Source organism: Periplaneta americana, chromosome 17 (assembly GCF_040183065.1).
Source record: "Periplaneta americana isolate PAMFEO1 chromosome 17, P.americana_PAMFEO1_priV1, whole genome shotgun sequence".
Classification (NCBI taxonomy): domain Eukaryota; kingdom Metazoa; phylum Arthropoda; class Insecta; order Blattodea; family Blattidae; genus Periplaneta; species Periplaneta americana.
The window spans coordinates 116282336-116354424 of record NC_091133.1 but is presented as its reverse complement, the minus strand read 5'-3'; the positions used below and the strand labels follow the sequence as shown (position 1 = coordinate 116354424).

The window sequence follows — 72089 nt, the reverse complement described above, 5'->3', positions numbered from 1 at the left end:
CCATGAGAAAATTTTCAAACATACTTAAATGCCAGAGGGTGGTTGGATTTAATATTAGGTAAGGGTGGCGAAATCTACAAAGTAGGACTTGTTTTATAAGCACGTATGGTCAAGAAGACCCGTTCATTGGATTTAAGAGCAAATTCTGATGGTGTAGTGCAACTGTGTGTATTTGATTGTTGAATTCATCCATTCATGTAGCTACGTTCTATGTTTATCTTTATAAATTGAATTAATCTACCAGATATATATGGTACAATTTTGTATGGCTCAAGTGAAATATTCTTGGAAATTGTATTAATCTACTATGTATTGTATAGGCCCTATTTTTTACATCTTGACTATCAATTGTATATGCTATAAATTGAATAGTAATCATCATAACTCGACTGATGAATTGTTTGTTTGTAAATTGTGAAGTAATTTTCATTATATGTTATCTATATTTGCATATCTCAACTGATTGAAATGTTTATGCCTTTATATTGAATTAATTTACTTGCTATGTATTATAGTTTATAGCTCAACTCAAGAATAATTTATTATTCAGGTTATAAATGGAATCATCTGCTTGTTACAAGGTTACGTATATTCCCTGTGTAGCCACCAACGTAGCTCAGGCGGCAGACTCGCTAGCCTACTGATTCGAAACTTCGTTTGGACTTGTTAGATTATTGTTTCGGCAGCTTAAATGGTTGGGTTTTTCCGAGGTTTTCCCAACTTCAGTTGTTCCACATCTTGGCCTACAGCTAATGTGAGATGTATGGAATACAATAAATGATATGCAATTAAATAATAAAAGTATTGCAGAATTTATACTACAGAAATGCTGAACCATTCCAATCTTGTAAATCCGTCTAAAATATGGAGTTACGTCGTTCAAACAAGTTTGTTTACTTGAACTTCGATTTGAATTGTACCTCTCTTCATTAAAATGTTTATATTTTAATGTGGTGAATTTTTATAGTGTAGAATTAATGCTGGAGAAGTGCTGAACCGATCTACGATCGTACATTTGTGTAACTTCGGAAATTACGTCGCTTAAGCGAGTTTACTTGTACTCCGATTTGAATTGTTCCGGTTTTTTTTAACGAGTCTGTATGTTTACAGTGTGGAAATATTACTGATATACTGAACCATTCATTCTATTTCTAGGTCTCTTACTGCAAAAAGGGGCGCCGAAGATATTCTTACAGTGCGCACGTGAATTCATCATACCAAGCAGAGTTCTTAATTCGCTTATTTGGATGTTTACGTATTTTTTACTTTTACTTGTGTTCTTTCTTAATTTTGAAGTTTATCTTGGTGTAAAAAATAAGAAACACGAAGTGTATTCAAGAAATGAGGTGAGTTCTTTTCCGATCTGTCGACTGTGATGTTATGCTTTCTCTTCTTACTAGTAACTTTGTTTTCTTTTGTTTCAGGCCCCCATACACGCCTCTGGAGTAACGGTCAGCGCGTCTGGCACGGGTTCGAATCCCGGTTGGGTCAAGTTACTTGGTTGAGGTTTTTTTCCGGGGTTTTCCCTCAACCTAATACGAGCAAATGCTGGGTAACTTTCGGTGCTGGACCCCGGACTCATTTCACCGGCATTATCACCTTCATTTCATTCAGAAGCTAGATAACCTGAGATGTAGATACAGAGACGTAAAATAAAAATAAAATAATAGTTTCAGGAACCCGCCCATTGTCCCGTGCCTCATCGTGGCGGGCGGGTGTAACGAGGAAGGATGCAAGGCTCATATGTGTTCACAGAAATTAGCACGGTAGCTGTCTGCATCCTTCCTTGGCTAAACGGGACAGTCTTGCAGATTTAGAATTTGTATTGGGAAATTATCCAGTGCTGCAGAAAAGAACTGTACAATACTGGAAACTTACTCTAGATTGGATACTTGTGAAATTTGATAAGCGTTACATTAAGCGAAGGAAGCTTTTACAGCTGTGGATTACCGAATTTTGCTTCAGCACACCACTGATTGTCATAAGGCGCTAAAATATGAGCACTGAACTGGGTTTCCAGTACAGCACACAATTCAATCACTTGTTTCTTAGCACTCATTAATTTGAATCGCCGCCACTGGCGTAGCTCAGGCGTTAGAACATTTGCCTGCGCATCGTAGGCTGCATTCGGTCATGGGTTTGATTTCCGTTTGGACTGATTAGCAGGTTTTTTTTTTTTTTCCAAGGTTTTCCTCTACGCAAAGTGAATATCTGTTAATGACGAGGCTTATGCTTCGCATCACTTAAATTCCATCGACGCTACATAACTTGGTAGATTGGTGGTTGATTAGAAGAGAAGGCCGAATGGCCTTAACTCTGCCAATTAAAATGAACTTATTATGATGATGATGATGATGATTATTATTATTATTATTATTATTATTATTATTATTCTACAGGGTGTAACAACTTTAATGTTTAGAATTTCTGGAACATGTTCCCTGACACATTCTACGTTGATTAAACCTAACATAGCTATATCCGAAATTGAGAGGTTACAGAGATAACAGCTGGAAAAAATAGAACTTCTTGCAGCTCCAAGCATTATACCGTTTATACAAGGACTATTTTATGGCATTACTAAGTAGAGATACATAAGAAACATTTGAAAAGCAGTGAATGAAGGAAATTTTACTTTTAAGAGAAATTAAATTAAAATTGTTTAGGTTGCTAAGGAAACGAAACGGACAAGAGTTTAAAATAACAATTGTGAGAAAAATAAACCGTATTGTGACTAGTCTTTTTATTGAGTTTTGACCATTAAAACACGCCTTTTGTGTACACACATCACGAATACGCCGACATAGTTCATGTGTATGGACTGTGTGATGGCAATGCAACAGCAGCTGTTTTGGCATATCAAGCACGGTTCCCAAATCGTAGGATTCCTAGTGCACAGGTATTTTCACTTGCATATTGGCAAATTTCAAGAAGTACAGTGTTTGGAATCTTAAGGACATTTTTTTTTCAACTTTGCACTGCTTCTTTCATACTCGCAAGTAGTTGATATTAAAATGTAATATGGTAATAATAAAAATAATGACATAGACATGTCACTTTCGGAAATTGGTGTTATTCTTTCAGTATTCAGCGATAAAATTAAACTGAAAAATTTAACTTTGGGGTACAAATAATCTAAACCTATAGAACTTTGGATATAGGTATGTTAGGTTTAATCGACGTAGAACGTGTCAGGGAACATGTTCCAGAAATTCTAAACATTAAAGTTGTTACACCCTGTATAGCTTTGTTAAATAGCCAGTTAAAAATACCACTGTGTAATGGCTGCTACATTCACAACAACTTGCCTTGATTTGACTAAATGAGTAACCTTGACAACTTTGGAGTTCACTTTTTCACATTCTCCACACTGTGTAAAGAAATGATACATACATCATTAAAATTTCAATTCCAGCAGCATTCCTCTGTGAGCGTCACAGGAGTATAATTTAAGTGCTGTATAATTCAACTGTTAAAGGTTTTATTTGTTACGGATGCACGCTGTTTAATTACAGAGATCTCTACAACGCCTCGAATATTGATACGCCACTGATGCCTCGAACGACACATGAAAGCCGTCAACTTGCAAGTGTACTAGCTCTCCGTGACGTTTTTAAATATCGTAACTCCACTGATCTCTAAGTCGTTCACAAGACAATTGAAATGCCAGCACGCCAGTGATGTAAATTATGAAGTGAAATTGTGTGCCATTCTATGATCGTAAATTCGTGTAACCCACGGAATTATACCTATAAATGAATTTTACTTGAACTTAGAATTCAATTGCGCCTGACTTTCTTCAAATGCTGCTTGAATGCAGTGCTTTTTTGTAGTGTGTAAAATTGATACTACACAAATACGGAACAGTTGTAACCTCTAATATTTGTGTAACGTGGGGAATTGCATTGTTTAAACGAATTTGTGTTTAATTGAACTTTGGTTTGCATTACTCCTGCCTTTCTTTAAATACCGTGATTTCCCCTAACTATGGTCCACATTTGTCACATTTTTCTTTGTATATTCAGTACTATTCATCCAGATTAAATTAAATTTTGGCTTCGGACTGTTGTAAGTTTATATTAAATAAATATTGACATATGTGTTTGAAATTATTTAATTACAAGTCTTAAAAAAATAATAAGCATTGGTACATAGTTGTATTCTGAGTTGCCCAACTATGGTCTACTCATATATTCATGCTTGAAAGCATGAATGGACTATAGCTGGAGCTGTAATTATTCGTAAATCAATACATTGAGTTTCTAATTTAAGGGTATAAACATAATCTAGCACAGAAATATTAAAAATAAATGAAAAGTACATGGATTCTCTTTATTAGTACACATTACATAAACACTCAATAAACAAGTGAAATCTGAAAGTCATTTTTCTGCAATAATGAACAACTACTGTATATTTAAGAACAAAAGTACGGTATCAAAATACACTAACACATTCTTAGCAAAATATTATGCAAATAAATTCACTGATAATGTTTATTTATCGTACTGAGAACTACATTCATTAGGCTTATTTCGATCCTTTGAATCTCCACTTCTCTTGTAATTCTGAAATTGAATCATAATCTGTATCCAATTCAATTTCATCGCTCTCATAGTCACTTACAGGGACGGTTGTTTTCCTTCTACCCTGAAGTTTTCGTTTTACCGGACCATCATTCGTGCTAGTACCATTGATGCTGGAACAGCCTGTTTCTTTGTTTACTTGACTATAATGTTAAATGGTGTTTTAGAATATACTGAGATACCGTATTTGCAGAAGTAAATAATCACATTGATCACATTTTATTGAAACAAATATTTCAAAATGAAATACAACTATGGTCCACGAAGAATTTTGTGATACATGGTTGAGGACTGACTTCTAGCCTTGAGGTTAAACATTTTTCACGCAGAGTCCTTAACCTCTGCCAGTGTAATTATTACGTGAAAGTAAACACTATACAGCTAGGTTTAATTGTACAAAGAATCATATATCTATAACGTACCAGTTCTACAGAGGAGAGCTTAATAAAACAGACAAACACAAACTGAATGATTTCGTGTCTTCACACATTCAATAGAACGATGCACACTGACCTTGTTAAGCATCTATATCATTGCCACGTGTAATGGTAGATAGAAGCATCTATGGGGAACATAATTCCATCACAGTGGCGCCTTAAATGGCAAACACCGAACTCTTGGGGGACTAAGTAGTACGTAATGCGTTTTGGACCATAGTTGGGTGCCTGGACCATATTTATGGGAAATTACGGTATGTTTAATGTAGTGTATTCCATAGTGTACGAGAACTCATGCTACAGAAATGCTGCACCGTTCTAAGATCGTGAATTCGTGTAACAAATGGAATCACGTCTTTAAACGAATTTGATTACTTGCTCTCCGATTTGAATTGCTCCCGTCTCTTTCTGAATGTCGTGCATTTTATAGCATAGAATTGATACTACAAAAATACACAATCGCTTTATTTATATGTTCCTTTCTGTAAAGAAGGGGCCACGAAGATTCTCTTGCAGTGCATACGTGAATTCAATGTATTAAGCTAAGTTTGCGTTTAATTCTTGTACTTTCATTTTGACGTGCTTTGATTCTCTGACTTGGTCCTTCTTGAATTTTGTTTTTATGTGTTAAAAGAAGCACTTACGAAGTGAAATCCCAAAATGAGGTAAATTTGTGTCGACGGTAGTACTCTTCTTTTCTTGCTAGTAACGTGATTTTCTTCTGTTTCTGGTCCCCGCCCATTGCCCCGTGTCTCAGCTTGGTGAGCGGGTGTAACGGAGAAGGATGCCTGACTCGTGTGTTCAATGAAATTAAACCGTAGCTGTCTGCACCCTTCCTTGGCTTAACGGGATAGTCTTGCAGATTCAAGATTTGCATTGCGACAATCTCCAATACTGAAGAGAAAACTGTACAGACTAATTATAAATTTTCACTCTGCTTTGGACATTTGACAGCACAAATTTGAAGTACGGTATGTCAAATGAAGCAAAAAAATGTTTAGTTGTGGCTTACCGGATTTTGCTTCGGCACGCCTCTGATTATTATAAACTAACAATATGCCGGTTTTCCAGTCTCGTACAGCACACAATTTATTCACTAGCGCTCAACAATTTGTAACGTCGCCACTGGCGACCACTGAGGTGGTGATGCGTTTGTCTGCTGAACGTTGGCTGCGCTCGGTCATGGGTTTGATTCTCGTTTGGGCTGTTTAGCTGCTTGTTTTTTTCTTAGATTTTCTCGACGCAATGTGAACGATAAGACTCGTGCTCGGCATTATTTCACCAATTTCATTGACGCTAAATAACTTAGTAGTTGATACAGCCTTGTTAAACAGAAAGTTAAATACCACTGAGTAATGGCCGCTACATTCACAGCTTGCACTGCTTCGACCAAATGAGCAATCTTGACGAGTTCGGAGTTCTTAATTTTTCACTTCCTCCACATTGTGTACAGAAATGAGAAGTAAATCTTCCAAATTTCAACTTCAATTTCTTGGTTTGCATATTAATAATACAATAAATTGGAAAAATCACATCAAAGAAATAACCCCCAAACTTAGCTCAGCATGCTTCGCAATTAGGTCGTTACAACAATTTCTAAACAGCAGTATCTTAGGGTCGTATTCATAGACGAGACTTTGGACCAAAGTTGACTTTGGAAAGTACAAAGTCGCCATTTTCCTATTCACAGTCGACACTTTGACGAAAGTAAACTTCAATGGTGACTTTACTTCGAAGTCGCCGAAAATCTAGACTTTGACTTTGACTTTCGTTCGTGGACATAAGGAAAATGGCTGATATTTGGAAAATTGTTGAATTTTCCGAGAATATTAAGGACATTCAGAAGATTATTAAAGCTTCTGATGTTCCTTAGCGTATTATTATAGATTATAAATTCAAATCATGGTACAGATTTCATAAACAGACAGTATTAAATATCCTCGAATAATCAAAAAGGATTATCTGTTCCACCAATAAATAATACAATTCATTTCATCGCGATTTTACGCTGTAGGCAAGGATTGATAGCTTAATAATGATTTTGAGTACGGTATTTAATAATTCTATAAAGGATAGGTTATACAGTTGGATATGCAGTTGATTTATAATCCTGCGGTCGTCATAATATTGTTTTCTGCATATTGATTTAAGATAATTTTTAAGTAGTTTCTGCAGAAATGAAGGGAGTAACACTGCCAATTGACAGCAGGATATGTCTCTTTCATAGTCTGTCATTGCTGGCATCTCTTACCATCTATATCTTCAGAATAAAATTATTTACAGTGAAATGATTTGAGGGCTTAATGTGAAACTAATGTAAGTACAATCGATGTTTTATTCACAACAAAATTCTTAACAGGCAATACTATTTCATATGAACTCTACCATCATGTTTTGTAGTTACGATTTTTGTGACCAAGTAGAAGAACAAAATATTATTATTGACTGGTATAAACACCTAAAAATGTCAATTTTTGTACTTACGTTAGTTTCACACTGCCCTCCAATAATTATTCTTATGTAAAGCTGCAAGAACGGTTAACAATCGCGTATCATGTACCAATGTTAAATTGTTCATTGATTTGTGACTCAAAAGATGGCTTTGATTGTGGCAATGCCTACTCTATTTCAACTATCTATTAATTTAATTCGTTTACAAGACAGTGATTTTGATTGCCAACATTAGAACAAGATCGTCAGATCTTGATTTACCAAAGTCAAAGTCAAAGTTTCAGAAGTATTATCTATGAATAGGACTTTTAACAAAGTTAAACTTTACTACGAAAGTCGACTTTGGGAAGTCTTCATCCAAAGTCTCGTTTATGTATACGGCCCTTAAAGACAATATATTTTGCCCATTTTCATTCCATTATGTCCTACGGAATAATATTTTGGGGAAATTCTGTTGATAGTAAAAATATATTCTTATTACAAAAAAAAGCCATTAGAATAATATTTGTAACAAAGGCTAGAGAATCATGTAGATTATTTTTTCAAAAATTTGAGATTCTAACCTTAACAAATCAATACATATACTCTACAATAAATTTCCTCTTATATAATAAAGAAAATTTTCCAACTAACTCAGCCATACATAGTATAAAATACCCGCAGAAGGAATGATTTTCATACGCCTTCATCAAATTTATCATGCTTTCAAAGGGGAGTATGTTACATGGCGATAAAATTGTTCAATAGTCTTCCTGAAGACATTAAGAATCATAGCCAAAACCCTGCATTATTTAAGGTAAAACTAAAAAATTACTTAATATCTCACACTTTCTATTCTGTAGATGAATTCTTGACATTTCACAGTACTGTGTAAATATTATAATACTATTAAATGGCAAACATATTACATTGTATTAAATATTATTGTTATTAAGGTATTAATTCTGTACATATTTCATATTTGCATCTTATATGTATTGCATTTTATTGTTAAACGTAAGAATTGGACATGTTCTTTATTCTATGCTATAAAGCAAATGTAAGAATATTATGGAACGAATAAATCTATCTGTCTATCTGTCTATCTATCTATCTATCTATCTATCTATCTATCTATCTATCTATCTATCTATCTATCTATCTATCTATCTATCTATCTATCTATCTATCTATCTATCTATCTATCTATCTATCTATCTATATCTCTCTCTACCTCTATATCTCTCTATCTCTCTCTACCTCTAAATCTCTCTATATCTCTCTACCTCTCCATATCTCCATATATCTCTCTCTATATATATATATATATCTCTATCTCTCTCTCTCTATATATATCTATATATATCTCTATATATCTCTCTCTATATATATATATCTCTCTATATATATCTATATATATCTCTCTCTATATACATATATATATCTCTATATATCTCTATATATATTTCTCTATATCTCTATATATATATATATCTCTCTATATATATATATCTCTATATCTCTGTCCATATCTCTTTCTATATCTCTCTATATATCTCTCTACATATATATATATCTCTATCTCTCTCTATATATATATCTATATATCTCTCTCTATATATCTCTCTCTATGTATATACATATATATACATATATATATATATATCTATATCTCTCTATATATATATCTCTGTCTATATATATATATCTCTATAACTCTATATATATCTCTCTCTATATATATATATTTCTATATCTCTCTATATCTCTTTCTATCTATCTATATATCTCTATATATATATATCTCTCTATATATATCTCTATATATCTCTCTATATATATCTCTATATATATATATCTATATCTATATATATCTATATATATATATATCTCTATATATCTCTCTATATATATCTCTCTATATCTCTCTCTATATATATATCTGTATATATATCTCTATATATATATATCTCTCTATATCTCTCTCTATATATCTCTATATATATATCTCTCTATATATATCTCTCTATATATCTCTATATATATATATATCTCTATATCGCTCTATATATATATCTATATCTCTCTCTATATATATCTCTCTCTATATATATATATATCTATCTCTCTATATATATATATATATATATATATCTATATCTCTATATATATCTATATCTCCCTCTATATCTCTCTATATATATATCTCTATATCTCTCTCTATATATATCTCTATATCTCTATATATATCTATATCTCTATATATATCTATATCTCTCTACATATATCTATATCTCTCTATATATATATATATATCTATATCTCTCTATATCTCTCTATATATCTCTCTCTATATCTCTCTCTATTTCTCTCTCTATATCTCTCTCTATATATACATCTATATATCTCTCTATATATCTCTCTCTATATATATATATATATCTATATCTCTCTATATATATATATCTCTATATATATATATCTCTCTATATCTCTCTATATATATATATCTCTATATCTCTCTATATATATATCTATATATATATATCTCTATATCTCTCTCTATATCTCTCTCTATATATATATCTCTCTATATCTCTCTCTATATATACATCTCTCTCTATATATCTCTCTATATCTCTCTCTCTATATATATATATCTATATATATATCTCTCTATATATCTCTCTATATATCTCTCTCTATATATATCTCTATATCTCTCTCTATATATATATATCTCTATATCTCTATATATATATATATATCTCTATATATATATCTCTCTCTATATCTCTCTATATATATATATATCTATATCTCTCTCTATATATGTCTATATATATGTCTATATATATATATATATATCTATATATATCTCTCTATATATATATATATATCTCTATATCTCTCTCTATATATATATCTATATCTCTTTCTATATATATATCTCTCTATATATCTCTATATATTTTTCTCTATATATATATCTCTCTCTCTATATCTCTCTATATCTCTCTCTATATATATCTCTCTATATCTCTCTATATATATCTCTCTATATCTCTCTCTATATATATATCTATATCTCTCTATATATATATGTCTCTATATCTCTCTCTATATATATCTCTCTCTCTATATCTCTCTATATATATATCTCTATATCTCTCTATATATATATCTCTATATCTCTCTCTATATATATCTCTCTATATCTCTCTCTATATATATATCTCTCTATATATATATATATATATATATATATATATATATATCTCTGAACTACTGAGCTGTTCACAACGCATCAAATGATGATGTCTGGAATGACACATGAAAGCCGTCAAGCTGCATATGTACCAGGTCTCCGCGACGTATATGTTGGAACTTCATTGATCTTAAAGTCTTTCATCCGAAAATTGAAATATCACACCAGTGATGTAAATGTTGACATTTTCAGCAGATTCAGTAAGTCTATTAATCGGATAAGTTCTGTATCTTAAATGTAAGACTCGTTTATTATAGGTGATTAGTAGAAGGAAGAAGATTTAACTCAAAGAATTGTAGCAAAATCTCCTAAACTTAAGACTGAAACCAGTAATCTGTTTTTCATAAGAGTAAAAACAACGGAAAAAAAGATGTTAAATTGCATTATCTAATTTAATATGGAATTGTAAAGTTTTTTAAATGAAATTTTCTTATTCCCTTCGCCTGAAGATTTCTTACAGAAGCTCCTTGCTTTACATAGAATTAACTGAAATTCCCTATTTAAAGATTTTATTCCTCCGTATTAGATTGTTTTGTAGCAAGATATTTTTTTTATAATTGGATTCCTTTTAAGGGGGTTTCTACAACATTTGCCAGTATACAGTATTTATTAAAAGTCAAAATTTAATTTCCTCTGAATTAATTATACTGGAATGTTGTATTGTCCTTCTTTTTTATGTACGCGTTATCGCTAGTTTTATTCATGAATCCAGTCTTCCCATGTTTTTGGTCCTGCCTATCTTATTACGGTCTAACCACTACTACAAAAAAATTACTTTTCCTTTTTTTCTTATATATTTGTTTATCCATACCATTTCATTAAAACACACTGCCACTTTTGCTGCTTTTACTACCTGAAAATTGATTTCTTCACTTGGGTTTCCTCGACTGGTAACGTTAACACACAAGTCATTAAAATTCATGACCTTCTCTATTATTTTATTATCAGTGTCTAATGCTTATTGCAATGGTCTTTTATTAATTATTGTTCTATTAATAGATATATTAATATTAAATTTTTGGTAGTTAAGATGAAGCTGGTACAAAAGTTGTAGATTATCCTTGAACTTTGGTTTAAGAACCACTTCGTAGGCATAACATGTCAATTTCCTTCTCCGCCATTCTATATCCATATCAATTTTTCATTTTACCAATTATCTTATCCACCACTAAATTAAATAGAAAAGTACAGAGTAACGCTTTATCTGACGCCTGTAGGAATTCTGTCGATTAATTATCCTTTAATTTGATTAAAATTGTTAAAATAAATGCCCTGTATTAGTTGTATTAAACGATTCGGAACATTCATATTCAAAATTTTTAAAACAGCGCTCAAATCTAGCTTGCCAAACTCTTTAAGATCAACTAAACATAAACAAGACGGTTTGTTTGTATGATATTTGATAAATTTTATTATAATTTTTTTAAGTGTTACTAGCATTATATGGTACTAATTTTTATTGTATTTATCTGATGCATGTACCCTATAACATAAAACATTGTAATAAATATAAATAGATCATTTTCTTAATTAATAACAGTGTATATCTCCAATAAATGATTCCTTAGCATCGCCACAGATACACTTGATTGTACTTGTCACTATATCTTGTCACTAGAAAGTTATTGAAATTTATATTTTCCCCGCCATTCATAAAATATTTTGATATGATACCTCTTGCACAAAAGGAGAGATCTATAACTGAAACTCGATTAATATATTTCAGTATTATTTGTATTTATCCTGGTAATAATGAACAGTTTGACTCGTAGACATTTTCTTTTTTTTCAGCATTAACTTCCCATGATTGTACGAGAAGATTCGAAGAGAAAGGCAGTTACGTAGACTTTCAGCTCCCCACTACTTCCATTAATGCACAACACAATGTCAATACGGCGGTTGCTGTCGTCTGCGATACAACGAACTTTTCTGTTGATTTTCGAGTTTGAATTTTTTCCGGTTATTATATGCTTATTTAAGTTGTGTTAACTCTCGCTAGTGGTTTTATATTTTATTTTATCCGTCTTAGTATTTATTTTATTATTGTAAATATTTTTGTTTTATCACTATTATTATTATTATTATTATTATTATTATTATTATTATTGATGAATTATTTTGTATTACAATCTTTGTATCATTTGTCACGATTATTCTATTATTATTATTATTATTATTATTATTATTATTATTATTATTATTGATGAATTATTTTGTATTACAATCTTTGTATCATTTGTCACGATTATTCTATTATTATTATTATTATTATTATTATTATTATTAATTGGCCTTGTGCTGTTGTTTTTGCACGTTAATATTCTAAATAAATAAATAAATAAATAAATAAATAAATAAATAAATAAATTATTATTGATGAATTATTTTGTATTACAATCTTTGTATCATTTGTCACGATTATTCTATTATTATTATTATTATTATTATTATTATTATTATTATTATTATTATTATTAATTGGCCTTGTGCTGTTGTTTTTGCACGTTAATATTCTAAATAAATAAATAAATAAATAAATTATTATTGATGAATTATTTTGTATTACAATCTTTGTATCATTTGTCACGATTATTCTATTATTATTATTATTATTATTATTATTATTATTATTATTATTATTATTATTGTTACTATTATTTATATGATCAGCATTATTATCTGAACCCTGTAAAATTTATGTAGACTACTGGACTGTATCCGAGCACGAGCATTATGCTCATTTCGGGTATCTATTCATATGTATTCAATTCAAATGTAAATTGTAAATAAATTTGAAATTTGAATAATGCTTTCTCTGTTATTTACATAGTTGAGGACTTCACCCGAATAACGGCGTATACCCTTATACGCCCGTTTTCCGACGATCAAGGGATTAGATAGTTGAATTGGTATTGTAACTGTAACCGTAGTAAATTTTCGTACGTCTAGCTTCAACACAATGTTACATGTTTACGTTGAACAAGTAAACGCACTTACTACAGCGGCAGTCACGAACTGTAGTAAGCTAATATTCTATGTGTAGGCCTACTTCAGGTTGTCAATTGCAGCAGTAATTCGTGACCGAAAATACAGGGTGTTTCAAAATTACGGAGCATAATTTCAGGTATGTATTTCCCACATGTAGACAATCAAAATAGTTCATTAGAACATGTGTCCGGAAATGCTTCAATTCCGAGTTATGGCCTTCACAACATTGAAATTCACCGGAACGTTTTTCTTTCCGCAGGTCGTTGTCATTACAGAAGATGTAGAAAACATCCACCTTCTGCTTGAATACAGACCTCACATCGATGTCTCATTGACCTGCGAACACGATCCCAAACTCCAGGAGTATTGCGTATATCCTCAGAACATGCCACAATTCGATTCCAAAGGGATTCCAAATCAGGCACCGGAGACGAATAAACCAATGATTTTAAATGGCCCCACAAGTAGAAATCGAGAGGGTTCAGATCAGGTGAGCGTGGAGGCCAAGCAATTGGCCCACCTCTACCTATCCATCGCATCGATCAGGAAACCTTCGATCCAAGTACCGGCGAGCCGTACGACTGAAGTGTGCAGGAGCGCCATCATGCAATAAGTGAATGTGTTGACGATTGATCAGTGGAGTGTCTTCTAAAACATGAGGTATGGTGTTTTCCAGGAAGTTTGTGTACGCCTGCCCCGTAAGTCTGATTGATTTGAATACATGTCTCACAGTCTAACGCCTACACAACACTGAATGTAACCTTCGCCTCGGAATGAACTGTCAGAGTGCCCTCTTAATGTCTCCTTTGACGGCAACGACCTGCGGAAAGAAAAACGTTCCGGTGAATTTCAATGTTGTGAAGGCCATAACTCGGAAATAAAGCATTTCCGGACACATGTTGTAATGAACTATTTTGATTGTCTACATGGGGTAAATGCATACCTGAAATTATGCCCCGTATTTTTTAAACACTCTGTAGAGGGGAAAAAAGGAAGCTTGTGAACGAAACTGTTCAGAATAAACTGGTTCCAGGAGACATCCTCAATGATAAAAACGGATACACACTTAAATCGTCCTCATACAGTCATGATGCAAAAGTATTAACAAGTGCAATACAGTACATCAGGGGCATTTTCAGCTTGCACCTCATAATCTGCATCATTTGTTTCTTTAAGCATTTGGAAGGCGGGAATGGAAGTGTCGCAGCTGAAACTTTTGAGTCCAACACAAATGAACCCAGTGCCTTTGAAATTCTCCAAGGCGAAGGACTTGGGAGACCTCTTACAGTTTTTAGATGAAGATGGCCAAAGTTGGCTGAACTCAATGCTGAATAAAGCCAGGACATCATCACACAATGTTGAAGATGACTCTAGCAACAATAGTGATGATGCATAAGGAAGAAAAAGACATAAAAACAAGAAAACCATAAACTCAAAATGTAATGTTATTTTGCAGGCCTACTTGTGTAATTAATAAATAATTTTATTTAATATGTTATTATAAATGTATATTTAATTTTTTTCCATTTATTTTACTTTACCTTTTTAAGACAAAATCTTATATATAAAAGTCTATATGGCTATGTATGTATATACAGTGAAACCTCTCATTTACGTAATAATCTGTCCGCATCTGGGAGATGTCCTTTATTGGGAGGGACGCTCCCCAATCTAACAGTAAATTTATATTATGCATTATGTATCCCTTCAAGCTTTAAATGAAATGTATTACTGTAGTTTAATTCTAAATACAGCATACTATAGTAAATTCTTTTTAACTTTGAACTACAGTAGATAAGACCGAAAAAGGAAAATACAGTACTGTGCCATGCAATTTTATTCTAGTCTACAGCTATGCAGTACTGTAATTTACAGTTTTCAACTTAACCTTTACGTTCAGGTGCCATGTCTCTCGAAACAGAACAACTGATTGAAGTGAAGAGAATAATCCCACTAACCCTATCATGTGTCGAATACAATTTCACGATCGCAGAAACCTTGGACCTATCAGACAGGTTAAACTTTATGACTTTGTTTATCCACCCGCTTCCAGCTAACAAGGAGTAGCTGGCTGGGATTGTGGTAGCCTATGAGACCCTTATGTTATGTTTCATGTTAAGGAATTTCTGATATATTCTCAAAACTAAATTTTTCATTTTTGTAACACATTAGGTCTTGAAATCCAAGTTCTGTCCGCAATCAGGAGGTAAAGCAAGCTTTAGGACTGTGAAACAGCTGTCCGTGTCCGAGTGTGTCCGTAAATGAGAGTTTATTTTATCATTATTTCTATATTATTTCAGTTGGGACATAAAATCTGTCCGTATATGAGGAGTGTCCGTATCTTGGGGGTGTCCGTAAGGAGAGGTTTCACTGTATGTATGTATGTAAGTAATGTATGTACTCTATACAAATCTACACGCTTTGACCGATATTTGCCAAAGTTTGCACATTTAACCTTCATAACCAGGAGAAGAACATAGGCTACATTAAAATCGGACAAGTGGATGTTAAATTAATTAAAAAATAAAAAATAAAATTATATACGATCAAACATTCATGTATAATATTAAATGCAATCTTCTACAGTCAATTGTATTTAGGAATTGATTTAGTTCAATGAGTATGAGGTGGTTTCGCTGTAGATAATGCCACACTAAATCGATTCTTCACATTTCACTTCCTACTACCATTTATCGTAATAGCAGCCGTAATAGTACATTTATTATTTCTACTTCAAACAGGTTCAAATACAATTTAATAAACCCTGATACACAAGGTACAATAAAAATCTACTTTTACAAATTAATAAAATTAATTGTTCCTTATTATTGTCTGTTGTAGCACGGCCGACTTGATGCTCGCTTCGCTTCTCCTTTACGTTGTAGTCAACATAGACTTTCACGAGGCCGTGGAAAAAAAAAGCACGAAAGCATTGTTGATACATCATGAAGGCCGAAATTTAGACAATTTATTCATACAATAAGTATCTTTCCGCAGTGGTTACAATAGATATAAAATTAATTTTTTAATTTCGTAGCATTTAATGCTTATCGAATATCGAATGCGAAAAACGATATTCGAAACATTACTTCCGCTGATCTTTTTGCGTCGTGTCACAGTCTAGTATATACAGTCACGAAGCTTAATACTTACTAAATATGCAAACATAGACAGTTGAAATACGCATCCATAGGTAGTTGCTCACCACCAGGATCGCTACTATCGCCTCATCACACACTCTTTACCTAGCAGACCATAAAATGTATTGTACTTTCGATATCGTGTTCTTTTGAAAAAATTAACACCTTCCTTCCACTATTGAAATATGAAATACATAAGGTTTACATATTATTTTCATAAAATATATATTATATTCTATAAACTCACCTTCCTGGATCTTTCGGAAGAAGAATAACTGTAACATATTTTGCTTACAATTTATAGTACTACAAACGTCTCCTTGTCCCATATTATTATTCAAATTATTCTATTTTAGCCATTTACAGTTATTATATCGATAACGAACATTTCACAGTTTACATAGCTTTTCACAAAAATGCGAAATACGCCACAATCAATGCTTTTTCGATCAGGCCGTAACGTTTGTTCGGGTTTTCTATTTCAGTGTATGGGGCTCAGTTAAATATTATAACTTTATTGCTCATCATTGCTAAGCTTTATTTAGTGTAATGTGTCCATAAGTTCCGTTTACTTCTTGTTGTATAATATGTTGCAGAAATAATTACAAAACTGTGTTTTTACATGTTAACATAATCTGTTCGCGTCAACATTTCAAGTTACAATGGAAGCTATTTTGAGGTTTAATAAAAAGAATTTATATCGTGATTTCAATTTAGCACATCTACCTTCCTTAATTTTAGACAAAACATTTACCATACCACTCCTATGAAATTAATGTACGTACAATTGTGTTACTTCGTCTCTTAAGTAGTAGATAAATACAATAATTCAGTACTCAATTGTAGTATTAAAATACAAATTGAATGTCCGGGGTATCATACATGACATTATGCTTAATTATAATGTATGATTGCGAATTTACGAATATAGGCTAAGTTAAATATAGTAAACATAACCTATAATTTTCATATGAATGTCAAGGCATTGGAGGTCACTAAATTTAGACAGAAAGGGGCAACTAGTACAGTAAACATAACCTATAATTTCAACATATCTAAATATCCGTGCGGTGCAATTGAAAATTATTGAATCGTGCATAAATGAATGTACAAGAATTTCACAATATTTAATCGAAATAAAGGCAGGTATTACACATATGAACAACGTAATTTACACACCATAAATAATATTAGGCCTACATTTTAACTCGCAAGTGAATTATGTCTGAAGTGTCTCATAATCATTGTTTTAAATTTTATTAATGGAAATACACTACATTTTAGAGAAACATATGTTACTGTTTATGCATTCCAACTAATTTATATGGTTGAAACGCCGCCCTTCGTGATCAGGTTAAGCGAGGTACACGGTCTGCCTTACGGCCTGTATTAGATCACGATGGCTGTGGCACAGTCTATTGTTCCTAGTATTCACAGCGCTCCAAGCGGCTAGCAACTATCGCGACAAATGCATAAAATCACCCCAAGCTTCGTGACTGTATATAGTAGACTGTGGTAGTGTGATGGGTGGCCCCTATAATGCAACTGTTCCTTATTTACTTCCTATAGGCTTACACTAGGCTACAGTTTACTTGTATCAAGTTGTTCCTTGTTAACTGTTTACATCTTGGTTTCAAAGTGATGAAGACAGAAGACAGATACATTTCTTTGTGTCTGATGCGGAAAATGGATCCCAATCGCCCAATCCCACGAGGCGCGCACTCACTTCCCACAGCTTTCTGGCCAAGCTGCGGTCTCTGGCTTTGGGTGACGGCATGCACTTCCGGCAGTTGCTGAGAAAATAACTATTATGAATATTATGTTGATAGTGGTGGTAATAATAATAATAATACTAATAATAATAATAATAATAATAATAATAATAATAATAATAATAAATCACATGTCCAGGACGGAAACTTTATGCCGTCTGTGAATACTGGGGCGCAGCGAATTGAAACTTAGTATTATCCAACACCACACATGGGACTCATGTCTGATTTCTGTCCACCGCTGTGCAGTAACAGTTAGCATGTCTGACCGTGAAACAAGCAGGCTCTACTTCAAATCCTGGTTGGAACAGCTACCTGGTTCAGGTTTCTTCCAAGTTTTTTCCTCAACCATTTGAGGCAGAATTGCTGGCTTCTCTTTCCCATATTTCGAGTTTGCTCCGATGTAAAGTCGGCTGCGGGTAGCCACCGAACTTAACTCCGTGGTATGCGGTCATTAGTTGCTGGTGGTAGTGCTATGTACCGTATACTCTTCCCCCGTGCTCATAGTAGGTTGAGGGACCGCAGCGATGTCTACGTGGAAAAGTAAAAGGGTTCTGCAGGCTGTAGAGGAGTTCGGAGTCAGCAAAGAGGGAAATCTATAGTGCGGGGGCCTTAGGACATGCATACCATTCAATTCCGGGTACTACAATGTACCCATCCATGCGGCCTACATGCGACTAATAAATTGATGTCTAATCTAAAATGGTTTGACATAAATTATCTTTCTATCAACGAAAATAAAACCATCATTATTCCATTCTCATTAGCTGAAAAATGTAACAAACCTCCTACATCTATATTAAGTATTAAATTAAATAATTCTGATTGTTGTCTTATACAATGTAAATGTCCAATTATTAAAGAGTCCTCTGAAGTTAAGTATTTAGGCATAATTTTCGATAATCATTTAAAATGGAACCAACACATTAATTACCTTTGTAATAAATTACGTAAAATAGTATATTATTTTGTTTTATTGAGGAATTACTTGTCAATAAGTTTATTACATACAATATATTTAACTTTATTTCAATCGGTAATTATGTATGGAATTATAGGATGGGGTAGCTCATTTAAATCCAATTTTAATCCACTTTATTTATTACAGAAGAAAATAATTAAAATATGTCTTCATAAACCTACTGATTTTCCATCTCAAAATTTGTTTATAGACTTTAATGTACTTAACGTAAGACAAATTTATTACATTGTATTAATAAAATTCATACATAAAAATCGAAATGATTTTGAATTCTACTCTCATAGTTATGAAACAAAAGGTATGAATTCTTTAAGATTGTTTGAACCAAAATGCAACACTGTTACAGTATTTAATCATAGTAGTAATTTAGGCCCAAGAATATATAACAAATTTATATTTAAATATCCTAATCTTGTCAATTCTAATAGTTCTAGTATTAAATTTAAAAAGTTATGTATGGATTTTATAAAAATTGAAAAATTGTAAATTTAAATTTATATACTATAATTGCAAATTGTATTGTACAATTATTAATTATAATTGTATTGTATAATTATTAATTTCAATTCAAGAATCCGCCCCTGAGCACGAGTTCTACTCTTTCAGGGGCGAGCTAAAGTTTATCTGTATATTTTATAATTTATGTTACAATTATTAGCAAAATAATAAATAAATAAAAAAAAATAAAATAAATCGGCATTACATTATTTCATAATCAAATGAAAGTGAGAGATAAAATAGCTTTACACTCAATAACACATTTTTTATTACTTACATATTCGTTTCCTGTTTTTCCTAAAACAATGTTTATGTGCCATGTTAATTTTCATTTGTTTTTACTTACGCAAACAATGATCCACAATGAGGCCAACACAAAAAATTATGTTCGTGCAAAATCCACGCTATATTCACATTGTTTTGGTGTAATTCATTAAATAATGCATTCAGGACTAATTTAGAAACATGTCAAACGAATTATTTTTGTATAAAAACGGATGCTTCCTGAACCGAATGATCGAATTTCAATTATTAAAATTAATTAATCGTTTAATCTGGTATTTTTATGAGGTTTTTATGGCTGACATATCTCCTGTTAATTGTTTTTATTATAACAGTAGGCCATGACTGACCGAGTATATAATGACTCGCACTTTGAGGGGTGTAGGTCGGAGTTTGGGATGGTCCACGAGCCACAAGTCGTGCTACAGATGTTGCTTTGCCAATTATTCAGTATGGAGTGTTGTGTACTATACGAAACTGTTACCTATTAAGTAGGCTATATAATTTTGGCAGAGATCACATCGTGACTCTAGAGTGGAGTGTTACAATTCGGAGGTTATTTTCAATTATACAAGTACGTTTTTACGTTACTGTAGTGTGGAAGGTTATCGAAGTTTCACAATTGCGCAATACAATACATCAAAATATGAACAAATAAAATAAGAATATACTCTATGCCTTACAATTTCTCCACAACCTAAGATAACTTTTACTTCAACCACTATGTTGGTACTGTATATTCAACTCTACCTCCCACATATTCTCGTAGCCTATCTCATCCTCTTAAACTAATCTTTCAACCCTCCACATATCGAGAAAAGTTCAGGGCATGTCTGGCGATAACGGATAGTCATTTTGAATATCGTCTCGGATAACTGGCCATACATATCGTTATTTGTTTACAGAACCGTTTGTCCTGACTGATAAATTCCTCAGCGTACTTGTCATGCTTTCTGCTAAAGCTAAGAATTCCCGCTTTTTCAGGGTCAAGAACACTTTGCACCATGTCATATCGCTGTAAGGACTTCAGGGATACATCTCTTAAGCTTTAAGTGCAATAGTTACATCATCCTTTGGATCAACGAACCTCTGCTGGGCATTCTCCTCAATGTATCCGTGGCTACTGATGGACTTTCTTGGTACTTTCTGTCTCAAATTGCGTCATTCCTTTGAACTTCAGCACGTTCTGCTATATTTAGTGTCTATTCTGCATGCTTGACTTTGAAGCATCGCATTTTAAGGCCCGTTACACACTTGAAGAGATCTCGCTAGCGAGAAATGTGTTGCGAGAGAATTCAAAGATTGATAACATGGATTCAAATGGACGTCCACACACTGGAAGAGATTCTCGTTCGAGGCGAAAACCTCGAGCGAGTTTCTCGCTGAAATCGGTAGCTCAGCGAATTTTCTTGACACATTTATCAAAGATGTTTGATATTCATACTCTTTTTAACGGTTGAATGTAGAAAAAGATGAAGAAGTAATATCACAGGTAGCGATGTTGTTTTTATTGGTAATGAGGAAAGATGGCTTATGCAGTCAGAAACTTATCGAATTTGTACGATGTCACCCGTAGGCCTATTTATATGATACACGATATTATAGTTACATGATAACTATAAAACACGAAACTTAAAGAAGAAATCTGCAGACAAATGTCAGATGATCTGAAAATAAATAGGGCTATATTTTATTTTGGTGAGATTTAATAATATTTTTATTGGGTTATTTTACGACGCTGTATCAACATCTAGGTTATTTGGCGTCTGAATGATATGAAGGTGATAATGCCGGTGAAATGAGCCCGGGGTCCAGCACCGAAAGTTACCCAGCATTTGCTCGTATTGGGTTGAGAGAAAACCCCGGAAAAAACCTCAACCAAGTAACTTGCCCCGACCGGGATTCGAAGTCGGGCCACCTGGTTTCGCGGCCACAAGCGCTGACCACAGGTGTGGACTTTAATAGTATTAATTATAACACTTGAAATAATGTATCTACATATGTCTTAACAGTTTACATAATTTTAATCAGAACATAGCAATGAATCCTCTATCACAAGCCTACACAAGGTTTGCGCTCTCCGAGCCGGCTCACAGCTCATGAGCGGAATGCAGATATTAGCTGCGCTCTGTATAAGGGTGGACTGGAAGAAGGGGTGATCTCGTACAAAATATACACAAAAGGAAATACAGTACTAGTAAGAGTGTTTATGAAATGAATTCCCGTTCAGTGTTTGCAAAATTATCTTGGACTATTATTAATTAATAAAGAAATATTTATTTTACAGAAATAATAGAAATTCTATAGCTACTTATATGTACAACATCATTTTGTTATATTTTTATTTATCAGTACATCAAAATGAGGTTTTGTGCTGTTGGCAGCTGAAAGGAACAGTAGCCTACTGATCGTAATGGAACATCAGTTACAGATGTTCGATGTCTGCCTTTATTAAAGTTGATTATAGAAAACAGTTGCTCACAAATATATTTTTTTTATTTTTATTTTTTTATTTTATTGGGTTATTTTACGATGCTGTATCAACATCTAGGTTATTTAGCGACTGAATGAAATGAAGGTGATAATGGCGGTGAAATGAGTCCGGGGTCCAACACTGAAAGTTACCCAGCATTTGCTCGACTCACAAATATAAATGTTAAGCCAAACATAGCAATCATTTTCACAGCCAGCCTGTGTAGTCGTGGATATTATTGCTAATGTTTAGTCTTGTAAAACTCAACGAGGCTAGTAGTATTATTCAAACGATTTTTAGCCCTTAGGTCACATTGAAGATCAATAAATTCGAGCTGTAAATCGTTAAATGTTAAATGTTATGTTCCGTCTTTTAGATTCCTCCATACTGTACTGTAGCAGTAGGTAAGCAACGTGAAACAGTTACTGAGAATAGGCCTACACACTGCACTCCACTAGATAACTGAGTGGTTATTTCCCTCTCCTCTACCTATAGCAAGTCTATGTCACTCTGACGTATCTTTCTCTCCGTGTCGGCGAGCGGTAAACACAGCTCTCCCGCTCCGAAGGAGCGCGCGCGCTCGTTGAGCGCTGTTTGTGCAGGTATGCTCTATCATATCATGAATGGCAAAAAACTGAGGTCTGTTCAACCTCAAATATCGCCTAAACGTTTCATCATCCAAATCGAAATCAGTGACGGAAACTCGCCCTTATCTTCGTGAGATAAAATGCGATTTCCAGATATTTCTGGCTTTAATTTTAGGGCTACTTTTTCTTTTCATTAACAAAATATGTTCATATAACTCCATTTCCTCATCATCTGAAGATTCAGAATCAACCTAGTAGCGTTCGTGCATATTTTGTAAAGTACGACAATATACTTACAGGTTATATATTTAAGTACGACAATATACGTAAATAAAGTAGCCACGTTCAATTAGTAGGCTAGCGGTGTCAAAGAGGACGGAAGCTTTGTAGTTTCAATAATTTTAATTATGTAGCGCTGTCCATTGTCGTCGTCAAGTCTTTTGAAGGCCGCTCCAATACTCCACGCGGAGTGTATAAACCAGAGTTGCAAATTTTAGCAGTGTTTCTTGTTCTAGTTCACAGTGAAAATTAATTATATTACAGTTCTTTAAATAATTAATTTAAAATAAATAATCTAAATAATATAAATAATCTTCAAATTAACTCATGCTTTGAGCAATTAAGCCTAGCCCATATCCATGTTACATTAATATATAGCAGCAACAAACAAGACGTGACAACGTCGCATTTTCATTTTATTATCGGTGCATGCAATAAAGACCTACAAATCTTAAAAGGAATGCCGCTGCCTAATAATTAAACGAGGCAACTATACATAACCTGTAATGTTTCCCCCAACGAGTCATTACTATAATCAGAAAAATGCTTTCTGCATGAAGGCAGTGCATAGATGATCATAGCGAGGTGTGATCTGTGATAGCGAGAACTCGCCAAGTGTGTGGTGGAAGGCTCTTCGCCTCTTTCTCGCAATACATTTCTCGCTAGCGAGATCTCTTCAAGTGTGTAACGGGCCTTAGATTCGAAACATAAATCGCTAAATTTTGTTATTTTACCACTATGCACGTTGATAACTAAATTGATGTGTTTTTTTGTTGAACTTGAATTCAATTTAAATAATTATTTAGTCTGGGAAGTTTTGAAATGAAAGCCCTATATACGAGAAATACAAAGTGAGGCTCTTTAGACTAAAAAAAAAAAAAAAAAAAAAAAAAAACTACTTTACATGAATCAGTTTGTCTGAGTCCCAATCATAATATCGTATCGCTTTCTTCTGCAACGTGAAAACTCTTTTACTATAAGTGCTTGCGTTGCGTGCAAGTGAGAAGGCAGTGCATAGATGATCATAGCGAGGTGTGATCTGTGATAGCGAGAACTCGCCAAACTCCTGTGCCAACATAAACCAAATGGACTTTAGACCAGTGTTGCCACGACCTACTCACGAAAGTCAGGAGAAAACCATCGAAAAAAACAGGAGATTACAGTAGATTAATTAAACATGAATTTTCTCTTCGTATTATACTAATTACAAAACAGTGTATACTGTAAGAAAGATGATACTGTTGTATTACTATACAGTAGAACCCCGATTATCCGTCACCCTATTAACCGATTGACGGATTATCCGACTTTCTATTTCTCGCTCTTCTTTTTCTTCAGAAATAAATAACTTATATGAAGTACTGTTTTGTGCAAGTAGGTACTACATAATATGTTTTTGCTAGAGTGATATTACAAGCCTTTATCGTTACAAAACATTGCCTACTGTTCAAATTGTCGTTCTATAATATAACTTGTATATAAAATGTCTTCCACGGATGATAACATAAAACGTGTTGTGCTAAGTATCGAAAAAAAAAATGGAAATAATTGAATGGTTTGAGAAAGAGAAACTGTGCCTCATCTCGCAGCAGAATACGAGATTGGAGTTACAACTGAGACCTCCTTTATTCATATCTTTCCTGAGACAGTCATTGCAAAGGGCTTCCTTGCTCCTTAAGAACCCGTCGTTGACAACCAGACTTAAATTACTGAACTTCTGATCACTACCTAGCGAGTTAAATACAAGACCCTGGAGGAAATTACAAAATCTTTCATGGTACGGATTATCCGATTTTTTCGATCAACCGTTCAGTCCATCCCCTTCATTACCACGGATAATAGAGGTTCTACTGTATAGCACATTACTAACCAATGAAATGGAACAATTTTGCTAAATAGGCCTATTACTATTGCCATCTTTACTCAGCGTATGTAAATAAGTCACGCAATTTTGTTTTTACACAGTAATGTCTCATTGACAGTAATATCTCGCATTAAAATGTATTAATCAGGAGTTTTTCGTATATTGACAAACGATTTTCGATAGAACGAGATTTATTTTAAAGATGATATTAAAAGCAATACTGCATTAAGCTGCGATTATAACAGATGAAAAATTATCTCTTTTCCTGTTTTTGCATAACTACCATTTAAACTGTTCATAATTTTCCCACTGTGATTTATAATTCTAGGAAGGAGTATTTACTTTCCTTTCTTGCTGAGACACTTTCACTCATTTTTAAAGATCACTGTGCATGATATGTAACACAAAATAGTAATATACGTTACAAGAGCGGTATGTTGACGTTTTCATGGTCGAGGAAAAGATTGAAAAAGCGAAACGTAGTTGAGCTTTTTTAATTTCCGAGAACATGAAAACAAACATACCGCTCGTGTATCGTACATTATTTTGTGCGAAGATCGTTTATTACATACCTGAAAGACGAATTTCTAATTAGTTGCAATGAAATCTCCATCTTGGTTTCTGTTTAATGACGGCAACTTCGGAAAACCAAAATATCTTTCTTCAACATTGTTGCTATAAAATGTTTTCTGTGTTTACTATACTCCAGCAGGCCGTGATATATATCTGTCTTTTTTTCCCCCTAGTCTATAAATGCGAACTTAAAACAAACGGTAAGGTTATGTAATGATTTATTTTTCATTTTAATATTTTAACAATATTATTTATATAACATATTGCAGTAATAACATCGGCATCTCAAATGTTGTTGATTTCTTCACTTGTATCAGGAATGCAATAAGTTTCGAGGAGTAGTAGACTTTACTTAATTTTTGCAAATATTTAAAAACAATAATTAACATTGCAATTTAGGTGAAATTGCAGTGGTAAGTTTCCAATTTATAATTATTACTATGTTAAACGTCTCTAAAAATAATATGTTAAAAGCCTAAAGCAGTAAAATGAATGTCGCGCTTAAGCGGTAAGAAGAGGGAAATTGTTATGTGTGTTACGTTGGGAATACTGAATGTGGTATTTCACACTTCCCGCGTATTGGTTCTGTGCGGAAAACAAGCAAATACGCACGATCTCGCACAAATACCATTAGCTACACTTTACTCTCTCACTGTTTCACGTGTTCTTGCTCTTTAAGCATCATCGTGGAGACGCGTTATGAGCAGGGAGACACAACGAGCTGGAAGAATATTCTTAATTCTAGTTCATTGGGGAGACAAATGAAAACATTGTTTGACTTGTGTATAAGATTCAAAAGTAAGGCATGGTGACATAATATAATCTATACTAATAATAAATCTGTAGCCGAAATTTTTCTGGTAATTTTCGATTTTCCAAAAATAATTGGTCCTAACATATATAATTAACCACCCTGAAACCGAAAATCGCTTTTTTGAAATTGTTGTTTTTATGTCTGTCTGTATGTATGTTTGTTACCTTTTCACGCGATAATGGCTGAACCGATTTCGATGAAAATTGGAATATAAATTAAGTTCGTTGTAACTTAGATTTTAGGCTATATGGCATTCAAAATACATTACTTAAAAGGGGGGTTATAAGGGGGTCTGAATTAAATAAATCGAAATATCTCACTTATTATTGATTTTTGTGAAAAATTTTACATAACAAAGATTTCTTTAAAATCATTTCCGATAAGTTTTATTCTTTGAAAAAGTTTGATAGGACTGATATTTAATGAGATAAATGAGTTTCAAAATTAAAATAACTGCCATCTAAGGCCGTGTAGTGAATTAAAAAACAAATGACTTCGTCTATAAGGGGCCTTGGTCAACAACAATCGAAAGCTATGAATCATAGCCTACAGGGAATGTTTCTGTATTTGTATGAAGTAATATCGGAAGCTAAATTAACCGATTTCTGTAATTAATTATTATTTCACCATTGGAAAGTGTAGTTTCTCTATATGGACATAATGCTATAATGTTATTACAGTAACTTCTGAGTGGATTGAGGACAGGTAAGATTAAAATAGCTTCTTATGCACAGAAAACTTGATAGGCTATTCTGTGTATTCGTTTCCTGTATTTCTTAAAATAATGTTTATCTCAGAGAATTAACGAACCAGAAGAGTGTATTGATTTAGTATGCAGTAATAATATGTTAGCTTAGCATTCCATTATTTTATAATCCAAATTTTAACTATGCTCAATTGAATCGTGTTAAAATACATAAAATACATATGCCTTAAATGCAATGCAAAAAAATTGGGTAATGAGCCAAGCAGATTATGTTGCGCTGTTGTAAAATAAAATTTGTTCCTCCTGAGATTCAAGAGCCCCCATAACAAATTAAAAACTTACTTATCGGTGTACATCCGTTATCAACACATTTTTATATAATATAATATAATATAATATAATATAATATAATATAATATAATATAATATAATATAATTTAAGTTATTTAAGTTATTTTAGGGTTCAGAACCATAGTGGCCCAAGCGCCATTTACTGAATACGTAGAAAACAAGGGTTAAAATTAAGTTATTATCATAATTCAATGGAAACATATAGCAAGTAAAATAAAGTATACACATTAAATGTAAATGATATGTCAGTCTTCATTAAAGTATGGATGCATGTAATAAAAATTAAGAAACATGTTAAAGGAATTGTCATTGCACCAAATGAGTGCTCTCTGGACCAAAATGATCGCATTTTAATTATTTAAATACAATTTAAATTAAGTAACATATTAAACGATTTATCCTTCTATCAAACACGAATCTTCCCGGGATCAAATGTCCTATTTTAATTATTTAATTACTTTATATTTATTTCTAACGGGTGCAGCGGAGCGCACGGGTACGGCTAGTATGTAATAAATTTAAAATCCAGGCATAGAACCAGATGACTCCAGCATGCCAAAAACGAAGGAGAAATTAGGACTTTTGACAAAAAAAGAAGTAGAGCAGTGGATTCAATGGAAAAACAGGAAATCTCTTGCTTAATCAGTTGATATGGCAACAATGCTTTAGACTGATTTCACCTGCAACATAATTCAAGATAATGTAGTGACGTCACCATGCGTATGTCCTGATTCTCTTGTACTAATGAAGGAAATCTGAAACTCTGCACTACGGTCACTCTGTGGTTTTGCGGTTGTCAAGCTTGCAATCGGATCCCTAGTTTAGTTGCTGAGCTTCCCGATAAAAAATAATTACGCAACCAAAACAGTTTTATGTGAACACGACAAGATCCAGATATTTATAGTGAAATAAAAGATAGAGTGACAAACTTAACTTCTTGTGCAGTGAAGAACATAAAGTGTTGAAGTCAAATTGTTTTATAATTAGGGTTGTCGGCCTCGGTAGCGAAGTTGGTATAGCGCTGGCCTTCTATGCTCGAGGTTGCCGAGGTCGATGGTATTTAAATGTGTTTAAATGCGACAGGCTTATGTCAGAGATTTACTGGCATGTAAAAGAACTCCTGCAGGACAAAATCCCGGCACACCGGCGACGCTGATATAACCTCCGCAGTTGCGAGCGTCGTTAAATAAACCATAATAAAAAATAATTAGGGTTGCCATATTTAATAAGTAAAAATCTGGGACAGTTTACTTTCACCTTTAAAATGTGGGAAATGAAAAAGGGATAAAAAATATATCAATTAACTTTCTTACGTTCGCAACGGAAACACGTGAAAGGTATAAAATACAATCTTTCCACCTCTTAACTTTTGTTTTATCAAGTAATTCGTCCGTCGGACGGGGACATTAAGCTTGGCGACTCCCTTGGTGCTATTCGACAGGTGTAAGATAAGTGCCGGCACCGGGTTTCCCCTTCTCCCTCTTCTTCATCATCGTCATTCTCACCCATTCCCTATACTACACTCACACATACACTCACCCTAGTACACGACATAACTCTCCACAGTATACGTCATGCATAGCGTGGCCCGCCGAAGTGGTGTGCAACTTGAAAATGAGTTACAGTCCTGTCATCTATCCGAAATATGCGAAATCCGAATCACGTAGCACACACACACATTTTCAACATCTTTCGTTGTTGCGTATCCGTCATAATAAATTACTGGTAACCTAATACTACTGACGCAGCAGAACGAGCCACGGCAACGAAGTGGACCTGGGGGGACATGCGGCGAGACTACACCAGACAAGATGGACCCATGCAGTCACGATGTGGGACCCCTACGTCGGAAAGAGAGGACAGGGAAGACCACGGCTCAGATGGTCTGACATGTTTACCAAAGAGGCGGGGAAACAATGATCGAGGACAGCAAAGAACAGAGTTTTGTGGAAAGAACTAGGGACGGTCATTGTAAATATATAACGTAACCAGTGTTAAGATATTGTAAATAGTAAAGTCAGTATTATTGAGAGTGTAAGATAAGTTTTGTAAATAGTAAAGTCAGTGTTGAGAAAGTGCCAGGTAAATAGTGTAAATAGCAATCAGTGTTTGTCAAAGTGCCTGTGTCAGTATAATGTGTGTAGTAGAGTTGGGCAACACGATTCTTTTTCAGAAGTCGATTCCAACGATTCAATCACACATTACGAATCGATTCTAACGATTTGTTCACGATTCTTCTCAGTCTGCGATTCCAACTATTCTTTTGAATCGTCAACGAGTTCACGATTCTTCCCAGTCTGCGATTCCAACTATTCTTTTGAATCGTCGCAAGACACTTTCCTTTGCAAACCACGCGTAGAACAAAAACGTTCTACATCTCTCGCATAGATGGCATAAGAGGCGAGACATTGGATTGTCTCTTTCTCATTGGCTGGAACCATTCAGTATGACCTCCATTAGTCTACAAAATTACCCAAGATAATGTCTCTAGATTATAATTTATCATCATCATCATCATCTGTGGTCATACAGCCCTTTTAGTTTAGCCTTGACCTCCTTAAGAATTGCCGCCCAATCTTCCCTCTCTAGGGCTCTCCGTCTCCATCTCTTAATTCCTGCTTTAACTAGATCATCCTGAACATCATCCAACCATCGTAGTTTAGGTCTTCCTGCTCTTCTTTTACCACTTAGCGTGGCATCTAGTAATCTTTTAGGAATATTATTATTGTCCATTCTGATAATGTGGCCCAGCCACTCCAGCCGTCTAATTTTTATATCAGTGACAATACTTGGATCTTTATATAGTTTTTGTAGTTCAGAATTGGTCCTAATTCTCCACTCTCCCTTATCATAAATAGGGCCATAAATTTTTCTTAAAATTTTCCTTTCCCACGTATTTAAGATGGTTATTGCTCGTTCAGGTAGAGTCCAGGTTTCGCTCCCAAAAGTCACCGTAGGTTTAATAATTGTTTTATAAATCCTCACCTTCATTTTTTTTTTTAAATATATCTGGTTCTTATAATTTTATCTAATGCTCTGAGGTTTATAATTTATCAACTGAACCTTATTATAAAGTACATTTTTTGCATTACATCTCTATTTAACTATGCAAATTTCAGGTTTGTGTTCATTATTTTCCATACTTAACAAATGCAGTACATATTTTGATTTCACTCTCGCTCGGGAGCATTCGACATGGTTCGGAAATGTCCGTTGACAGGTTACATCAAACAACTACAGTAGAACCTCTATTATCCGTCGTAATGAAGGGAGTGGAGTGAACGGTAATCGAAAAAAGCGGATAATCCGTACCATAAACTAAGTACATAATATTTTCGAAATTTCCTCCATGGTCTTTCTTTTAATACGCTAGGTAGTGGATCAGAAGTTCACTAATTTAAGTCTGTTTTTTTTTTTTTTTTTTTTTTTTTTTTTTTTTTTTACAATTCATGTTTGATTTTCCGATAAGTGGGTTATTAAATCATTATTTACTGTACTTAAGTATGGTTTTCAACGACGGGTTTTTAATGGCCGAGGAAACTCCTTATGACGACTGTGGAAAGATAGGAATAGTAGAGGTCTCATGTTGTAGATTTACAAATTTTATACAGTTTATATTTTATTTTTCATTATCCTAAATTATGCACAGTTGTAATTCTTCTCTCGTAATGTGATGTGAGATGAACCACATTTTCTCTTTTCCCAAACCACTCGATTACTTGCACTTTTTTCCGTAATACAACATGTTTTCTTTTGACACTTGTAGAAGACATTTTGCGTAGAAGTTAAACAGTACGGCCACTTGAAGAGTAGGCCATAATGCGTAAGGGTATAGGTTTATAAAAAACACTCTAGAAAAAATTCGTACTAATATAAGGTACAGTACTTCATATTTTTTTCTGCGAGCGAGAAAGACAGTAGGATAATCCACCAATCGGTTAATAGGGTGATGGATAATCGGGGTTTTACTGTAATAGAATCGTGGGTTACGATACCATGCCGATTCCTTACTATTCTTTTGAACGACGATTCGTTACGATTCTTTTGAACGACGATTCGTTGATACCACAGTACAGGTTTATATTTTGGTCCATGCGATCGACACCGCACATGTACTTGTTGTACTTCCCTACTGCATTTGGTCTAGTAATACTGAGTTTCTTTCTTTGCTCTTTGGAGTACCGTTGTACCTTTGAAACGGTGTTCTTTCCATACGATGTTGATGCAATAGTCACGACTGCATTATCCACCCACTTTGTTGAAGTAGCCACGTTCAATTAGTAGGCTAGCGGTGTCAAAGAGGACGGAAGCTTTGTAGTTTCAATAATTTTAATTATGTCGCTGTCCATTGTCGTCAAGTCTTTTGAAGGCCGCTCCAATACTCCACGCGGAGTGTATAAACCAGAGTTGCAAATTTTAGCAGTGTGTCTTGTTCTAGTTCACAGTGAAAATTAATTATATTACAGTTCAGTGTATAATAAAAATGTGGAGGCCGTGGGAAGCGAGTGAAGTGTCGGAACCGATACCCATGAACGTCAATAACGACGATGTTAATAATAACAATAATAATAATAATAATAATAATAATAATAATAATAATAAGTTAATAATAATATATCAGAGTTAAATAACAATTCAAATTCAAAAGCTAGACCAAAATTATGTAAGCAGTGTCAAACGTTTGTGTGCAATGCTCACACGTATGTTCTAAAAAACAATTTAGGTCAAGGAAAAATTTCGGAGACATCTAAAATTCTTAAATTAAATAGAAATACTGTAAGTAAAATTGTAAAAAAGGGACCTAAGATACCTAAAAAGCGTGGACACAAAGTCACAAAATTTAACAAAGTAGATGGTTTTACGTGTGAGTACATTCGCCGTGAAATATATAGTTCTTACAATAAGGGCCAATCCTTAACAATAAAAGAATTATTACAAAAAGTCAAACTTTCCTGTTTTCCTTATGGAGAAACATTTAATTATTTCTTTAAATAATTAATTTAAAATAAATAATCTAAATAATATAAATAATCTTCAAATTAACTCATGCTTTGAGCAATTAAGCCTAGACCATATCCATGTTATATTAATATATAGCAGCAACAAACAAGACGTGACAACGTCGCATTTTCATTTTATTATCACTAGTAGATTATTAACACTAGTAGAACATATATGGTCTTTGGTATTAAAATATACAACAGTTTGCCTGATGACATCGAATATACAAAAAATTCTCTGAAATTTAAGAATTATATAAAAACGAAATTAATAAAATTGTGTCCCTTCAGTCTTGAGGATGCACGCATGGGCCGTTGAAATGAATAATGTTTTTTTTTTTTATATTTGACTTATTTTACATTAAATTGTAATTGTATATATTTGACCATGTCTATGCATACATTATGCCATCGACAATAAAGTTCTATCTGTCTGTCTGTCTGTCTGTCTATCTATCTATCTATCTATCTATCTATCTATCTATCTATCTATCTATCTATCTATCTATCTATCTATCTATCTGTCTATCTGTCTATCTATCTATCTATCTATCTATCTATCTATCTATCTATCTATCTATCTATCTATCTATCTATCTATCTATCTATCTATCTATCTATCTATCTATCTATCTATCTATCTATCTATCTATCTATCTATCTATCTATCTATCTATTATCGGTGCATGCAATAAAGACCTACAAATCTTAAAAGGAATGCCGCTGCCTAATAATTAAACGAGGCAACTTTACATGTATGTCAATATCTTTTATTTTGACAGACGTGATGTAGCCTCGAGGTTTCTTCTTTAGCTCAGGCTTTTGAGAAAGTGTGCAACTTTTCGCGAATAACTGTTTTCTCTCTTAGTACCTGTTGCTGTGTATCTGCGAGATTTCAAATAAGCCAGCACAGAAAAACCTGTGAATAAATTATCAAAAAGAAGGAAAATGGCAGTTGTTGTACTTCAGGATCAAAGTCATCAATCATATTCAGAAGTAGGAACTTCCAAGAGTTCTGTCTCTATATTTAAATCTGAGTTTTCTAAAATTTCGGCCAAAATAATATCTTCTATTTAATTATCATTGTCCACATTCTCGTCTGGATTTTCTGCAGTTTCCTCAATTGAATCAATACGCCGGCCACTTTGCATAAGAATTTCACAATTTGCTTTTAACTGCTCAGGACATACATTATCTGGTATACAACTTTCTTCCTCATCTGGATCATCTTCCCCACTCACAGCTCCATCCTCTAATGAAGGCGGTTGTATGTAGACGGTCTCGGGTGTGTCATCATCTCATAAAATATCCTCCAAATAATCTAGGGCAAATTTTAGTGACAGAGCCCTAAAAAGTCAATAAACAAAGAATAAAAAAAATAATACTCAAAAATATAATAGTTTTCGAACTTTAAAAAGCTTCTTGCAGCATAATAAAACTTATAATCTAATAATGTTAGTGTAGTATTCATTACAGAAATAGTTCATCATGAAATCTACAGTATGACCCGGTGTAGCCATATGGGAACATAAAAAAATAACCTTGAATATAATCTGATATACAGAACATAAAAATCAGGTCTTTAGACCAAAAGAGACATATAACTATCTATTTTCATAATACATATACAAATATATTCAGTTATCATAATAAGTGTAATGAAATAGTAATATACGTTACAAGAGCGGTATGTTGACGTTTTCATGTTCGAGGAAAAGATTGAAAAAGCGAAACGTAGTTGAGCTTTTTTAATTTCCGAGAACATGAAAACAAACATACCGCTCGTGTATCGTACATTATTTTGTGCGAAGATCGTTTATTACATACCTGAAAGACGAATTTCTAATTAGTTGCAATGAAATCTCCATGTTGGTTTCTGTTTAATGACGCCAACTTCGGAACACCAAAATATCTTTCTTCAACATTGTTGCTGTAAAATGTGTTCTGTGTTTACTATACTCCAGCAGGCCGTGATATACGTCTGTCTTCCCCCCCCCCCCAGTCTATAAATGCGAACTTAAAACAAACGGTAAGGTTATGTAATGATTTATTTTTAATTTTAATATTTTAACAATATTTATATAACATATTGCAGTAATAACATCGGCATCTGGAATCTCGTTGATTTTTTCACGGCTTCCTTAATGTTACTTGTATCAGGAATGCAATACGTTTCGTGGAGTAGTAGACTTTACTTAATTTTTGCAAATATTTAAAAACAATAATTGACATTGCAATTTAGGTGAAATTGCAGTGGTAAGTTTCCAATTTATAATTATTACTATGTTAAACGTCTCTAAAAATAATATGTTAAAAGCCTAAAGCAGTAAAATGAATGTCGCTCTTAAGCGGTAAGAAGAGGGAAATTGTTATGTGTGTTACGTTGGGAATACTGAATGTGGTATTTCACACTTCCCGCGTATTGGTTCTGTGCGGAAAACAAGCAAATACGCACGATCTCGCACAAATGTATATTTACCTTGACATGTATTCCTGATTAGCACTTTCAGACATAATTCTACGCTTCAGTTTATTCACACTGTAATAACTTCCAAGTTATAACACCAACTGACACAACAATGGACAGTAGAGGAAACCAATTACAGTCTCCAACGAACCACTCATCATTTCAAAAACAATAGTTATGTGTGCTTATATTCAAAGTTGCCATATGGCAACGCGGGGACAAATCGGGTTAAGATTATGAGGCATTCTTACTCACCTGTAATATAGTCCAGAATCGTTCTTGACATTTTCGTCAACTGCGCAATAGATGGAGGTCTGGGCACCCTCCTCTGGAGTCTTCATGAACAGTTTTCCCACATTCCTGAACATCCACGACACGCCCTTGAACATGGTTGTGTCCAGGTGCCGGCCCAGATCTGTGGCCACCACACCCGGGTGGACAGCATAGGTTGTCACCTGGGTACCTGCAGCAGGCAATGCTCAAGTGATTCGGGGTTGATGACCGTTACGAAATGGGATACAATAGAGATTTGCAGGACTCTGCTGTGTCCTCAGTGGTAGGGAATGCAGCAACAGATCAGAGAAACCGGGATCGATTCCCTGCAGAGAGGTGTAGATTTTCTCCTTTTTCAGGGGCTAAGTACAGAGTGTTAAAAAAAATCCAATATTTTAGGAGGTGATATAGTCCGACCATCGGATCTGTGCCCCCGTAAGATATGCGAACTGAATCTTAACCCTGCGTTACTCATGTTATAAATATTCTCACCATTGCTCAGGTGGGGTTTCACAAACCCCATTTTAAATAACTAATATATTTTTCCGCAAGTTTCAGAAATCAGATAAACGCAATTAAATATACTATTCTTAGTTCACTTAAACAATTTCTTAAGTGAACTCTTCTGGATGTGATTGAAAAGTATACAAATGCACAGAGTACACACTAGCTCCATCTCTTAGATTTTCGTTGAAATACACGCACCGGGGTTTACCACACCCCACCTGAGTAATGCAGGGTTAAGTCCTTTTCAGCCTCGGCAATTCATTTCTCTCCCTGTATTCCTACTTCTCTCTTTCCTATCCCTCTCCCTTTCTCTCCCCCACTACTCACAATTTTGAGCCTTCTTGCGGGACAGTTTATTTGCACTTGCAGTCCAGTGTTGTCAACTCAACATGAATACTGTAGCACGGAGTGGCGAAAGAAATATTATTAAGCAAGTAATAGCATTTTGCATAAGTCAATCAGCGTCATTAGACCTACTTCAATTAAATTATGAATAAGTAATAATTAACCTTACAGTATTATAAGCAATACTCAAGAGACATGACAATGTTTAACGGAAGTTTGGCAACATCCCTATTCGGCAAGGTTCGTGGCCTGCTGTTTGACGTAGTGGGAGAGAAACGGATGGAATGGGGTGAGTAGAGGCGTTAACTTTTCCAAGAACGACGACATAGAAGGGGCATAGATCCGATGGTCCGACAATAGTATGCATCAAAATAAGAAAAAATGTCAAATAAACATGGGTCCTACAACACATACTTTCTGAGATCTGAACACTTGTTCATAGGAGGTGCTCAATGTGACGTCCATTCATTCATTCATTCATTCATTCATTCATTCATTCATTCATTCATTCATTCATTCATTATATTCCATAGATCTTACGTGAGCAATTAAGCTTTAAGATGTGGAACAAATAAAAATTTTACAATATTACAATTACAATTTTTACAAATTTTTACAATAATTTACAATTTTTACAGTTTTACAATGTTGTAATTTTCTGCAATTTTTTACAATGTTGTAATTTTCTACAATTTTTACAACTTTCTGTAATTTTTTTAAATATTTTGGCGAGATGTAGTGAGATGAGGTGAGGTCCGAGGATTCGCCAAAAGATTACCCGGCATTTGCCTTTTGGTTGGGGAAAACCTCGAAAAAAACCCAACCAGGTAATCAGATCAAAGGGGTGAAATGGAGTGATGCCGAGGACTCGCCATAGACCATCCGGCTTCAGTCCCACGGCTGGGGAAAACCTCGGAAGAAAACATTCAATGAGACCAAATGGGGGATCCAACCCAAGCCCGAACGCAGCTCCGGATCAGCAGCCCAGCGAGTCTGCCGACTGAGCTATATCGATGGCTCTACTAAAAATATACAGTACATAGCCAATCAGAGTATTAAATTTACAAACGCAAACGATCATTCATCAGTTGAACTATAGAGACTACTAATCAATTTACAGCATATACAATTCATCATTTGAGCTATACAGACTACCATTGAATTTACAATAGGCCTATATACAATTCATCAGTAGAGCTATACAGCCTAATAATCATTTTAAAAGCATATAAAATTCATCACCCAACCTATACAAACATATACAATCATATTATTTCAATTTACAAACTTATTTTCGTTACTTACTTACTTATTGGCTTTTAAGGAACCCGGAGGTTCATTGCCGCCCTCACATAAGCCCGCCATTGATCCCTATCCTGAGCAAGATTAATCCAGTCTCTACCATCATATCCCACCTCTTTTTGTTTGAAGGATTCGTTAAGCTATACAAAATTGTACAATTCATATAAAGTAGATTAATTCAATTTATAAGCTTAAACAATTCATCAGTTGACCTATACAGTCTACTATTCAATTTACAGCATATAGGTACAATTCATCAGTTATGCTAAACAAAAATATACAATGCATAGTAAACAGATTAAGTCAATATAAAATATACGTATTTCAGTTGAGCTATATAAAATTGTACATGTCCATTCATGGCAATGCATTTTTCTGCCCTACAATACAGCAGACTACCAGATAATCATATCGTAGCTGACACCTCTGGCATGGAATATGATACGTCGCAAGGAATACTGAAAACAAAACTCTGGTTGCGGATATGAGGGAGGTTCAGCAGAGCTGGTGTTGTGAATTTTCGTAATCAGCATGTGTGGGCTGATGAAAATCCCCATGCACTTGAAGAAACAAGGCATCAGCACCGATTCTCAATCAACGTATGGGCATGCGTTCTTGGTGATAGATTAAGGACCGTACGTGGTACCAGAGAGATTAACTGGGGCTCGTTGTCAGGACTTTCTTGTTAACGTATTGCCTACCTTGCTGGAGTATGTGCCATGTCAGCAAAGACTACAGATGTGGTTCATGCATGATGGCACACCAGCACATTTTTTCCCGCAATGAGCGTGAACACCTGATGCTGACATTTCAGGCCCGCTGGATTGACTGGAGAGGCCCCACACCTTGGCCTGCATGTTTCTCAAATCTAAATCTCCTAGACTTTTGGTTATCAAGAACAACCAGGTCCATTTCAAAGAGTGCGTGATTCCTTACGCCGAAGGGCAGAGGAATGCATTGCCATGAATGGACGTCACATTGAGCATCTCCTATAAACAAATGTTCAGATCTCAAAAATATGTGTTGTAGGACCCAAGTTTATTAGACATTTTTTCTTGTTTTGATGCATACTAGCACATCCTAAAATATTGGATACTTTTTTAACACCCTGTATATGTCTTGCCCTGTCTCTGTACCGCGTTGTTTAAAGCGATGGTGACCCAATGCCATGCTGATGGTAGGATCTGGGAATATCGTTACTTGTGAATGTTTAATCTTAAGAAGATACCAGCAAAATAATTCATTGCTTCAAGAAGGACTAGATGATAATGATGATGATTATGATGATGATAATTATTATGATTATGACTGCGTTGAAAGTTTTCAAAATTTCAAAAAATTTAAGCATGGAATATTCTGCAATGTACTCGCTCCGTTAGACTACAGACTCTTGTAATGCCTCACTTCCACTATTGTGATGTTTTATATAGCGACCTAAGTGCTGAACTTTCTCAAAAACTTCAACGTGTACATAATGTCTGCGTCCGATTTATTTTCAATATCCGCCGACATGATCATATATCGGAATATTTTCTACATCTCTCCTGGCTCCGCTTGCAAGATAGACGTTTATTACATTCTCTTTGCCTGCTATATCGATTTATACATGATTCCACACCCAACTACCTTGTCTCTCGGTTTACTCTCCTAGCTTCACATCATAATCGAAATACACGTTCACAGCACAATCTTTTGCTATCAATTCCACGTCATCAGACATCTCTGTACTCAAGTTCTTTCTCAATAGCCATGGCCCGGTCATGGAATTCGCTGCCGCTCGAAATCAGGGGTAGTCTTAGTCCTCAGTTGTTTAAAATTAGGTTGTTTAGATATATATTTTAAATGCAAAGAATTAGTTTTTTAGGTATCATTTATTATTATTATTATTATTATTATTATTATTATTATTATTATTATTATTATTATTATTATTATTATTATTATTATTATTATTTTACACAGTCATTACTTTATTTTTCCATTAACACTTATATCTAGGTAATTGTCATTGTCTCAATGTAACCCGTGCTGTGCTGATCATACTAATTCTACTATTCCTTTAGTTGTGAGATTATATTCATATGTATTAATTCTTTTTTTTTTAGTTAATACTGTATACTAGACTGTATTTTCCTGTTTGTGCTTATGTATTCCGTCTCTTTTTTATTATATATATTTTTTATTATTGTTATTTTAAAGTTAATACTGATTGTGTATATGTATTCAATCTCTCTTTTTTACTTAATTATGTTTATTATTATTTTAAGTTAATATTTGTATACCGGTATGTATTTTTTTGTATGTTATTTCATCCTGGTTGAGTGGAAGAGAAGGCCTGATGGCCTTAACTCTGCCAGGGAAAATAAAACTATTATTATTACTAAGAGTATAAATAACTAACTAGTACAGATGTGTCAGCGGTTGGTGCACATTTCTTGCGGAGATATTACGAAAAATAAAACAAGTACAGCGTATACAAAATTAAGAGCACGTATCATGTATTTCAGAATTTGGTTGTGTGTTTATTATTGAAAAATACAAACTAATGCTGCAAATTTTGTAAACGTTATGTACCAGGTTCTATGAGTTTCAGCGTAAAGCGTAGTATAAGTACTATTAAACACAAACGTGCTTATGATGACAAATTGAATTCTGGGCTTCGAATTACACTGCCTCGCCTGCCGCACGACCGCCAATTCGTGCCTCAAATTCTCCCATTCTGTGTACCGCTAGATGGCATCACCCGCTCCAGCTCAAGGTTATGGTGGATTTATTTTATTGAGTTATTTTACGACGCTGTATCAACATCTAAGGTTATTTAGCGTCTGAATGAAATGAAAGTGATAATGCCGGTGAAATGAGTCCGGGGTCCAGCACTGAAAGTTACCCAACATTTGCTCGGATTGGGTTGAGGGAAAACCCCGGAAAAAACCTCAACCAGGTAACTTGCCCCGGGCGTACTGGAATTGGTTCCCAAATCTGTGAATTGGTTCTCACTTCGTCCCAGATCTATACTCGAATTGGTTCCAGGTTGATTTCTTCTGTGTACTACAATTGGTTCCCGCATTAGACCACGCCAGAAAAAAAATTCCCTTCTTACTTTCTACAGAGTTAGGGCTGTCAACTACTGTCTACGGTAGTAGGTACGGTAAAACTTTATAATTTTATTTAAAGTTGAAGTATCACAAGTGTCGTTATTATGTTCAACGTTGCATTTCATTATAATATCTGAATCAGAAAGTTTCACGAAACACTTACGTCCTCTTTTAACACAAGTATATATTTCCACACCACCAGATAATGTTTTCTGAAAACCGAACTTATGATCGTTGACCACTAAGAGTTTCTTTTCCTTTTCATTGAACATAGTAGTGAAATCCATGCTGCCCTGTACTTCCACTGCCACTACTCTGCTAATCACTAAAACTTACGATCGGTATTTATATTTTAACGTAGATGGAGCCACGGTTCTGATCGATTATAGGTGGCATTATAGGCAATAACAACTACCTCATTCTCGTTGTTGATATTTGAACACTGTCACTACTTTGCTACGTGATCGATAAACATCACCTTTCCATACAGCCTTGGAACCTACTCCCGTTGTTGATATTTGAAATTGGGGAACCTACTCACGTTGTTGATATTTTGTTTGGGAACCAACTGAAGAACAGCGCTTGCCCCAACCGAGATTCGAACCCGGGCCACCTGGTTTCGCGGCCAGACGCGCTGACCGTTACTCCACAGGTGTGGATCGTTATGGTGGATACTTTGAGAATTGAAGGGTTCAGAGTCATAGTGGACCAAGCGCCATTTACTTAAAAAAAAAAAAAAAGGAGAAAGCAAGGGTTAAAGTTAAGTGAATATCATAGTTTAATGAAGATTGATATATAATTTAGTTTCAATGTGTATACTTTATATTGCTTGCTATATTTTTCCATTGAATTATGGTAATAACTTCATTTTAACCTTGTTTTCTACGGTTTTAGTAAATGGCGCTTGGCCCACTATGGTTCTGAACCCTTCAATTGTGCTGTCGAGAAGAAAAATTAAGCCATGGTTTAAAATTATTTGGTATCCTTTTTTTTTTTTTTTTTTTTTTGCATATGGTTCCGAAACTTGGATATTTGAGGGAAAGAAGAATAAATACTTCTGGCATCTGAAATGGACTATTCGAGACTAACGCTAGAAACACTACAATGTCAATCACCACCTGTATTCATCTTTATAATATCTAATGTATATTATTTATTTTCAATAAATTTTTATCGTTTTGATAGCTACCAAATCTTGTCGCAGAATATTCTTTTTTTAAAATTTCATTATGTATTTTTTTAACATTAATTTACATTATGCAAATCTAGTCTTTCAGGCAAAGCTTCCTCTAAAGCAGATTTGAATAACTTCAAGGGAAAAATTGTTCCGGGGCCGGGTATCGATCCCGGGACCTCTGGTTGAATGTACCATCGCTCTGCCAACTGAGCTACCCGGGAACTCCACCCAACACCGTCTCAAGTTGATACCCGGCCCCGGAACAATTTTTCCCTTGAAATTATTCAATTTATTTACATTTTCTTTTTTGTTCAGTTGAATTGATTAGGATGCCGATATTTTAAATCCAAGATTTGGACGGCTATCATTTCGATGATATTCTTCAATACTTAGGCCTAAACCTTATGATTAACTATGTTATATAGGAATTTTTTTTTAATGTTAGGTACACTTGCTTGAAGGATGCTTCACAATTAATCACTGTAGAATAGAATAGAATGTTTTATTTTCGCTGGCAGAGCTAAGGCCATAAGGCCTTCTCTTCCACTTAACCAGCCTTAATCAATACAATATATATTTAAATTACGAATATTTATACTACACTTAAAAGATTCTTCAGATAAGTTTTAACGACTAGTACATGTTTATTTAAATTTAGATAAACCTATAAGATAAAGTAATAACTTAATTTATGAGCTAATGTAATTCAATCAATTATAATTAATTTGATAGCTAATAAAATGATGAGAATTAATTTAATATAAGTTTACTAGAACTACTAGAAATACTGTAGTCTAATGATGAATATTTGATGAATCATTCTGGCGATCCCAACAGCAGAATTCAGAGCTGTATACCCCAATTTGTGAAGTTCCATTAGACCAACTAAATATTTTGATTAAAAACAAGTTTGAAGAGAAATTAATCAAGCAAAATGATAGTGTCGCGATTGGAAACGTCATCGCGAAGTAGAAGGAAATGATAGGCAAGGTTGCCGGTTTTCGATCGTTCACACTCACCTTGCAACCTGGAGCTTAATTCCTTTGTAAAGAGTATATTTGCTAGCTTGCTTCTAAAATATGCAGATGTAGGGGTATAAGATCTTTCCAAGTTGAGGTCTTCGAAATCAATACTGCCAACTGAAAAAAAGGAAATCCTATTAGTGGGGAAAGAAGGGATTAGCAAAGGTAGCAGAACTCTACATAAACATAAAATATCATGTCTTTTTTTTTAATGAAAATGAAACCCTTGAACTTACGTTAACACACAATCACCTCACGAATAAATTCACCCCAGCCTATTTTTTATTATTTCACATGACAAATGAAATGAGGGGAGATGGATAAAGTTGGTTGAATGATAAAGAGAAACGGGAGTACCCGGAGAAAACCCCTGTGCAGCGTGTGCTTCGTCCACCACGACTTCCATCACAGCCTGACAGGAGATCGAACCCGGCCTGCCTGGATGGAAAACCAGCGCGCTATCACTTGAGCCACAGGCACGGCCAGAGTAGGTATTACTAAAGATGGTAGATTTTAGCAGCTCTGGATAAAAAATGTTAGCACTTTAAGAATGAAATATATCGTAGCATTTTATAGGACTTTTAAATGTCATAATTTAGCATTTTGCACGTTTTGGGGATAGAAAATGATTCAATGTCATCAATGTGTTAACAGGGGTATTTTCAAGATTTTCCAGTTTAAAATCTTGAAAGTAATAAATAATTATCGAACAGATGCATTATAGGGGCCACTCTCCTTATTGGTTGAATGGTATGAATGTTACTATCGATATGTATTGTTGTTATAATCGACATAAAATATGTTTCCAACATCTAAATTAACAGTCAGTTTTATATTGTTGACTTGTAGCCTACTTCAAAATGGAAAGAACGGCAGTAACGTAAAATTTATTTTCCCTGGACCAAAAATATAATACAAACTGACTAAAATCACATCAGTAGTAACAAACTGTTTAAATCCTTTTTATTTAATTTTTTTAGTTTGGTAGCATTTAATGCTTATCGAATATCAAATACTAAAAACGCTAATCGAACCATTATTTCCGCTGACCATTTCTGCGTATAATGTGTGATGAGTGGCCCCTATAATGCATGTTCCAGTTATTTGTAAGACACGTTCGTAAAGGTTCTCATTTTGAAGCCGAGAGGTACAAGTTGGAGATATTATAAAATTACAGTGTCACGGCCGTCTAAACTCAGAACCATTAAGAGGTATCTATGGAATGGCAGCCTGTTTTATTCAATTCATAGCCGTCTAAAAGAAAGCGGTTTTGAATTATACATCTTGTTACAATGACTACTACATGTAACTTCGAATAATAAGGGCTAAAATGTATATATTTTAGATATACATATTTAGATATGTAGATAACGCAGAAATTCTACTTGAAGCAAGTATAGGGTTGGAAGTAAATCCCGAAAAGACTAAGTATATGATTATGTCTCGTGATCAGAATATTGTACGAAATGGAACTATAAAAGTTGGAGATTTATCCTTCGAAGAGGTGGAAAAATTCAAATATCATGGAGTAACAGTAACAAATTAATATAAATGACACTCGGGAGGAAATTAAACGCAGAATAAATATGGGAAATGCCTGTTATTATTCGACTGAGAAGCTTTTGTCATCTAGTTTGCTGTCAAACAATCTGAAAGTTAGAATTTATAAAACAGTTATATTACCGGTTGTTCCGTATGGCTGTGAAACTTGGACTCTCACTTTGAGAGAGGAACAGAGATTGAGGGTGTTTGAGAATATGGTTCTTAGGAAAATATTTTGGGCTAAGAGGGATGAAGTTACAGGAGAATGGAGAAAGTTACACAACGCAGAGCTGCATGCATTGCATCCTTCACCTGACATAATTAGGAACATTAAATCCAGACGTTTGAGATGGGCTTGGCATGTAGCACGTATGGGCGAATCCAGAAATGCATATAGAGTATTAGTTGGGAGGCCAGAGGGGAAAAGACCTTTGGGGAGGCTGAGACGTAGATGGGAGGATAATATTAAAATGGATCTGAGGGAGGTGGGATATGATGGAAGAGATTGGATTAATCTTGCTCAGGATAGGGACCAATGGCGGGCTTATGTGAGGGCGGCAATAAACCTCCGGGTTCCTTAAAAGCCAGTAAGTAAGTAAGTAAGTAAAATGTAGATATGTATGTTAAATTTGCTACTTATTTGTGTTACGTTCAATATTTAAGTAATGAAAGATCGAGGTAATGCATTAATTTCTTACTGAATGAAGTTTGTACATTGAGTATTAGGCTACATTTTCTTTGGCAGTGCGTGAAGTGATTACTTATCTTTTTACGCACTAGTGTTTTAAAGACTCACTTTAGGCACCACTAACAATGGGCAAAATGCAACTTTACGTACAATCACAGAAAAAAAAATATTTATTTGATAGTATTTGGTTACTTTTAGCATTTATCGTGATTGCGAACAGGATCTTTAAACTAAGAAATAAGTCTAAGCATTTAAATAGCTCATAATTTTGTTTATGCTCGACCATGCCGAAATGTAGTAATTATACACCTGGTAGCAGTCCTTTAATGCATGTCATTAAAGTACACCTACTCATTAAAGGTCAGGTCTTTCAGCCAATGACGACTCAGGTTACAACTGTTCAGCCAATGACAGGTCAGCTTTCTACCGTTATAAAACCGCAAGTATCGATTATTCTCGGATATGCAATCGAAAGAGAATTAGCGAAAAGTCACGGAGGCTGGAAATCCAATACTATTCTGTTACTATAATAATTAGCGTTAATTGTAAATAATATTCAAATAAATTCAATTTGTCATCTCGTTTTTCAATGTCTAATTTAATTTCAATGTTATCTCCGTAGGTTCTTATGGCCTAGCAAGGTCAATGTGGACATATGGTCCTCGGAAAAAATCAATACTTTCGCGTCTGCGCACATCTCACAACATACGGGACATTGCTCCAGGTCAGATACAATAAAATTAATAATATCAAGTTAGAAATATGGTCGAGCATAAAAAGTCGTATGAAACTCGCCTATAATGGTAATTAAGAAGCTCGTATGAAAATTATAGGTTCGTTGCATAATGTACTATTATTTCTTTGAAATCCTGATAATGAATATTGATTCAAATTCGAAACTTGCTGTTTTCGAGATAGCCTACATACTGTAAATTATAATAAGGGCAACTCACAGTAATGCGCGTGGGAGGACACGTTGACGATGCGGGCTGGAGCACTGCTGAGGATGCGGGGCAGCAGCAGACAAGTCAGCAGGAAGTGTCCCAGGTGGTTCACCCCGAATTGCGTCTCGAAGCCGTCCTGCGTCTGCCCCTTCGGACACGCCATCACACCTGCATACGGTACATATCATAGTTCCGTACATACAGAACTACCCTCCGTAGAACTTATTTATCTTCTTCTATGAAATTTAATAGTCAAATAATAATAATAATAATAATAATAATAATAATAATAATAATAATAATAATAATAATAATAAAATGAAAAACGAAGAAGGAGAAGAAATCCTAAGCAGGGAACGTGTTTTTCTAGCCCTTAATTCTGGCCGTCCTGTTCTGAAAAACACTTCCAAGTGAAATAAGTAATAATAATAATAATAATAATAATAATAATAATAATAATAATAATAATAATAATAATAATAATAATAAAATGTAAAACGAACAAGGAGAAGAAATCCTAAGCAGGGAACGTGTTTTTCTAGCCCTTAATTCTGGCCGTCCTGTTCTGAAAAACACTTCCAAGTGAAATAAGTAATAATAATAATAATAATAATAATAATAATAATAATAAAATGTAAAACGAACAAGGAGAAGAAATCCTAAGCAGGGAACGTGTTTTTCTATCCCTTAATTCTGGCTGTCCTGTTCTGAAAAACATTTCCAAGTGAAATAAGTAATAATAATAATAATAATAATAATAATAATAATAATAATAATAATAATAAAATGAAAAACGAACAAGGAGAAGAAATCCTAAGCAGGGAACGTGTTTTTCTAGCCCTTAATTTTGGCCGTCCTGTTCTGAAAAACACTTCCAAGTGAAATAAGTAATAATAATAATAATAATAATAATAATAATAATAATAATAATAAAATGTAAAACGAACAAGGAAAATAAATCCTAAGCAGGGAACGTGTTTTTCTAGCCCTTAATTCTGGCCGTCCTGTTCTGAAAAACACTTCCAAGTGAAATAAGTAATAATAATAATAATAATAATAATAATAATAATAATAATAATAAAATGTAAAACGAACAAGGAGAAGAAATCCTAAGCAGGGAACGTGTTTTTCTAGCCCTTAATTCTGGCCGTCCTGTTCTGAAAAACACTTCCAAGTGAAATAAGTAATAATAATAATAATAATAACAATAATAATAAAAAAATGAAAAACGAACAAGGAGAAGAAATCCTAAGCAGGGAACGTGTTTTTCTAGCCCTTAATTCTGGCCGTCCTGTTCTGGAAAACATTTCCAAGTGACATAACTAATAATAATAATAATAATAATAATAATAATAATAATAATAATAATAATAATAATATGAAAAACGAACAAGGAGAGAAATCCTAAGCAGGGAACGTGTTTTTCTAGCCCTTAATTCTGGCCGTCCTGTTCTGGAAAACATTTCCAAGTGACATAACTAATAATAATAATAATAATAATAATAATAATAATAATAATAATAATATGAAAAACGAACAAGGAGAGAAATCCTAAGCAGGGAACGTGTTTTTCTAGCCCTTAATTCTCGCCGTCCTGTTCCGAAAAACATTTCCAAGTGAAATAAGCAATAATAATAATAATAATAATAATAATAATAATAATAATAACATGAAAAACGAAGAAGGAGAAGAAAATCTAAGCAAGGAACGTGTTCTTCTAGCCCTTAATTCTGGCCTTCCTGTTCTGAAAAATATTTCCAAGTGAAATAAGTAATAATAATAATAATAATAATAATAATAATAATAACAATAATAATAAAATGAAAAACGAACAAAGAGAAGAAATCCTAAGCAGGGAACGTGTTTTTCTATCCCTTAATTCTGGCCGTCCTGTTCTGAAAAACACTTCCAAGTGAAATAAGTAATAATAATAAAAATAATAATAATAATAATAAAATAATAATAATAATAATAATAATAAAATGAAAAACGAACAAGGAGAAGAAATCCTAAGCAGGGAACGTGTTTTTCTAGCCCTTAATTCTGGCCGTCCTGTTCTGAAAAACACTTCCAAGTGAAATTAATAATAGTAATAATAATAATAATAATAATAATAATAATAATAACAACAAAATGAAAAACGAACAAGGAGAAGAAATCCTAAGCAGGGAACGTGTTTTTCTAGCCCTTAATTCTGGCCGTCCTGTTCTGAAAAACATTTCCAAGTGAAATAAGTAATAATAATAATAATAATAATAATAATAATAATAATAATAATAATAAAATAATAATAATAATAATAATAATAAAATGAAAAACGAACAAGGAGAAGAAATTCTAAGCAGGGAACGTGTTTTTCTAGCCCTTAATTCTGGCCGTCCTGTTCTGAAAAACACTTCCAAGTGAAATTAATAATAGTAATAATAATAATAATAATAATAATAACAACAAAATGAAAAACGAACAAGGAGAAGAAATCCTAAGCAGGGAACGTGTTTTTCTAGCCCTTAATTCTGGCCGTCCTGTTCTGAAAAACACTTCCAAGTGAAATTAATAATAGTAATAATAATAATAATAATAATAATAACAACAAAATGAAAAACGAACAAGGAGAAGAAATCCTAAGCAGGGAACATGTTTTTCTAGCCCTTAATTCTGGCCGTCCTGTTCTGAAAAACATTTCCAAGTGAAATAAGTAATAATAATAATAATAATAATAATAATAATAATAATAATAATAATAATAATAATCCGTGGCGCTACAGCCCTTGAAGGACCCAGACCGACCAGCCTGCTTCTGGCCTTAGGTCCACATGCCGAAGCAGAGGTGGTCGATGATCCAACCAGAATGAAGGTATCGTGTGGTTAGCTCGATGATAGCTGTTATAGCTGGCTTTCATAACCAGATTTCGCTACCTATCGTTGCTCCCCAACTGCATCGCGATGCTGGGTGGGCACCGGTCCCATACACTGGTCGAAATTTCATGAGATCAATAAGGCATCACTCATGAGGTAATTAAGGCAGGAGATAATGGGTACAGTGGCCAGTTCCTTTCCCCCTCCGTCGCATAAATCTCTGACTATAATCAGCGCATTTCGAACTGGCGGCTCAAGGTCACGTACAAACGTACAAACCACGCACGAGTCACTGAACTGAAGCACTGGTAATCCCGACTGTCCCAGCTGACTTTAGTTGAGGAGAATGGTCCAGGAATGGGGTAAGCACGCGTGGCAAATGCAGTCCATTGCTTGACCTTGATCTGCCAGTTCGAAATTCGCTTAAAATAGTAACATGTTACACTAATGAGATTTCAGATGTATACAAACAATATTGTTCTTCTTCTGACACATCTCGCCAAGTGAGATGTAGACGTGTAGATCCTAATGCCTGATCAGTCAGATGTACAGCCTTAGACACAAAAAATGACCGCTCTCCTATAGTGTGAATTTGTCTAAGTCCACTTCGGTTAGCGCCTGGTTCACACGACTAGGGAAAGTAAGTTCATTTTGCACCTAATTTACTCCTTGAATATAGCTTCGTTATAGATTATTCATAACACTTGACCTCTAAACAGCAGTGGCGTAGCATCAATGTAAGCTAAAAAGCTCAGCTTCCCCAGTTAATAATGATTTCATAATAAACCTGCAGTTTATGAACAAAATTATTTATTAATTTTAATACAATTTATATTTACGCATTAAATATTGTGATGCGGCAGCTTAGGATGATTTGTGATGCAGCAGTAAACATGAAGCCTGCACACACCAGCTTCCAATCCCCTCCTTCTTCTGTGTAACCCACCCCGCAGATTTTCCATTTCTTTCTAACAAAACTACCCTGGTCGCAAGGCTGGCAAGAAGCTAGCTTTAACATTGAAAAGAATTTAGTTTCCGAGTTATCCCTTTCGTGAGTTGTGTTCAGTTGAAGTGTTAATGTGCATTGTGGCTGATATAATAAATAATGAGTGAAATAACAGTTTCTGACACCAATTTACTTGAATGTTTAAGACAATTACATTTTCAAGACTGACTTACGAACAAAAGTGTGATTTAAAAAACGACCGACTCCCTTGCTGTCAGTGAAGGACACAACCAAGACAGACGCATACTTACGTAATTAATTACTAACACTGTATTTATCGACCGTTAATATTGTGCTTTCTCTAAAATATATGACAGGGAGCAAGCTAATGTTAAATTATACTTATACGTGTCTATTTGTTAGAGATATGTGTAAACCATGAAATCATAATTTACTACGTACCATTTGAGGTCATGTCTTATCGGTGTTACTTACGAGGTTCCAACCAATCTTCGGACTGCTGACATTGACTACTATTTATTTTAAGACTATATTTTTGCAATACGTTTTCTCATATGTACAGTAGTGGCAAAAAAAACTGGACCGACCCTTGTAGCTGATTTCAGAGCCTTGTTCACTCCAGAGCACGATAGACTGGTAACTAAGACTTTCGTGGTTCGAATCCTACCTGGGAAGGAAACTTTTTTTTTTCCTTATTCAAATTTATCCCCAATACTTTTCGATTTCTGGTAAAATTCGTGTTCTGGGAATAATAAGTTAATTAAGTAGTAAAATATCGCTGCAATCGAAAAGTATTGGGAATAAATTTGAATAAGTAACAAAAAAAAAGTTTCCTTCCCAGGCAAGATTCGAGCCACGAAAGTCTTAATTACCAGTCTATCATGCTCTGGAGTGAACAAGGCTCTGAAATCAGCTACAAGGGTCGGTCCGGTTTTTTTTTTTTTTTTTTTGCCACTACTGTACATGGAAGACAATTTGAGTTAGCTTCCCCTGCTCAAAATTTCATGCTACGCCACTGCTAAACAGACAGAAAAAGCAACAAACAAACAAAACAAAGGGAAAACAGAGCGGAGTCGTGCACAAGAAATTCGTTCACGTGTAAACATACTCTCTCACGGAATCAACCGAAGTCTTCCGAAGGGGACTTGGCGTATGCCAGTCTTTTATATATACAGGGTGTTTCAAAAATACGGGGCATAATTTCAGGTATGTATTTCCCACATGTGGACAATCAAAATAGTTCATTACAACATGTGTCCGGAAATGCTTCATTTCCGAGTTATGGCCTTCACAACATTGAAATTCACCGGAACGTTTTTCTTTCCGCAGGTCGTTGTCATTACAGAAGATGTTCAAAATGTCCACCTCCTGCTTGAATACAGTCCTCACATCGATGTCTCATTGACCTGCGAACACGATCCCAAACTCCAGGAGTATTGCTTATGTCCTCAGAACATGCCACAATTCGATTCCGAAGGGATTCCAAATCAGGCACCGGAGACGAATAAACCAATGATTTTAATTGGCCCCACAAGTAGAAATCGAGAGGGTTCAAATCAGGTGAGCGTGGAGGCCAAGCAATTGGCCCACCTCTACCTATCCATCGATCAGGAAACCTTCGATCCAAGTACCGGCGAGCCGTACGACTGAAATGTGCAGGAGCGTCATCATGCAAGAAGTGAATGTGTTGACGATTGATCATTGGAGTGTCTTCTAAAACATGAGGTATGGTGTTTTCCAGGAAGTTTGTGTACGCCTGCCCCATAAGTCTGTTTACAAGTTCATGGGGTCCAACTAATCGATCACCAATGATACCGGCCCACATGTTGAGGGAGAACCGCACCTGGCGATGAGATGGAACAGTTGCACGTGGGTTTTCATACGCCCATACATGCTGATTGTGGAAATTTGTTATGCCATCTCGTGTGAACTGTGCTTCATCTGTAAATAATACTAAGGCAGGAAAGTTCGGATTTACACCACACTGCTGCAAGAACCACTGACAGAACCTAACTCGTGCAGGGTAATCTGCTGGTGACAGGGCCTGTACACGTTGCAAATGATAAGGATACAATTGATACTCTTTCAACAGTCTCCAGACAGTCGTATGAGGAACATTGACTTGCAACGCTACCCTTCGTGTGCTGATAGAAGGAGTCATGTTCACAGCCTCCAGAATCTCCTCCTGTACTTCTGGAGTTGTAGATCTTGGTCGTCCCCTTCCCAAACCAGGAGAGTTAAATTTTCCATACTCGCACAGACGGTAATGGAGACGTACAAATGTCTTCCGATCTGGACATTGTCGCTGTGGGTACCTCTCCTGGTACAAACGACGAGCCAGCGCAGCATTGCCGTCCGCCTTACCGCACATGAAGTGTATCTCTGCCAACTCTTGATTTGAATACATGTCGCACAGTCTAACGCCTACACAACACTGAACGTAACCTTCGCCTCGGAATGAACTGTCAGAGTGCCCTCTTAATGTCTCCTTTGACGGCAACGACCTGCGGAAGGAAAAACGTTCCGGTGAATTTCAATGTTGTGAAGGCCATAACTCGGAAATGAAGCATTTCCGGACACATGTTGTAATGAACTATTCTGATTGTCTACATGTGGGAAATACATACCCGAAATTATGCCCCGTATTTTTGAAACACCTGTATATATATATATATATATATATATATATATATAATTCATATATCAGCCAGAACCTCAATCATAGGTTCAGCAAGAGATACTGATTTGAAGGGGACTACGATCCACTTACAAGATATATTGAGCTAACCCTCAAGCTAGGCGCATTCCCAAACTCAAACCGGCTGACTACACTAAGGATCATTGTAAGTTTTCGATTTCAAATAAAGATCCAATATATTCCTTAACTACTATATTTCAAGTACATAATTATTATCACTTAACACCAATATGTATCCTACTTTGTTGTTTTTATATTAGTCTACTATTAGTCTATTTTTTTATTGTGAACATTTTGTTCAATTGTCGGTTTCTGGTTTAATTACGTGAATCATACTTACTTGTAATATAATACTAATATGTATTCCAATGTTTTTATTTTTATTTTTACTGCGTACATTTTTTATTAAATTATCGGCTTCTGTTTTTGTGTGATTCGTATTTGACTCTAACAACATTAATATGTATTCCACTATTGTATGTTTATTTTTATTCTATGAGGTAAATTTTTATTTCACTACCTCTTTTGATCTCATTATGTACCTAAATCGTATCAGTACGTAATTACTTAATTCCGATCCAGTTGTATGTTCAACTATGTAAGCAAGTTTTAATCCTGGTTGAGTGTAAGAGAAATTATTATTATTATTATTATTATTATTATTATTATTATTATTATTATTATTATTATTATTATTATTATTATTATTTCCAGATAAATTAATTCTTACGTCTGCCTGGATGGCTCAGTTGGTATAGCGCTGGCCTTCTATGCCCAAGGTTGCGGGTTCGATCCCGGGCCAGGTCGATACCATTTAAGTGTACTTAAATGCTACAGGCTCATGTCTGTAGATTTACTGGCATGAAAAAGAACTGCAGGACAAAATTCCGGCTCACCGGCGACGCTGATATAACCTCGGCAGCTGCGAGCGTCGTTAAATAAAACATTTTTTTTTTAATTCTTACAGTGTAGGTATTAAATTTAAATCAATTTCGTGAGTTAATTTATAAAAAAAGGATAGGTTATACATAGACAAGTAGAAAAAAAGACAGACTGATTGCATGTCAAAAATCGTTTTTCAGTACTGGACGTTGAAAATTTGTACTTCGTGAAAATCTCAAAATATTTATGCTATGGGCTACTTAATATAATGAAATGTAGAATGAAATGGAGATACAATCTAATTCCGACTTATTTCAAATTAGAAGCAAAGGCACTGTATTGTTATTAGCAAGAATAACTTGCATTGTAAATACGCCACATTATTGTCATCCAATTTTAGACTCACGCCCTTTGACATGTTCCTACCTTAGTGAACCACCATTAGTCATTCACAAGTAGAAACTCTGTCGTTATTTACTCCGAATTCAGAATGGCGGAAGGCCAATGTTTAGCTTAAAATAACACAAAACAAGGGCTACACCCAGTCCCTACGGGATAGACATAGATCGTTCCCTGCCTTGAATCCCACCTGGCTGTAACTAGGCAACGGCTCATTGGATCTGACTCTTTCAGCTGTAAATATTTGCTGATTAGGGTTCAAATTTCTTAGCACACGTCTGCAAATCTCTATAGACTGTAACTGCTGTATCTCTGCGTACTTCTCGGCTGTAATTTTCGTCTAACTTGCGGTAATTGGCTCGAGCTCTGTTTCGGGTATGGATGTTTGTCTGTTATTAAGATGTGGTGTTCTGTGTTGTCGTAGGCCTGGCGTCTTGTTCATGCCACGTCCCATCATTCGTTCGTCTAAGGTAAAATAGAGTCCACACCTGTGGAGTAACGGTCAGCGCGTCTGGCAGCGAAACCAGGTGGCCCGGGTTCGAATCCCGGTCGGGACAAGTTACCTGGTTGAGGTTTTTTTTCCGGGGCTTTCCCTCAACCCAATATGAGCAAATGCTGGGTAACTTTCGGTGCTGGACCCCGGACTCATTTCATCGGCATTATCACGTTCATTTCATTCAGACGCTAAATAACCTAGATGTTGATACAGCGTCGTAAAATAACCATATATATATATAGAATGTTTTATTTTTACTGGCAGAGTTAAGGCTATAAGGCCTTCTCTTCCACTCAACCAGCCTTAATCCATTCAATACATATTTAAATTACGAATATTTACAATACACTTAAAAGATTCTCCAGCAATATTCTTTAAGTTAAGTTTTAACGACTAGTACATATCAAATTCGTAAAAAAAAAAGAAAGGAAAAAGGAATTTAAGGAAACCCCAATTATTCCGCAAAACGTATCTACTCGAATTTAACTAATAAAATACAATACGTACAGAGACAGAAACAAAATTCAGGTGGCCCAATTTTTTTTCTGATCTGCACTTTCTTTAACAGTGTACTGTAATTTATTTTAGTTAATTTGAACGCGGGGGAAAAAAAAAAGCAGCTGCCGGTAACTACAAAATTAAGAAACTAGGCCTACTTGAAATGCCTTCACAACTTTAAACAGACATTTATCTCGACAGCATAACAGCTAGTCCTCTGTTACAGAGAGGACAATTTACTCAAGCGCAAGTCGTAGCTTATTATTACAGCCTAGTACATACAGTCACGAAGCTTGAGTCGTTGTGGGTACTAGGAACAATGGACTGTGCAGGTACTATTTCGCATTGTCTGTGATGAGGCGATAGTAGCGATCCTAGTGGTTAGCAACTATCTATGTATGCATATTTACTACGCATTGAGCTTCGTGACTGGATATGCTAGACTGTGTTATTATCTTACCTGCATTGTTAACCAGCAACTGTATACGAGATTCTTTGTTCAGAATTTCGTTCGCGCATTCTCGCACAGAGGACAGAGACGATAAATCCAGTCGTACCACAACAACATCGCCCGCGCCGGACAAGTTCTGGGTTTCCATTCGGATATCATCCGCTGCTTCCTTGGCCTTCTGCAGATCTCTGCAGGCCATGATCACGCGGCCCCCTGTAAGCAAAAAAATATTTTAAACACTAATTTACTACAGGGCATTTCCATACTAATAACTACATATTTTTTCTGAAGGTAATTAATATATTAATGTCTATAAATATGAATATAATATTTAAAATAACATAAATATGAACAAAAGAGCTATATTTTCAAATAATTCATCACATATTAAAATCTAAATTAATGCAACCAAACCTTGTGTTTACTAGACCATGACAAATTTGGCAGTTAATTGGAGAATTTTTTTATGTTTTATTTTAAGTTCCAGGTCAAAAATCAGGAAAGACAAGTCATCAGGCTTAATACGTCATAGAAGAAGAAGATTATTATTATTATTATTATTATTATTATTATTATTATTATTATTATTATTAGGGTAAATTAGGGTCTGTTGGACAGTCGGGCATGCTGGACACTTTGAACTTTAACGTGTTACCTCGCCACTTGTGGGCACCACATTCTGCTAGAAGTCAATGACGGAAGTAGCCACAAGTGGGGCTAACTTCCGACATTGACATCTAGCAGAATGTGGTGCCCACAAGTGGCGAGGTAACACGTTAAAGTTCAAAGTGTCCAACATGCCCGACTGTCCAACTGACCCTAATTTTCCTTATTACTTACTTACTTACAAATGGCTTTTAAGGAACCCGAAGGTTCATTGCCGCCCTCACATAGGCCCGCCATCGGTCCCTGTCCTGTGCAAGATTAATCCAGTCTCTATCATCATACCCCACCTCCCTCAAATCCATTTTAATATTATCCTCCCATCTACGTCTCGGCCTCCCTAGAGGTCTTTTTCCCTCCGGCCTCCCAACTAACACTCTATATGCATTTCTGGATTCGCCCATACGTCCTACATGCCCTGCCCATCTCAAACGTCTGGATTTAATGTTCCTAATTATGTCAGGTGAAGAATACAATGCGTGCAGTTCTGTGTTGTGTAACTTTCTCCATTCTCCTGTAACTTCATTCCGCTTAGCCCCAAATATTTTCCTAAGCACCTTATTCTCAATAATAATAGGGAAAATTCCATGTATGGAATTTCCCTATTATTATTATTATTATTATTATTATTATTATTATTATTATTATTATTATTATTATTATTATTATTTCTTACTTTTGTATCTCCTCTAATTTCTAGTGAGTGCCACTGGTTTAAAGGGACATTAGCACATGCGCATGGAACTTTAAAAAGTCACGGCATTTAAATCGCAACTAAGCTAAAATACTTGTACTGTATGATTAACAAAGAATTGAAGATAGTTAATATATATTTAAAAAATCTTCAATTTGGCCTTTTTTGGCACTTTTCAAGGTCGGCCTTCTTAAGCGTTTTATGAAAAAAAAAAAAAAAAGAAAAGAAAAAAGAAAAAGACATTCAACACTGTCTTTATGCAATTCTATACAGAAAGGTACTACATTAGACTAGTACCGATATTTGAAACAGATATAAACGAATAACAGCTCTGTTTGTTTAATCATTAATCGACCCACTTTTCTATGTTCCCTTTCACATAGACTGCCTTTGTTGTTGCTAGGTAAGATTTGAATTATTGATTCTTTTGCTGTCGATTTCACTCCTCCCTCTCCCACGGTATAGAATAAATCCCTCCCCCCGGGGGAAAAAGCCTGAATTCAACACTGACGATGACGATAATGGTAAGTGAAAACGGGAGAGCCCGAGAAAAATCCTTCGCGCTCTCTCTGTCCACTACAAATTCATTCATGATCCAGACGGTAATCGAACCCGGGTCGCCGCGTTGGAACTCAGAAAAGCTTGTATGCCACATGTCTGCGTTGGTCGTCGAACCACAGCAGATTGTGTTCTTCTCTTGCGTAGGAGATAAACTGCTTATTTTCTTCAGTAACTATCGGAGAAAGTGGGGCTGTTCCCTACACTAATTCTATGTCCAGCACAGCGTGGACTGCAAGTCATGCTTTACAAACAAACACCTTGCTTCGCTTCGTACCATTGACCCTGAGAAGCTTCCTCTCATATGCTGCGAGAAGGTTTTCTTTCCAAAGTTGTCTTTCCCAGCCATTCTCGCAATATAAGCAGTGCCATCTTAAATCGCACAATCAGTGAATATTCATTAATATTGTATCAGTCTTTTGAAATGGAACTATAAAAATTGGAGATTTATCCTTCGAAAAGGTGGAAAAATTCAAATATCTTGGAGCAACAGTAACAAATATAAGCCCACACCTGTGGAGTAACGGTCGGCGCGTCTGGCTGCGAAACCAGGTGGCCCGGGTTCGAATCCCGGTCGGGGCAAGTTACCTGGTTGAGATTTTTTGCGGAGTTTTCCCTCAACCCAATACGAGCAAATTCTGGGTAACTTTAGGTGCTGGACCCCGGACTCATTTCACCGGCATTATCACCTTCATTTCATTCAGTCGCTAAATAACCTAGATGTTGATACAGCGTCGTAAAATAACCCAATAGAATAAAAAAAAACAAACAAATATAAATGACACTCGGAAGGAAATTAAACGCAGAATAAATATGGGAAATGTCTGTTATTATTCGGTTGAGAAGCTCTTATCATCCAGTCTGCTGTCGAAAAATCTGAAAGTTAGAATTTATAAAACAGTTACATTACCGGTTGTTCTTCATGGTTGTGAAACTTGGACTCTCACTTTGAGAGCGGAACATAGGTTAAGGGTGTTTGAGAATAAGGTGCTTAGGAAAATATTTGGGGCTAAGAGGGATGAAGTTACAGGAGAATGGAGAAAGTTACACAACGCAGAGCTGCACGCATTGTATACTTCACCTGACATAATTAGGAACAAAAAATCCAGACGTTTGAGATGGGCAGGACATGTAGCACGTATGGGCGAATCCAGAAATGCTTATAGAGTGTTAGTTGGGAGACCGGAGGGAAAAAGGCCTTTGGGGAGGCCGAGACGTAGATGGGAAGATAATATTAAAATGGATTTGAGGGAGGTGGGATATGATGGTAGAGACTGGATTAATCTTGCTCAGGATAGGGACCAATGGCGGGCTTATGTGAGGGTTGCAACGAACCTCCGGGTTCCTTAAAAGCCAGTAAGTAAGTAAGTATTGTAATGTAATTATAAATTAGGTCTGGCTGTCTTTTCAAGCACCGGACCCAGAATAAATTTTCATACTTAGGCTTGGAATGGAAAAAATGGAATTTCTGGAGAGTGGCACTATGACCTAGCACTGCGACCTTTTAAGATCTACTGCGCTAATTCTCAAGCTAGGTGCATTCCCAAACCCACACCGGCTGACTACACTAAGGTTCGCTGCGTACCCAGGTTCCGATCAGGCAACCCCACTCGTCCCTAGTTCAGCCCATCCATGCGTCGACAGCCGGCGTTCGGGGAATGCTATGGAATGATGACAGAATTAAGTAGGTGCCTAATAAGGGGAAACGGGAGAGCCCCGAGATAATCCCCAACTGCAATCTTGTCCATTACAATTGTCACTAAGGACTTTTCAATGAAAAATCCCTGGCCTGACTGTGACTGAAACCCGGGCCACCGACAGGATGAAGGTTTGGCCACTCAGCCACGGCAGGGGTAGTGTACTTAGGTCTACAATGGCCGATTGTGCACCCTATAACGGGTGTCCAAAAACCTCTAGGGCAGTTTCCTGTACATTGCTCTCTGTCTGTCTTTTGGATCAAATACTAGAGAACTTTGATGAACAATTTTTGTCATTTTTTCAATGCATATACTTTTTTCTTCGTGTTATGTGTGTGATATTCTTAAACCCGTATGTCTACTTTGTACAACACAGACTGCAAAAAACACTGTAAAAATTTCATGTAAATAGATGCAGTAGTTTCGGAGAAAAATGCACTTAAGTTTGAAAAATATCAACTTACAGAAAACTGCATTTAAAAAGAAAGGAGGATGTATGAATTACATGTGCCGACAAATTTAAAGTGCATATCTGCAGAGATACACCCCATAATAAATATATACAATAAATATATTGTTTTAAAGGGTAAGTCTGAAATAGACATTTCCGACCATTTGTTCCCTTTCTCAAAATACTCAGTTTAGATCCAAAAGATTTCAGACACCCGGTACGTCATGGTTATTCCAGTCAGATAGGTACCTCGAATGATATTTGTAAATTTGATGCTGACAGGCGGCCATCCTGCCTAATCCATGACAGAAACAGATCCCATCCCTAGGCGAGACCTCATAAACCCCAGGTCCTGGAGCCCCTAGCTTTTTAATACTATATCATCATCGGAGATCCATGATATCTCATAGACTTTACTCCAGCGTGATTTTAACCATGTAGGAAGTACTGTAGATTAAATTAGGGGTAGGTGGAGTGTTGGTGGAATGAAAGAGGAAAACAGGAGTACTCCGAGAAAAACGCTCTACAACATCTGCTATTTTCACCAGAAATTACATCACTATCAGAACGGGGATCGAATCCGGGTTTACTCACCACGACGCACAAAGTCCAGGGCGGTGCATTTTCCAATGCCGGTGTTGCATCCAGTGACAACGGCCGTTATGCCATCCAGCCGCGCCTTACTGTTGCAGCGTCCACAAAATGGCCACATCGCAATTTCTGGAATAGAGGTCACGTTATCACAGCTTTGCAGCAGTAATCGCAAGTCTAGGAAAACTTACATTTTGGGTGAAATGTTGTCATTGCTTCCGGAAAAAATAAAAAAAAGAGAAACGTTGAACAATTTTTTTAAAATTCGGAACAGTTTCACGGTTCAGAAGTTGTAAAAGCTACCGGCGTAGCTCAATCGGCTAAGTCGTTTGCCAGTCGATTCGGAGTTGCGCTCGGGCGCGGGTTCGATTCCCGATTTTTTCCGAGGTTTTTTCCCAACCGTAAGGCAAATGTGAGGTAATTTATGGCGAATCCTCGGGCTCATCTCGCTATCACCAATCTCATCGACGCTAAATAACCTAGTAGTTCATACAGCGTCGTTAAATAACCAAGTAAAATAAGTTGTAAAATTGATAAAATATTATCTATGGCAAAATAAAACAAATTAAGGGGATCGGGACCCTGTAATATACTCAGAATTTCAAGTTTTTCTTCTTTTATTGGTTTATATTCTCTGAAAAATCCTCATTCCAACGGTATATCATTTCTGTAGTGCTCGGGAAAAGTCACACAAGTCAGTTTCCACAAACCTTTTTTGATAATTTATTGACAACTTACGGAACATCTGCTCGCTTGGAAAGAAATACATAGGTATTCCTCCCATTACAATAATTCATACAGAAAAATATCAAATCGACATAAATCAGTGTAAGTTGTCAATAAATTATTAAAAAAGGTTTGTGAAAACTGACTTGTGTCACTTTTCCCAAGCACTGCAGATTCATGCATATTATTATTATTATTATTATTATTATTATTATTATTATTATTATTATTATTATTATTATTATTAATTAATTTATTTTTATTTATTTCAAATATACAGAATAAAGAAATATAATTACAAAACAAACAAAGAGAAATACAAATAAAATAATACAAGCAATATAAAAAGAAGATACAGTAGTATTAACAAAATTTGAGACCGAATGAGCAGCGCTCGTGCTCGGTCGCAGTTTAGATATAATATTAAAATAAAAAATAATAATATAAATAAATAAGTAAAATAAAATAGGAACTAAAATATAATTACAGCGGCAATGGAATTATATAATATAATATTAACACTATAGAAGAATAATATCGCACGTGAAAAGTAGGACTAATATATATTTCAAAATTATAGAATACAAATATAATATAGGTTGATTAATTCATACACATAGGCTATACATTTATTTAATCAAATTGAAGATATTAACACGTTTCTAATTTTCTTGTTATATGTTAGTGGGTTACATGTTAGAAGTTCTGGGTGTAATTTAGTTAAAGCATTGTACAACCGAGGGCCAAAATTTATGCTATGCTTTAGACCAGCAGATGTGAGACATTTAGGTTCTACTAATGTTGAATTATTATTATTATTATTATTATTATTATTATTATTATTATTATTATTATTATTATTATTATTATTATTATTATTATTATGGAAATATATTTAAAAAAGAATTATCTGCGATGAGGAATATGCAGCTGGGGTGTTCAGATAACTTCGGCAGCCATTTTCCATAAGTTTGTATTTTTCTCTATAAAGTATACCATATCTCAGCTTCTAGTGGTTAGATTTATTTCAAATTATCTATGTGTATTTAGTTGGTATTTTAGCATAAATTGACACAGGGGTTTTACAAATAATGTTTTTAAAGCAGATTTCTTGAAAAATGTAGCAAAAAATGAGGTAAAAATTTACATATTCAGAAAAAAAAGCATACATTTACAAAATAGTGTTATTCTTGAAAACAATACCATCAGATTACTTATAAGAGTGTTAGAAATAAGCTGTAAAAGTTTCATTGTTCTACTCCCAACAGTTTTGGAGAAAAGATACAGTAAATATCACAAATTTAACATGTGTTAAGATAGGAGGTTCCCGGTCCCCTTAATATTATCGTTAACAAAGTAAAACAAATTAAGTAAGAAATATTTAACCTTCAACAGTAGACACCAACCAGCAAATGTACAGACGACAAAATTAGCGTCATTCCGTTTTATACTGTTTGATCGCTTGCACAATTAGCCTGTAAGTTTAGACAATAGACGATGACAAATTTGACCTGACACATGTTGCAACAATACTGAACAGGAAATATGGATTGCAAGATTGTTTCGTATGTGAGAGCCAGCACTTTGAACAAAGCTTCTCAAACTGTGGGACGCGTACTCTCCATAGTATGCGGAGGTTTGGTAGGTGGTGTAACTTTGGGGTTGTAAAACCGACCTATCAGTCCATTTGAAATGGAAATAAAAATGTTCCCCAGTCAGTGCTTTAATTATTTAGTTCAGTTTGATACATAAAACTTGTATTATTGTTATTATTATTATTATTATTATTATTATTACTATTATTCAATAGCTTTTACTGTTATTTTGTGTAATATATGCGAAAAATATTCATTAAATTAGTTTCTTTGATTATTATTTTCAACCAGTGGCGGTTCCTCGGGGGAGGGAAGGGAGGAACGTCCTCCTCACATTTTCTTCTTTTGAAAGTAAATACCAAATAAAATATGTGCCTTGAAATTCGAGGAAGATTCGATAATTTTTAAGTTCACAGCTATAAGAAAAACTCGGTTGATCGATATTTAAACGACGCGCGCTCATGTGCTGTAGAAAACTGTGAGAAAGATGCGAGATTGTCTGTGTAGAGGAAAGGCACTCCATTCCTCCTCTACTATAGTTAACACACATAGACAACAGCGCACTAGCGGCCAGAGAAAGAAGCAGAGTTTTAAAGCAAGTAAATGAACGGAGAGTGAGGAGATCCTCCTCTGAATCAGCGCATGGGCGGGAAATAGAAATCGACTGGTCGTGCAGCAAGCTCGCTACCGCTGCCACCTAACGATGTTGCATTCAACCATACTATAACACATCTAGGAGGAGACACAACAAAAACAGTTTTAACGCAACGCTATGAAAGACACCATGTAAACTTTTTTTTTAAATTATAAATCAAAAATATTATTCATTGCACTTTATATAGGCTACTATTCATGGTTTGAAACTTTCGTGGATATTTGAAAGTTAAAGTCGGGTTTATGTAAAACAAAGAGGAAGTAGTTTTACGTAGTTGGCCCCTGAAATTCTCTTCTATTCACTGTTTACTAGACAGGGCAACAGCCAAGTTGTCAGTTTTGTACAAATACATTTGAAACTGAAAGTAGGTACTCCAAACTACATCATTTTTAATATAAAAAAATTAATCGGCCACCGGCAGCTTTGAACAATAATGATAGTATGACTTTACAAGAACTAACATTCTTCAAAAGTATGTGATACTGAACTTGTAAAATGTACATGTGGCAACACAGACCACGTGGGTGGGTGCAGTGTTCTCGCTTTCCTCAGATTATTTCCCATTCCCATTTCCATTTTTCCATAAAACGGTTCCAGTTACGAGTTAGTAGCTAGTCTCTTCCAACACGTGTGATGCTGTAGTGTGCTCGAAAAATGCTACGAGGTTGTGAATTTCCTTGTAATTGTTAATTTGTGCAATTATTGAACAATGAATGGAAGTGAAATCATAATATAGTTTGGACAATTTAGGAAACTCAGTTTACAAGAACAGATTATTGCTATACAGAAGGGAAGGCCAACCCCAACACTACCTGGTCTTACATGTATGCATGTAGGCTAATTTGTAGCATGTTTCATTCAAGAAAGTGTCATTTAGTGCTGTTAATTTCTTTCCTCCTCTTAAGAAATATGCAGGAGCCGCCACTGTTTTCAACCAATAAATCCAATAATATTCTCCTTTATGAACTCGTGAACGGAGATCGAACTCGGGTATTAGTTTGAATCCCGCTTGGATTAGTTTTTTCCTCAACTGCAAGATTAATGTCAGGTAATATGCGGACTTATCTAGCCAAATAACATTTCACTATCACAAGTTCTATCGGCGTTCGAACCGCTCATTTGATACAGCATCTTCAAATTATCTATTCGAATAAAAACAAACGTAATCAGATGATAAATAACGGTCCTGTGGAATGATGCAGATGCATTTCTCGACTATTCACATCTGTACTGAAAATGGAAAGTTTTGAGAACATAATTGAGATATACAGGGTGATTAAGTAAAAGCATGCAAAAATTAGACAGGAAATACAGAACATATCGAATGAAATAGGGAACTTCGGGTCTGCGAAGTCAGATTAAAGAGATATGAGCTAAGGGAAGACTGTACTTCCATATCTTACAATGTCAAATTCCTCAATTTTGGGTGCACTTTTCTCAGTAGTGATAAAAGATACAAATGTAGAAAAAATAGGGCATATATAACATATTTTTATGTATAGAATCGTCTAAATAAATTAATAATTTCACTGAGCGGTTGGAAACAAAAATCAATGACAACATTTTTTGCTTTAACCCTTAACTTGGCAAAGCTTCATTTCTCACACTAGTTTATTAAATCTTGTCGGACCGTAAAGAAAACAACTATTGTAATGTCCTTATTTTTATGTGTTGTACAATATTATAGTATTGTGAAATTTTAATTTTCCTACCAATTTTTTTTCTATGGTTCTATTAAAATTATAGCATATAGCCTATTAACCTGTTGTATCCTATAGGATACATTGTCAAATTAGGGGTAAGAATTACTACAATATTTTTGCTGAAGAGTTGACAATTCTAAGAAATAAAATCATAATATCATTTTACACATATTAAATAACCGAAAAAGGATAGAAACCAATTTTTTTGTCAAAATTCCGTGTACTGACTCCCCTACATGTCTATCGCTATTGATTACTTTTTTCCATATTATCTATACTTAATTACACTTATTATTTATTTACAATTATTATTTACATTTATGTACACGTATAATTTACATTTTAAAATTGTTGTCATATAATTTACAGATGTGAGTTAACAACGTACCATCTTATACCTGACAACAGGTGCCCGAAATTACGATCAGCAACATGTAATATATATATACTAGTGGCTTGTGCAGCAAATGCTGCTGCAAACTAAGTTCGTTAGACGTTCAAATAAAAATTTTTGAGATTTATTTTCAATGAAGAATACTTGTCTTTTTGATAGTTATTTGCTTCCATAATAATGAAACATACTCCCTCTGAGTGGATTTTTTTAGGCCAAATACTTTTTCTAGAACCTATCCAACTTCAGTTTTTGAGTTTCAACGCGAAAACGCAAGTATCAATGTCAGGACGATAGCAGTAGCTATTTCAGGTCATTGTGGATTGTAGGAAAAAGTTAAAAAAAAATGTCAGGTTTGCTAAGCTTTCGAACAATAGAATTTTCGTACAGCTGCTGCATGTAGAACTTGAAATGTAGAGCGTAAAATCATTTTATCCTACAAAGAGATCTTGCTGAAATGATCTGGAGACTACAAAATTTTCTAGGCCTCTTATTTTATCAGTAAGTAATACCTTTTTATCTTTCCTTAGGAACTGTAATTTTTGCGCTCTCTCGAGCCAATACTGAAGACAATGACATATATCAATATCTGCACTACACCGCCATTAAGTGTATGAAAAAGACCCAACCCCACTGGGTTAATAAGTATAAAAATATTTGATTTTTAATAACAATATTATTATCTTAAGTTTTGTAGTTATATATAGCAGTCACTCAGTAAATTATAGAAATGAAGATCTAAATTAAGATATTCTCTACATTTACTTACACAACCTCCAAACGTTTCACTCTCATGTCATCAATATAGCATCAATATTATGTACAATTAATGAAAAATAGACGCATCATGCTATTAACTATAATAATATTTAATTTCTAATGGTAATAATGTCATCAAACCACCTCAAGTTTCGTAGATTTGAATATCCAATACACAGCTGTACTTAGAAAATTATACTCTGCAGAATCAGTTTTTAATAACAAATTGAATTGAGCTCTAAATATGTCGGCAGTCCTGCAGGTCATGGCCTTTGTGTAATAGCCTATTGTTTATTGTAGTGTGTGTTTTGTTCTGAAATTCAATCAAGTCGGCCGTGATTGAATAAAATTAGTTCTCAAAACTGACAACAGATGGATTTTGGAAAATAGGAAAATTATGTAGGAAAATTGACATTTCACTGAAAACTACTACTTTTCCGAAAAACTTTGGATGCCAGGCATGAAAATGAGGGGTCACTCATTAAAATCCGTTCAGCCGTTTTCCCGTAATTTCCATTACCAGTTCAAATTATATATATAGATATTATTTATATTTAGTATTTACATTTAAATTTATATTTAGTATTTACATTTCATTTAAATTTAGTATTTACATTTCATTTAAATTTATATTTAGTGTTTGCATTTACATTTAAATTTATATTTAGTCGTTAAATTTACATTTAAAATTATATTTATTCGTTACATTTACATTTAAATTTATATTTAGTCGTTAAATGTAGATTTAAATTTATATTTATTCGTTACATTTACATTTAAATTTATATTTAGTCGTTAAATTTACATTTAAATTTATATTTAGTCGTTAAATTTACATTTAAATTTATATTTAGTATTTACATTTCATTTAAATTTATATTTAGTGTTTGCATTTACATTTAAATTTATATTTAGTATTTACATTTACATTTAAATTTATATTTAGTATTTACATTTCATTTAAATTTATATTTAGTGTTTGCATTTACATTTAAATTTATATTTAGTCGTTAAATTTACATTTAAATTTATATTTATTCGTTACATTTACATTTAAATTTACATTTATCTCAAAATGTTCTGCAGAGGACCTCCTATTTCCTGTTTAAATTCTGCACACTTTTACTGAATCACCTTGTACAGAAATAGTTGGGGAGATACCCTCAAGCATGCCAGACTCCAGAATAATGAAAGTAATACCTTCAGTACTAGTCTTTGGACAGAGTAAAATAGGACCATTTGGAAAATTAAGTCAACAACTGTCAAAGCAACGTGTGTGGCGTTGCAGTGAAACCTGCAGTACGTCGCGGTCGAATTGGATGGCAGTTCGGAGCTTCCACAAAATCTGTCGTACTACCGGCATATCTAACGACAGGTTGCAACGTGTAGAGGTTGTTACGACTGATAATATTTTTAGTACAATTGCATATCTCTTATGCTAGGTGCTGCGATTGTTTCTTGTATAATTAATATATTCGTCATCAACTCAAAAGAAAAGTTTTTGGAAGAATTTATAGAATTGTTAGACAAAATAGTTGCTAGCAGGATATGAAGTCAGATTATCTTCATAGGCCTACGAGTTTCCTATTGCGAAATATCTTAGGTGACAGATAACCTTTCCTTTGCAGTTATTAAGTCCCTCTTTATCATATTTTTCTTCGTAATTTTGTCTCTTACTAAATTCAATATAGCGTCGAATGTTTCACTATCCATTCTTGAATAATTTTGTTCATTTTCACTTAACTCTCACAGTAAATTCATATGAGAGTACATATTTCTTTTAACAACCTGCCCTTGCAACACTTTCTTTTCTTTTTCTTCCCTTCAATATCATCTAAAAAAGCACTATCGCAAGAATCGTAGCTTTTTTCTTCTTTGACGGCATAGTAGTACCACTGTCTAGTATATACAGTCACGAAGCTCAATACGTAGTACATATGCATTCATAGATAGTTGCTAACCACTAGGATCGCTAATATCGCCTCATTACAGACAATGCGAAATAGTACCGGCACAGTCTATTGTTCCTAGCACCCTCACAACTCAAGCTTCGTGACTGTATTATACCAGACTGTGGTAGTACACTGATATTAGTTTTTCCGTCTCCATCTACGTCGCGAATTCTACCGACATTAAAACATTCACATTTCAGCGATCAGTAGAGATGGTAGATTTTCGTAATAACGATAAATGGAAAATGTACTCAAATGCTGTCAAAATAAGCATGTTAAGTATATATTAGAACAGTCTAGTATATACAGCCACGAAGCTCAATGCGTAGTAAATATGCATCCAGAGATAGTTGCTAACCACTAGGATCGCTAATATCGCCTCATTACAGACAATGCGAAATAGTACCGGCACAGTCTATTGTTCATAGCACCCTCACAACTCAAGCTTCGTACCTGTATTTACTAGAATGTGGTATTAATATAGTGAATCGCCCCATGCAGAAAGGACTTCAGTAACAATTTTTGAAAAAAAAAAAAAAAAAAAAAAAAAACGAGATATCGATGGAAATCACATCTTTATGGGTGGCTTAATCGGCCTGGGCAGAAAGGTATTCAGTCCAATGCTTGGAAAGATAGAAACTGAAATGTCAGGCTCAGAGTTCTATGCAGAAAGGAATATAGTGTACAGAATGTTTTCTTTAGTTTTCTCAAAAGTAGGTCTAATGGACTGAAGCCCTTACTGCATGGGGCGATTCAATAAGTTTTTCTAATCCACCATAAAATGTGGAGTTGAATACAAAATGCAAAATGTATGTGGTTCTGCGAAATAAGAGCGAAATTACATTTTATGAGATATTTTCGTGTTTTTTGTAAAAAAAAAAATAGAATTTGTCTAAAGGCCCTAGGTTCTTAAATTTTTGCCAAATAGTTCGGTAAATCTACCATCTCTGACGATCAGTAAAATCATACTATCTGTCGAACTACATTTATTTACGTTTGTGGGAAAAACAGCGAACGAAATATCTAAACAAATTTATTTGCTACTTCTAGTACGATGTATCCTACGTATTCTGTCTGTGGGCCGTTTTAGAGTCAGAGCAACGTCTAATCCTAGATGTCGACGACGACGAGAATGATGATGATGATGATGGTAATATATAATTTTCCTCAATTAATTTTGAGTTCAATTTTCAAACAGTATAATATTCGCATACGGAATCTAGCATGCAGACAATGTTGCTTACTGTACCTACCTTCTCGCCCCGTGCTTCTGGTGTGGTTCTGCTTGTGAAACAGACTGCAGCGACTCAACTTCAGTGGCTTCCCCGACACGGTATCTCCTCCCTTCCACGATGTCACTTTCTACCTCAAGGCAAAAAAAACGTTCTTACTTGTTCTTACTTCTCTGAGTTTCGAATACGTACAGTACATACAACAGTTGTCCGATTCGTCTGGCGATCATACACCGCTCCTGTGTCCTCTTTTTAGGACAAAATGACACAAGAATGAAAGTAATACTTCATTACTAAACAGTTCCTTTTTTTTTTTTTTTACTTGGCTATTTAACGACGCTGTATCAACTATTACTTGGGAGGAAATTAAACGCAGAATAAATATGGGAAATGTCTGTTATTATTCGGTTGAGAAGCTCTTATCATCCAGTCTGCTGTCAAAAAATCTGAAAGTTAGAATTTATAAAACAGTTATATTACCGGTTGTTCTGTATGGTTGTGAAACTTGGACTCTCACTTTGAGAGAGGAACAGAGATTGAGGGTTTTTGAGAATAAGGTTCTTAGGAAAATATTTCGGGCTAAGAGGGATGAAGTTACAGAAGAATGGAGAAAGTTACACAACGCAGAGCTGCACGCATTGTATTCTTCACTTGACATAATTAGGAACATTAAATCCAGACGTTTGAGATGGGCAGGGCATGTAGCACGTATGGGCGAATCCAGAAATGCATATAGAGTGTTAGTTGGGAGGCCACAGGGGAAAAGACCTTTGGGGAGGTCGAGACGCAGATGGGAAGATAATATTAAAATGGATTTGAGGGAGGTGGGATATGATGGTAGGGACTGGATTTATCTTGCTCAGGATAGGGACCAATGGCGGGCTTATGTGAGGGCGGCAATGAATCTCCGGGTTCCTTAAAAGCCAGTAAGTAAGTAAGTAAGTAAGTAAGTAAGTAAGTAAGTAAGTAAGTAAGTAAGTAAGTATCAACTACTAGGTTATTTAGCGTCGAAGGAATTGATGATAGCGAAATGGTATTTGGCAAGATGAGGTCGAGGATTCGTCACAGATTATCTGACATTCGCCTTATAGTTGGGAAAACTTCTGAAAAACCCCAACCAGGTAATCAGCCCAAGCGGGGAACGAACCCACGCCCGAGCGCAACGCCGGATCGGCAGGCAAACACCTTAGCCGACTGAGCTACGCCGGCTAACTATGAACTTCTCATAGTAACTAAAGTAACCAGTGTTCCTTGGTTCTATTTTGTTTATTTTAGTAGGTTATTTTACGACGCTTTATCAACATCTTAGGTTATTTAGCGTCTGAATGAGATGGAGGTGATAATGCCAGTGAAATGAGTCCGAGGTCTAGCACCGTTGAGGGAAAACCTCGACCAGGTAACTTGCCCCGACCGGGAATCGAACCCGGGCCACGTAGTTTCGCGGCCAGACGCGCTAACCGTTACTCCACAGGTGTGGACCCTATTTTGTTTTTGATATAGATCTACATTAACGCTTTATTAACAATTGATTTACAGAACCATAAAGAAGTATTGTATTCCTACGCAGATGATAATGTGTTATTGTTTGGGTGGAAATCTTGCACGACACTTAATTTAACGCAAATAATGGTTTAATAGTACATTATGAACGAGCCTATAATGGTAGTAATTAAGACGCAAGTATGATTGTTTATGAAACGAGCGCAAGTACTTGAAAGTATTGAAAATTAGGTCTTTTTATGGTTATGTGCGAACTGACCTGAATTGTGAGATGTGCGCAGACCCGAAAGTAGCCTACTGATTTTTTCCGAGGCCGAATGTCATTGACCTTAGCACAGAATAAGAATGAACATTAGTCTGATATAACCTGGAAATTGATTTAGAATTGAAAAACGAGATGACAAATTGAATTTATTTGAATATTATTTACAATTAACGCTAATTATTATAGTAACAGAACATAACCTTTTACGACAGTATTGGATTTCCAGCCTCCGTGACTTTTCGCTAATTGTCTGTCAATTGCATATCCGAGAATAATCGATATAACGGTACAAAGCTGACTTGTGATTGGCCAAAGGCCTGTACTTTAATGAGTAGGAGTACTTTAATGATATGCATTAAAGGACTGCTACCAGGTGTATAATTACTACATTTCGGCATGGTCGAGTATAAAATTAATAAAAGCATGATTTGATTCGAATATTCTTTCTCTTAACATTGCTAAAACTATAGCTATTCCTTTTTTCATTAACTAGTAAATGTTATAAATCGCCTAATTCCCCCCTAAAAATTCGGGTTGTTCTATACTCAGCTGTAGTTGTAAAATAAAATTATAAATTAATCTTCAGAGATTAAATATTTATAAGTGAATATTGGTAAACGTCTGAAGTGGGACAAACATATCAACTATCTTTGTAAGAAATTAAGTAGAATTTTATTATTATTTTGTTCAGTTACTAAATTACTTACCAATGCATGTACTACGTACACTTTACCTTGCCCTATTTCAGTCTATAACCCAATATGGAATATTAGGATGGAGTACATAATACTTTTAAAACTAACCTTAACCTATTAGGTTTATTACAGAGAAGAATAATTAAAATATGTCCAAAAAAAACCTATTGATTATTCTACCGAAAAGTTGTTTTTGGAATTTAAAGTCTTGAAAATACATCAAATTTATATCAATGTAACCTATTATTAAATTTTATACATAAAAATCACACATATTTCGGATCATAAACTCACAAACCCAGAACCAAACGCACGGATACAAT

At 34.7% G+C, this 72089-nt stretch overlaps 1 protein-coding gene across 2 annotated transcripts; it reads right to left on the bottom strand.

The window, feature by feature from the left end:
* Positions 1–15167: 15167 nt before the first annotated feature.
* Positions 15168–69427, bottom strand: LOC138693304 (retinol dehydrogenase 13-like). 2 transcript variants are annotated; one of them, XM_069817177.1, is made up of 7 exons: positions 69328–69427; positions 60297–60422; positions 55649–55852; positions 46402–46560; positions 43216–43335; positions 35753–35960; positions 15168–18642 (listed from the first exon to the last, which is right to left on the bottom strand). In XM_069817177.1, the coding sequence occupies exons 2-7, from the start codon at positions 60412–60414 to the stop codon at positions 18483–18485; spliced, it is 969 nt and encodes a 322-aa protein (XP_069673278.1). In that variant the 5' UTR covers positions 60415–60422; positions 69328–69427; the 3' UTR covers positions 15168–18482. The 2 variants fall into 2 exon arrangements, with proteins under 2 accessions (XP_069673278.1, XP_069673279.1); XM_069817178.1 differs by lacking the exon at positions 15168–18642 and adding an exon at positions 33711–34377.
* Between the last annotated feature and the right edge of the window lie 2662 nt (positions 69428–72089).

Coding starts and splice junctions, on each gene's coding strand:
- LOC138693304 (XM_069817177.1), bottom strand. CDS start 60,414: ATGTGGCCATTTTGTGGACGCTGCAACAGTAAGGCGCGGCTGGATGGC. Junction 43,336..46,401: donor GTCCTCCCACGCGCATTACT/GTGAGTTGCCCT, acceptor CCTTTTTTTCAG/TTGGCAGTATTGATTTCGAA. Junction 18,643..35,752: donor GATTCTGGACTATATTACAG/GTGAGTAAGAAT, acceptor TTATTTTCTCAG/CAACTGCCGGAAGTGCATGC.